Source organism: Heterodontus francisci, unplaced genomic scaffold (assembly GCF_036365525.1).
Source record: "Heterodontus francisci isolate sHetFra1 unplaced genomic scaffold, sHetFra1.hap1 HAP1_SCAFFOLD_101_1, whole genome shotgun sequence".
Lineage (NCBI taxonomy): Eukaryota > Metazoa > Chordata > Chondrichthyes > Heterodontiformes > Heterodontidae > Heterodontus > Heterodontus francisci.
In genome coordinates, this window is record NW_027141025.1 from 4,634,022 (window position 1) to 4,706,110 (window position 72,089).

The 72,089-nt window shown below is 44.9% G+C and overlaps 1 protein-coding gene across 1 annotated transcript; it reads right to left on the reverse strand.

The window, feature by feature from the left end:
* Positions 1–4,996: 4,996 nt before the first annotated feature.
* On the reverse strand, positions 4,997–34,603 carry LOC137361864 (probable G-protein coupled receptor 139). The gene is made up of 2 exons (XM_068026467.1): positions 34,423–34,603; positions 4,997–5,895 (listed from the first exon to the last, which is right to left on the reverse strand). The coding sequence occupies exons 1-2, from the start codon at positions 34,601–34,603 to the stop codon at positions 4,997–4,999; spliced, it is 1,080 nt and encodes a 359-aa protein (XP_067882568.1).
* Between the last annotated feature and the right edge of the window lie 37,486 nt (positions 34,604–72,089).

Here is a 72,089-nt window from a genome sequence, read left to right on the forward strand (position 1 = left end):
ATCACAGTAGCTAATTGGATGAATTTGTTGCATTTTCAAACATGGACGTTGGATCAGCAGTCTGATAATTTCGCAGCACTGGAAACGTGAAGAGAAATGGCGGTGCGGTAGAGTTGAGTGTCATAAGAAGACATGTCAAAAATAACGCTGTGCTTTCAAATGATACCGCTGAGGGACAGCAGTTAGACGAGGGAGAGGAAGGGGGCACGGACATTGGGAACACCAGTGTTAACAATGTGGTAACAGAAAGGGTAGTTATTGATGGTGATTCTATGGCTACGATTAAAAATATAAGAAAATAACATAAGGACATAAGAAACAGGAGAAAGAGTAGGCTATTTGGCCTCTCGAGCTTGCTGCACCATTCATGGCTGATTGGATTGTGTCCTTACTCCACTTTAATGCCTGCCCCAAAAACTCTTGGCTCCTTTGTCAATGAAAAATCTGCCTATCCCAGCCTTGAATACGTTGATTGACCCAGCCGCTAACTCTTTCTGGGAAAGAGCATTCCAAACGCTAACAACCCTGGAGGAGAAGAAATTCCTCCTCATCCCTGCCTTCAATGGGAGATTTCCGTATTTTTCAGATTGTGCCCAACAGTTCCAAATTCCCCCACGAGAGGAAACATCCTCTCTGCAGCTACCCTGTCAAGCCCCCTCAGAATCGTACATGCCTCAATAACATCACTTCTCATTCTTCTAAACTCCAAACACTATAGGCTCAACCTGCTTAACCTTTCTTTATAAGACAAACCACTCATCCCAGGAATCAGCCGAGTGAATCTTCTGTGAACTGCTGCCAATACAAGTATATGCTTCCTTAAGTATGGTGACCAAACCTCTATAAAGTACTCTAAGTCTGTCTCAGCAACGCTATGTGCAGTTTTAGCAAGAATTCCCAACTTTATACTCCACCCCGCCTTGCAATGAATGTCAGCATTCCATGTGCCTTCCTAATTACTTGCTATTTCTACATGCTTAATTATTCTGATTCATGTACAACGATACCCAGGTCCCCCTGCACCGCAGAAATTTTCCATCGCTCTCCATTTTAATAATATTTGTTTTTTACCCCTATTCTTCCAAGTTAAGTAGTCTAGCTCACATTTTCCCAATTATACTCCATTTGCCAATGTTTTTCCCACTCACCTAACCAATTCTAACACTTCATATAACTCTGCACCCTCCTCACAATTTGCTTTCCGACCTATTTTCGTATTGTGAGCAAAATTGGCTACAATTCAGTCGGTCACTTTATCCACTTTATGTAATTCATTAAAATAGACTGTAAATAGTTGCCGCCCATCACTGATCCCTATGGCACCTCACGGGTTACAGTTTTCCTACCGGAATATGACTCATTCATCCCAAGCCTTTGCTTCCTGTTAGTTAGCCATTCTACATCTATTCTAATATATTTCCCCCAGCAGCATAAGCACTTGTCTTGTGCAGTAACCTTTTATGTGGCATCTTATCGAATGCTTTTTGGACATGCAAATGCACTACACCTACTGGTTAGAGATTAACATCAGTAGGGATAGCGAGCACGGAATTCCTAAAGGCAGATCATGGTTGACAAATCCAATTAATGTATTTGATGAAATAACAGTGAAGGAATATTGAAGGGAATGTGGTGGATGCGGTCAATATGGAGTTTCAGAAAGTCTTCGACAAAGTACAACATAAAAGGCATGTTAACAAAATTGAAACATATGGAATAGACCGGTCAGTGTCCAATTGGATAAAACATTGGCTCAAGGACAGATAACGGGGAGATTTGGTAAATTATTTTTTTTTTCCAGACCGGAGGATAGTGGATAGTGCTGTTCCTCCCTATCAGTGCTCGGACCTCTGCCCTTTTTGCTCTATATATTAATGACATGCATTTGGAATACAGAGTAGAATTCCAAAATGTGCAGATGATGTGATTGCCTGGAACCTGCTGCCTGGGAAGGTGATGGAGGCAGGTAGATGGCAACGTTTAAGAGGCGTCTTGACAAATACATGAATAGGATGGGAATAGAAGGATACGGTTCCCGGAAGTGCAGAAGATTTTAGTTAGACAGGCATCAAGATCGGTGCAGGCTTCGAGGACCGAATGGCCTATTACTGTGCTGTGTTGTTCTTTGTTCTTTGTTTTCGTTATTTGATGCCAAACTTGGAGCGATTGCAAACAGAGCGGATGTTGTGAACTGCCTGTCGCAGGAACTAGATAGGCTAGCACAATGGATAGACAAGTGGCAGATTACATTTAATACAGACAAGTGTGAGGCGATGCATTTTTCCAGAAGGCATAGGGTAAGGCAATATAGACTTAATGACACAGCTCAAAACGGTGTGTATGAACAGAGGGACCGGGGGCAGCATGTGCATCAGTCTTTGACTGTGGCAGGATTTATTGAGAGCGTGGTTAGTAAATCTGGTTGCATCTTCGGCTTCATAAATAGAAGCATTGTGTACGAAGGTGTAGAACCTATGCTGAACCTATATAAAGATTTGGTTGGGTCCCAACTAGATCAATGCGTCCAGTTCCAGTCACACTTCAGGGAGAATATGAGAGTCATTGAGAGCTTGCAGAGGAGACTTTTCAGAATGGTTCCAGGAATGGGGGATCTGAGTTGCAAGGTTAGGTTGGAAAAGCTGCGTTTGTTCTCTTTGGTGGAAAATAGATTGTGGGGAGTTTTGCTAGACGTGAACAAGATATTACAGGCTTAGATAAGTTAGAAAAGGAAAAAAATGTTCAGTTAGCTGCTGGTGAAAGGGCTAGGGAACACAGTTTAAAATTCTGGGCAACAGAGGCAGGGGGAATATTAGAAACTATTTTATTTATGCAATGAGTGTTTCTGTCCTGGAACTCACCTGCCACGTCGGTAGTGGAAGCAGAGACAATCAATGATTCCAAAAGGAAATTGGATAGGCACCTGAAGGAAATAAACTCGAAGGCTCCAGAGAATGAGCGAGGGAGTGGGACTGACTGATTTCTGCTGATAGCCGCCATGGCCTATGTGTGTCGAATGACCTCCTCCTGTGTAGTAAATGATTCTCTATGTCGTAATGACTCTATAAAGGACCAATAAGGTGTATGACGGGTTATAATGAACTATAAAAGCTTACAATGCATTATTATAAAGTTCATAAAATATTATACATCATTATAAATACTATGAATAATTATATAATGTTATAAAGGATTACTCAGGATTATGAAGGGTGATAAAGGGTTATAGCGGAATATATTATTTTCAAAGAATTATTCAGGTTATTAGGTATTATGAAGGGTTATAAAGGATTAGAAGGGATTATAATTGGTTATAACGTTCATAAAGCATTATGAAGTGGTAAAGTCTCCATAAATGAGTGTACAGGGCTATGATGAATCACAAAGCGTTATAAACGATTACGATTATTATAAAGTGTTATAAAGTTCTCAAATCATTATAAAGCAATACAAATTATAGCAATGCATTGTGAAGTGTTATAAATGTTTATAAAGGGTTACAAATAATTATAAAGGATTAGGAAGGATTAAAAGGGTTATACAGGATTACCACGGGGTTTAAGGGATTATTCGCTGTTAGAAAGTGCAATAAAGAGTTTTGAATGATTATAGACTTCTGTCAAGAATTGTGAATGATTGTGAGGGATTATAAAGTGCTATAAATGATTGCACAGGACTAGAAACAATTGCAATGTATAATAAACTGTTATAATGGATTATAAAGGTTTGTAAAGGGTTATAACATATAAAACATATTATGGATTACAAAATATAAATTGATATTAGATGTTATAAAGTATTATAAAATGTTACAGTGGATTCTGAAGGGTTAAAAGGTTATAAAGGATTATAAAAAAAGAAATAATTCTTAAAGATGATGAAGGGTTATAAACGATTCAAACGATTATAAAAATAAAAAGGGTAATAAAGAATTACAAAGGCTTCTAAGGACTTATGAAAGATTATAAAAGGCTGCAAAGGACTATAAATATTATAAAGATGAGAGATTATTATGAACTGGTAAAAAGGGTTATAAAGGATTATGCTGGTTTATCGGATTATAAAGGAGGACAAAGAGTTAGCATCAGTAAAATAGTTATTAAGCATTATAAATTGCTTTTAAGGATTATAAAGATTATAAAGTATTACAAAACTTTATAAAGTATTATAACGGATTATCAAGGGTTCTAAAGGACCATAAAAGGTTGTAAATAATTTTAAATTGTCTGAAGGAACGTGAAGTATCATAAAGGTATCTCAAGTTCTATAACGGATTATATAGTATTATAAAGCATTATAAAGGGCTATAATTAAGGATTATAAATGTTTATAACGTGTCATAAAATAGTTAAAATGGTTATAAAGTAATATAAAGAAGAGTAAAGGACTATAAAGTATTATGCAGTTCTTAAGATCATTTGTAATGATTCTAAGAATTGTAAACGATGATAAAGTTTCGAAATTATCATAAAGATTTATAAACGGGTATGAAGTACTTAAGGCTGAATCTTCTCACCACTTGCTCTATTCTTCCTGTTGTTGCAGTTTTGGTTGTTGCCTGGTTGCTGTTGAGACTGCCGGTTGGCCGGGCCGCTGGTGACGCTTTTCAGCAACAGACTCTGCCCTCAGCGCGTTGGCGGGGTCAGCGCGGTGGACGGGGCTGCTGTTGCCGCATTCCCCCAGCATACTCTGCTCTCAGCGTAGTGAGCTGTGTCAGCGCGATGGGCGTGGTCGGCAGTCATCAGACCCTGCTCACTGTTCATTTTGCCATCAGCATGGGAACAGGCTGCACCCTGTCTCCATAACGATAAGCTGCCCGCCCCATCACCCCACCAACACCTCCCACCCAGACCCGCGCGCCCCACTGCTCTGTCATAATAGGGCCAGTTTTAGGTCCCACCCCGCTGTCATCATAGTGACAGATGCAATACGTCAGCTGCTGGAAATGTGCAATGAAATTAGATGCTGTTGGAAATAGTCAGTGATTCGCTTCCTCTCATTATTGAATGAATTTACCAATTTGAGTAAAGGGATATTTCAACACATTCTTCAGCTGCTCTCTGAACTGAGCCTGGGTCACTGCATAAATCGCAGTGTTTGTGCAGCAACTCAGGAGCTGCAGCATGTAACCCACTTGCAGCAGAAACATTGGTGGAATTACAGACCGATATCCTAAATTATCCAACTGGCTCCAGATCGAAACCACCATGAATACTGCCCATAACAATATGAAATTTGCCGAGATAACTAACAATAAAATGATCGATTTCCTTCGGCTCTGCATCTCTGGGTCTCTGCGAATCTCCCCAATGCTGTGAGCCCGGAGTCTGCTGCGTGCTCTGCTACTTACTAAAATGTGTCTGACAGTGAAAGCATTGAGAAAAAGAATCACCACAAATGGGGCAAATGGGGTTAGAATGTGACAGAAGAGCTCGATTGTTATCCAGACCCGAGAGAACCGAATACCATCTGTAACAGAACAAAACCAAGGCATGTTCACCTTCGAATACCGACCTGTAAAAATAAAATACCAGGTGATGTTCTTTAAACAGCTCAGCACAGTCACTGTTCCCAGAACCACAGCTGCCGTTTTCTCGGTGCAATATTTACTTTTCAGCTTCTGGCAACAAATGGCCACAAATCGATCAAAGGTGAAAGTGACGGTGAACCAGACAGAACAGTCTGTGGCTGCAAACAGCAGGACTGCGTGGATATTACACACGGGGATGGACCGCAAGGAATTAAGTTGTTCCAGATAAACAATGGGAATGTGCCTCAATATCAGGTCGAAGATAATGACCAGTAGATCCGCCGCTGCCATGGCCACCAGGTAGCGAGTGACACAATTGGAGAGACCGCACTTTCGCCGAGACATGATCCCAATCGTCAGCAAGTTAACTGAGAGGAAGGGAAATAAACAGGGAAATTATACATCAGGCTGTGCGCAAAGTTGCCAGTTTGATTGAGGACTCATTGAGATTTCGATATGTGTTCCTGTGTCCAGTGATGCATTGAAGTGATTGTAGCTAAACTAACAAACGGGATGGTCTGTGAAACGGAGGAAGGCAGGATAGATTAAATGATAAAAGGAAAACACTGAAATAGTCGTTTAATATTACAAAACTTGAGTATTTCTGAAAATAGAGACATATTCTCGCAGCTTTTCGGCTTAAACACACTCATAAGGACAATCCAAATGTATATGAATGTGAGGAAAAAACAGTAACTTGATGCTATATGAGAAGAAGGTGCTGCTCAGTTGGCAAGTGAAATCTGATTGGTAGAGGCTCTGCCATGGAGAATGCATCAGTTTCCGATGACTGACCGTTAACTGCTCAGCTTTGTTTGCAATTTAAACCAGGGAGCTTGACTCTGATCAGTTAAGGCATTGCCCGGAGGAATGAGCCAACGAATGGATGTCACTTATTTTGTTTAGCTGAAACAGGAGCATTTAATTTACGTGTTCTTTCTGCCTTCAAAGAACAGGGCTCTGTGTATTAATATATGTAGCTTCCAGTAAGTGCAAATTCGCCACACTGCGAGCCCTACTGGCAATCATGAACTGGTTGTCAGCGCAATTCTTCGAACGCTGAAGATTATTTAGGCACCAGCCAGGGACCAGAGCCTAAGGGTGTGAGCAGTGAGAGGCAGTCCGGGTAGGAGTGGAAGCCATAGCCCAGTAACCGAGGCTAGGAATTTGGTGAGAGCTAGTAGCCCAGTAACTGAGGTCGGTACAGCAGGGCCCAGAGCCCAGTAACCGAGGCCGGGGTGCAGCAAGTGCCAGAGCCCTGTAACCAAGGCTGGCGAACAACGGCAGCCACAGACCAGTAACAAAGGCTGGTTAGAATTGACAGCTAGAGGCCACTAATGGAGGTTGGGGAGCAGTGAAAGCCGTGAACCAGTTAAAAGGCAGGTGTAATCATCAAAGTTGACTTCAAGAGTTTCATACCAGAATAGGGAAGAACGCCGTGCATAATGCTTAAAGGGGCACAATTCGTTAAGTGTACCCAGGAGGGCTTTTTGAACCAGCACGTAGAAAGTCCTACAAGAGAAGGGGCAGTGCTGGACCTAATCGTAGGGAATAAAGCCGGAAAAGTGGTGGCAGTGTCAGTGGGGGAGCATTTCGGGGATTTTGACGATAACTCTGTAAGATTTAATGTAGTTATGGAAAAGGACAAAGAGGGACTGGAAATTAAAGTACTGAATTGGGGGAAGGTTGCTTTCAATATGATAAAACAGGATCTGGTCAGTGTGGATTGGGAGCAGGTACTAGTAGGAAAGTCTACATCAGACCAGTGGGAGTCATTCAAAAAGGAAATAGGAAGAGTTCAGTGCCAGCATGCTCCAGTAAAGATGAAGGGTAGGACCAATAAGTTCAGGGAACACTGGATGTAACGGGATATAGACGATTGTATCAGGATTTCAGATTCAGAGCGCTGAACACAACGGTGACCCTAGAGGTGTATAGAAAGTATAGAGGGGTGGGTTCATGAAAAAGCACTGCTGGGCAAGATAAGTTGAGGCAGCTGATTGGTAAGTAGGAACAGGTGGGTGTTTCTAGCCTATTTTTACTACTTTCAATCGCTGAATTAAATGTAAAGGTAGGGATTTTAGATTCTGAGTGGTAGTGTATGGAGTGGAAAAAGGTTCCTACCCTAATTATTACTCTGTATTAAAGGGTGTAACTAAGGAGCTTATTCTAAGGGTAAGTCAGGGCAATAGAGCTCAGCCCTGTGATATGCTCCTCCTGCGAAGGAGGGATATCTGAGAAACTTGCCATGTCCCTGGCAACCATGTGTGCAGGAAATGTGTTTAGCTGCAGCTGCTGGTTGACTGCAATGCGCACCTGGATCTGCGGATGGACTCACTGTGGAGCATACGCGATGCGGAGGCCGTCGTGGATAGCACGGTTACTGAGGTGGTCACATCACAGGTAATGAGGTGTCAGTGATCAAGCATTTCGTGGATAGCTCTGTAAAATTTAAGGTACTTATGGAGAAGGGGAAAGATGCAGAGGAAATAAAGTAACTGAATTGGGGGAAGGCCGATTTTAATATGATCAAACAGGATCTGGCCAAAGTGGAATGGGAGAGCTACTTGTCGAAACTCTACATGAAACTAATGCGAGTCATTCAAAGAGAAAATAGCGAGTGTTCAGACATGTATCTGCTAAAGTGAAGGGTAGGACCAACAGGTCCAGGGAACCCTGGATGTCAACGGATATAAAAGATTGGATAAGGGAAAGAGGAGGCTTATGGCAGATTCAGAGCACTGCAAACAGCGGAGGCACTAAAGGAGTTTCGAAAGTGTAGGGGTTCTTAAAAGAGTAATTACGAGAGCTAAGAGGGGACATGAAAAAACACTGGTGGGCAAGATAAAGGAAAATCCTCAGTCGTTTCATAATTATGTTAAGGGCAAGAGAATTACCAGAGAAAGTGGAGAGCCCATTAGGGATCAAAGTGACAATCTGTGTGCGGATCTGCTGAGGTTTGCAATGATTATTTTTCATCAGTGTTCACTAAGGAGAAGGACGATGTAGGTGTAGAGATTAGGGAGCGGGATTGTGATATACTGGAGCATATTAGCATTGAGAGGGAGGAAATATTAGCTGTTTTAGCGGGCTTAAAAGTGAACAAATCCGCAGTCCCAGGTGAGATATATCCCAGGCTGTTATGTAAGGCAAGGGAGGAGATAGCAGGGGCTCTGACACAAATTTACTAATTCTCTCTGGTCACTGGAGAAATACCAGAGGAATGGAGGGCAGCGAATGTGGTGCCATTATTCAAGAAGGGTAGCAGGGATAAACCAGGTAATTACAGGCAGGTGTGTCTGACATCAGTGGTTGGGAATCTATTTGAAGAAATTCTGAGGGACAGGATTGCTCTCCACTTGGAGAGACAGGAATTAATCAGGGATAGTCAGCATGGTTTTATCAGGGAGATCGTGTCTAATTAACTTGATTGAATTTTACGAGGAGGTAACTAGATGTGCAGATGAGGGTAAAATAAGTGATGCAGCCTACATGGACTTCAGTATGGCTTTTGATAAGATCCCACATGGGAGATTGGTCAAGAAGGTAAGAGTCCATGGGATCCAGGGCAATTTGGCAAATTGGATCCAAAATTAGCAAAGTGGCAGGAGGCATAGGGTAATGATCGAGAGTTGTTTATGCGAGTGGAAACATGTGACTAGTGGTGCACCGCAGGGATCCGTGCGGGCACCCTTGCTGTTGCTCCTGTGCATTAATGAATTAAACGAGAATATAGGTGGTATGATCAGTAAGTTCGTAGATGACACGAAAATTGGTGGTGTCATAAATAGTGAGGAGGAAAGCCTTAGATTACAGGACAGTATAGATGGGCTGGTAAGATGGGCGGAGCTGTAGCAAATGGAATTTAACCCTGATGAGTATGACATGATACATTTTGGGAGGGGTTACAATGTAAGGGAATATACAATGGATGGTAGGACCCTTAGAAGTACAGAGGGTCAGATGGAACTTGGTGTGCTTGTCGATAGATCACTGAAGGCAGCAGCACAGGTAGATAAGTTTGCTAGGAAGGCATATGGAATACTTGCCTTCTTAAGCAAAACATATGAGGGCAGGGAGGTTATGATGGAACTGCAGAAAATGCTAGTTCGGCCACAGCTGGAGTACTGTGTACAGTTCTGGGAACCACACTATAGGAAGGCTGTGATTGCACTGAAGAGGTTGCAGAGGACATCCACCAGAATGTTGCCTGGGCCGGAGCATTTCAGCAATGAAGAGAGACTGAAAAGGCGCGGTTATTTTCCTTACAGCAGAGAAGGCTGAGGGGGATATGACTGAGGTATAGAAAATTATGAGGGGCATTGATAGGATAGATAGGAAGAAAAGTTTTTTTCTATTAGCGGAGCGTCAATGACCAGGGTGCATAGATGTAAGATGAGGGGCTGGAGGTTTAGATGGGATTTTAGGATTTTCTTCTGCCAGAGGGTCATTCGAATTTGTAAGACACTGCCTGAAGGTGTAGTACAGGCAGGAACCCGCGCAGCATTTAAGAAGTATATAGAGGAGCACTTTGAACGCCAGACTCGGGGCCAAGTGGTGTAAAATGGGATTCGAATAGATAAGTATTTGATGGCCGGCACAGACACGATGGGATTAAGGACCTGGTTCTGTGCTATATAACTCTATGACTCTATGACATCTAAGCTGTTAGTGGTGTCAGTGGCAGCTGTGTGTGGTGATTTCACATGTTCCCATTTACACCTCATCTGCACGCATCATTTGTTTATTTACTTCTCCCATTACCATTCCATTTTTCATTTCTCTATCGTCAATTGGTGATATAATCTCTCCTGTTTTTCACTCTATTACAGACCATGCCATTTGTACTTTCCTCCACTCCCTCCTTTCCCTGCCTGGCCTAAAATCTGTACCATCTGTCACCTCTCCCAGTTCTGACGAAGGGTCACTGACCTGAAACAATAACTATACTTCTCTCTCCACAGATGCTGTCGGACCTATGAATATTTCCAGCATTTTCTGTTTTTATTTCAGATGCAGCATCTGCAGCATTTTGCTCTTGTATAGAAAGTTAGATATTGGACTGACTGAGAGATTCCCTCACCTGTGACAGGCAACGCGGAATTCAATTACTTCAATGCAATAACTGGAAATGTGTCCACTGAAAAATTAATGAAACAAATAATCTCAATCATTACTAAGTTAAGTGTAACCAAGGGAAATTCCCAGAAAAATAATGTATCAGGTTGGGAGTCAAAACACCAGTTTAAAGAAGTTCGGGGTATTTCTGCTGGAGACAGGATTTAAATTAAAACATCATGACAGTATTAGGAAATAGATTTTTAACAGAACAGGAATTGCAACTGGAATCAGAGAGAGGATTGAAAAATAAACAAAATAAGATTATTGAACTAAAATGCGCAATACCAGATTTACAATAAATCTGACATCTTGTAATTACAGATGAGGACAGTCACAACTTGTTTCTCAACATTGTGGTGAATGGCTGTTGTTCGGTCAGGAAAGGGTTTTTGAGTGATGTTTCCCAGGGTTCAGTACTCGGATCACGGTGGTTTCTTATACACCAGCAGAGATCCGGAAATGCTCGTGCTGAAATGACGATCTATATTGCACTCCCTTTAACTCCCCGTACGATTCCAATCCAACATTCCCATGCAATCAACCTCATGCCATAACATCCTAAACATTTCAGGCCTCCCATATAATCACCTCCCATTCCTCATAATACACCTTGCTCCCGTGCCATACACAACCACCTTCGAAGATCACCCATGCCATTCCCAGCCCATGCCGCCCCATTTAGTTTAACTGAGTTTAGTTTAGTTTAATTTAGAGATGCAGCACTGAAAAAGGCCCTTCGGCCCACCGAGTCTGTGCCGACCATCAACCACCCATTTATACTAATCCTACACGAATTCCATATTCCTACCATATCCCCACCTGTCCCTATATTGCCCTACCACCTACCTGTACTAGTGGCAATTTATAATGGCAAATTTACCTGTCAACCTGCAAGTCTTTGGCATGTGGGAGGAAACCGGAGCACCCGGAGGAAACCCACGCAGACACAGGGAGAACCTGCAAACTCCACACAGGCAGTACCCAGAATTGAACCCGGGTCGCTGGAGCAGTGAGGCTGCGGTGCTAACCACTGCATTCTGAACTACTGTGACATCCACCCTCAACCCACCCATGCTGTCCCCTCTCCATCCTACCATGCTGTCTCCACTCCTCCCCATAATGGTGGGACACCGCTCTATCTTCATCATCAGTAGCCAGCAGTGGAAGCCATAACTCATTAACAGATGCTGGGGAGCCATTAGAGTAGAACCCGATTAACTGAGGCCATCGAGCAGAGTGCGCTGAAGGCCAGTAACTGAGGTCAATGGGTGGTAAAAGGCGGTGACCAGTAAGTGAAATTGTGGAGCAATGAGAGATGGAGCACACTATCTGAGGCCGGGGAGCACTGACAGCTGGAGCCTAGTAACCGAGGCCGGGGAGCGGTGAGTGCCAGTGGTCAGAAACCGAGGCCAGATGGTGGGGAGGTGGAAATATGAGAGCCTAAACCCAGTTATTGAGGCCGGCGGCGCGGGCGGGGACGGGGGTTGTGAAGGGGGTGCAGGAGGGTGGGTACCAATGTGAGAGCCAGAACCCAGTAATTGAGGCTGGGGAGCAGTGAGAACCAGAGGCAAGTAACCAAAGTCAAGGACCAGTGCGAGCGTTGGGTGAGTAACCGAGGACAGGGAGCATTGACAGCCGGAGTCCAGTACAAAGGCCAAAGAGTAGCAAGAGCCATCGCTCAGTAACAGGGGCCAGGAACCTGCCAGAACGCAGAACCAAAGGGTGCGCACAGCGTGCGCTGGGATACTGAGCATAGTAACCGAAGCTAGGGAGCACTGAAAGCCAGAACAAGGTAACCAAAGTGAGGGAGCAGTGAGAATCAGAGCCTGGTAACCAATACGAGAGATCAGTGTGACCCAGAGCCCAGCAACTGAGGCCAGCGAGCAATGCCAGCTGGAGCCCAGTGAACAAGACCATAGCACAGAGAGCCGGAGCCCAGTAATCGAGAGCAGCTACCAGAGATGGCTGGACCAAGGTCTAGGAGGAGAGAGAAGAGAGGTGTCTCATTACCAAGGTAGGGAAGCAGCGACAACCGGCGCTCAGGAACAAAGGTCAGGAACAGGGATGGCTGGAACATATTTACGAAGGCCTGGAAGCAGCGCAAATCAGAGTCCAGGAACTGTGGCTGGGGAAGAGTGAGAGCCAAGAGACAGAGCCACTTATTTTGTTTATCTGAATCAGGAGCAATGTCTGTACATGTGCTTTCTTTCTGCAAAGAACAGGGCTCTGTTTACTAATACATGCAGCTTCATGTAATTGCAAATGTACACTTCTTGGCACACTGAGGATTATTTCGCAAATGCTGCCCAATTACGGAATCACATCTAATGTTGGACACTGTGTTTTAAGTTTTGCAAGCACTGGCTTGTTGGATTCAGCCTGTGCATTGCCTGTTGTGACCAGTGGAAGGGACATGTTTGATACAATGCACCAGTTTTCCATTACATTGGTATGCTTGGGAATGTCCTGATGAGTGCACGACGAACAGCTTCAACAACTGGTCTCTATTTTCAGCAATATTGAAATAGTTCAACTCACTGTGGATCATATCGACCCCTCCCCCATTTTCCTTGCAGAAACTTAGGTATTGAGGCCACTATCTGAGGCGGTGCAGCAACAGCAGGAGCCAGCATCTAGTAACAAGGGCGGGGAGCAGTGAAAATAAGACACAAGTAACTGAGATTGTGGTGAAGTGAGAGCCAGAGCCCAATAACTGGGGTTGGGAAGCTGTGGCACCTGCAGCCCAGTAACTGAGGCCAGGGAGCATACAGGGCGGGAGCCTAGTAAACAAGGCCGGTGAGCAGTGAAAACTGGAGCCCAGTAGCCAACGTCAGGGAGCAGAGAGGGTTGGAGCCTCGTTACCAAGGCCGGGAATCAGCGAGAACAGGAGCCCAATTGCCGAGGCTAGGGAAGAGCGAGGGCCAGGAGACAGAGAAGAGTAACCGAGGAGAGCGAGAAGCGAGAGCTGAGGGCAGGTCCGTAGTAACTGAGCCTGGGGAGTGGTGAGAGCCAGAACCCAATAGCTGAGGCCAGGGAACAGTGTGGTCTAGGGGTCACTGCACAGTAAGCAAGGCTGGGGATTAACAAGCCCTGATGCCCATGAGCGGACTAGGGCATAGTGAAAGCTGGAGCCCAATAAATGAGGCCAGTGAACAGCGAGAGCCAGAGGCCCATTCGCCGAGACTGGAGGTCATTGAGAGCAAGAGAACAGTTGCTGAGGCTGGTTGTAGTGAGAGCCAGAGCCCAGTAACCAATGCCAGGGAGCAGCGAGAGCTGGAGCCCGGTAAATAAAGGTGGAAGCAATGAGAGCTGGAGCCGAGGAACCACGTCCGGGGTGCAGTGAAAGGCGGAGCCTAGAGGCCAATAATGGAGCCTGATCCCAGTTTTCGAGGCCAGGAAACAGAAAAGAAATGTCCACAAATCAATTTCAGGAAGCAGCGCGATCTGGACGCCATTAACTGAGGCGAGGAGAGCGGGAGGTAGTGGCCAGTAACCAAGGCAAGGGAACATCAAAAGCCTGAGCCCAGTATGAGAGGCCAAGAGCAGCAAAAGCTGGAGTCTGGTAACAGAAGCTGGGCTACAACAAGAGGCGGAGTCTGGAGCACAACAACAGAGCGTGGGGTGCAGCGAGAGCTGGAACCCAGTAATCGATGCCAGGGGCACTAAGTGCTGGAACGCAGTTCTCCAGCCCGGGAAGCAGCAAGTGCCAAAACCAAGTAATGGAATCCAGGAAGCAAAAGGGATCTGGAGCCCAGTCACGAAAGCCGGACAGCAGTTGGAATCAGTATCCAGTAGCCAAGACTGGTGTGCAGTGAGAACAGGAGGGCAGTAACCGAAGAAAGGGAACAGCAAGGGCCGGTGTCCGGTAGCTGAGGCCAGCTGCAGCGAAAGCCAGTGCAGTAATAAAGGCCAAAGAGTATCAAAAGCTGAAGCCCAGTAACCGAGGCCAGAAACCAGCCATAGCCCAGAAGCCGAGGCACTGAGTCTGGAGTGCAGCAGGAAACAAATAACATTGACCGAGGCCAAGAGCCAGCCAGAGCCCAGAATCTAAGGCTGTAAGCAGTGAGAGTCAGAGTCTAGTAACCGAGGCCGGTAACATCAGGGTTTGGAGTCCATTAACCAAGGATGGAAATTATAGTGAGAGCCAGTAGCCCAGTTACTGAGGCTGGTAGTAGCAGCGCCTGGAGTCAAGTAACTGAGGTCGGGGTGCAGCAAGAGCCGGAGCCCAGTAACCATGGCTGGTGAACAACGACAGCCAGAGTCCAGTAACCGAGGCGAGGTAGAATCGACAGCCAGAGGCGACTGAGGCTGGGGAGCAGTGAGAACCGAGAGCCAGCAAAGAGGTAGGTGCCATCATCAAAATTGTGTTTATCAATTTCAGATCATAACATCTAATCATGTTATTGTATGGCAGCTGTTTGTCGTGATTTTGCATGTTCCCACATACACCTTCTCTACACCCATCATTTGTTTCTTTGCTTATCCCATTGCCATCCCATTTTACGTTCCACTATCGTCATTTTGTGATATAATCTCTCCTGTTTTCCATTGTATTATATACCTTGTCATTGGTACTTTCCTCAACTCCCTTCTTTACCTACCTGGATTAAAAACCGTCCCACCTCTCACCTCTCCCAGTTCTGACGAAGGAAACATTAATTCACTGACCTGAAACATTATTTATTTTTCTCTGTCCACCGATGCTGTCATACTTGCTGAATATTTCCAGCCTTTTCTGTTTTTATTTCAGATTTGCAGGATCTGCAGCACTTTTCCCTTGCATAGAAAGTTAAATGTTGGACTGACTGAGAGATACCCTCACCTGTGACAGGCAGCGCGGAATTCAATTATTTTAAAGCAGTAATTGGAAATGAGCCCACTGAAAAATTAATGAAACAAATAATCTCAATCGTCACTATGATAACTGTAAAAACGGGAAATTATAGGGGATCAGACATTAGGTTGGGAGCAAAAACATCAGTTTAAAGAAGTTGAGAGAGACATTTATACATTTATTAACATAGCCAATGATGGATCAAATTACTGTACCTTTGACAGTTATTTCTGCTGGACACAGGATTTAAAGTAGATCATCAAACTGTATTAGGAAATACAATAAAAAAATCAGCTGGAATCAGTGAATGGATTGACAAGTAAATAAAAAAAACTATTAAAGTTAACATGAGCAATAACAGATTTATAATAAATATGACGACTGGTAAATATTAATGAGTACAGTTACAACTTCAGTACGTTTTTCATATCAACATTGTGGTGAATGGCAGTTGCTTTTCAGACTGGAGCAAGATTTGTAGTCATGGTCCCCGGGTTCAGACCTAGTATCATTGCTGTTTCTTATCCGCGAGCAGAGATTCAGAAATGTTAGTGCTGAAATTAATATCGATATTGTAACAGCGGCACAGTGGCGCAGTGGTTAGCACTACAGCCTCACAGCTCCAGCGACCCGGGTTTGATTCTGGCTACTACCTGTGTGGAGTTTGCAAGTTCTCCCTGTGTCTGCGTGGGTTTCCTCCGGGTGCTCCGGTTTCGTCCCGCATGCCAAAGACTTGCAGGTTGATAGGTAAATTGGCCATTATTGCCATGCAATCCGTCTCATGCCATATCATCCCAAACATTTTAACATTCTCATATCATTACATGCCATTCCCCATCATACACCTTGTTCCCATGCCGTCCCCAACCACCGTCATATACTACCCATGCCATTCCCACCCCTTACCGCCCCACTCCAAACTACCATGACGTCCATCCTCAACTCACCCATGCCATCCTGTCTCCATCCTACCATGCCGTCCCCACTCCTCCCCCACAATGGCGTCGCACCTCTTTCTCCCATCATCATCAGGACCGCTGGTGGGAGGCCAGAATACAGTAACAGAGGCTGGGGAGCCACAAGAGTTGGGATCGAGTAACTGAGGCCGATCAGCAGGAAAAGGCGAAGACCAGTAAGTGAAACTGGGGAGCAATGAGAGATGGAGCACGCTATCTGAGTCCGGGAAGCAGTGAGAGTGGAAGCTGAGTAAACGAGGTTGTGTAGCAGATAAAGCTGGAGGCTGGTAACCAAAGCAAAGGAGCAGTGAGAGCCCAAGCCCATTAACCAAGGCCAGGGAGCAACGAGAGCCGGAGTCCTGTAACCGAGGCATGACAGCATTGAAGGTGCAGCCCAGTAACCGAGGCTGGGGAGCCTTGAGAGCCGGAGCCCAGCTTTTGAGGTAAGGGAGCAGTGAGAGCTGGCGACCAGTAACCGAGGCTGCACAACAGTGAGAGCTGGAGCCCAGTAACCGAGGCCGGGGTGGTTGGGGTGGGGGTGGGGGAATGTGAGAGCCAGAGCCCAGTAATTGAGGCCGGAGAGCTGTGAGAGCTGGAGCGTAGTACCAAGGTCCGAGCCAAGAAAGAGCTGAATCGCAGTAACAGGGACCAGGAACAACGAACTCACGGGCGTGAGCCGTGATCGCTGGTATCCGGAGCCCAGTAACCGAGGCAAAGAACAGTCAGAGCTAGAACCAGGTACCTGAGGCAAGGCAGCAGTGAAAGCTAGAGCAAGGTAACTGAGATGAGGGATCAGTGAGAGTCAGAGCCAGGTAATCCAGGCAAGGCAGTTGTGAGAGCTGAAGTCCGGAGCCATGTAATCGAGGCTTGTGTAGCAGACACTTCATAGCAAATCAAGCCACTATCCAATCAGAAAAGTGCAGACAGATAGTAATGTGTTTTATTTTTACAGGTTTTATGTTTTTCATCAATACTTCTGTTAGGATATATTAGCTTACATCTCAGAAACTATCCAATAGACATAAATTGGACTAACATACTTGTCCTCATTCAGTGATAATTGGATTAATTTTCAAAGGGGCCTAGACAGTAAAATATCCAAAGCCATCGCCATTCACTATACCTCAGTTATATACCAATACAACCAGTTACAGTAACGGAGGGAAGGATATGATAGAAAGTTAAGTAGAAACAGAAAATGCTGGAAATACTCAGTCGGTCCGGCAGCGTCTGTGGAGAGCGAAACAGTTAATGTTTTAGGTCAGTGATACATCGCCAGAACTGGCAGTGCTTTGAGATGTAATAGTTTTTCCTCCAGGCAGGGAATGGGAAAGATAAAATCATCAACATTAAGTTAAAAACAATTCAGATCATAAAATCTGATCTCATTATTGGACGGCGGCTGTTGCTGGTGAATCGGCATTTTCCCATGTACACATCCTCTACAGCCATTCTTTGTTTCTTTACTTGTCCCATTGCCAATTTACATTATAGCATCATCCGTTTTGTCATTTAATCTCTCCTGTTTTCCACCCTATTACAGAATTTTCCGCTTATACTTTCCTTCTCTCTTTCCTTTCCCTGCCTGGTTTACAATCTGTTCCCTCTCTAGGCACTCCCAGTTCTGACGGGGGGTGGGGTCACGGAACAGAAATATTAGTTATGTTTTCTCTCTCCACAGCTACTTCCAGACCTGCTGAAAATTTCCAGAATGTTATGATTTTATAACAGATTTCCAGGTTCTGAAGCACTTTGCTTTGTATAGAAAGTCAGTTATTGGAAAGACTGAGAGATTCCTTCACCTGTGACAGGCAGCACGGAATTCAGTTATTTCAGAACAATGATTGGAAATGAGTCCACTTGAAAATCACTGAAGCAAGTAATCTCTGTAATTGCTAAGTTAACTGCAAACAGATATTGTCAGAGAAATTGTACACCAGGTAATGAGTAAAAAGATGCGTTTGAAGAAGTTGGGGTGACATTTGTTCATTGGTTACCAGATTCAGTGCTGCATATAATTTGTGGCAGGAATTTCCCGATGAAAAAAGGGTTTGAATTAAATACTTTTTTATAGTGCTGGAGCTACATAGTGGGTCTGGCAACATCTGTGGAGAAAGGAATTGAGTTAACGTTTCAGTTCTGCGACGTCATCAGAACTGGAAACGGTTATAAATGTTATCAACTTTGAGTAATTGGTGGTGGGGGAAGGGGGAAAGAAGAGCAAAAGGGACGTCTTTGATAGAGTATAGGGAAGGAAAGATGAAATGAAAGAAATATCCTGCAACAGCAGGCAAAGGGATTGGTAATAGTAAAAGATCTAGGCATGAGTCCAACATGAGTGTTAATGGCAGAATAATGAACAGCTCTGTATGGAAGGAAAAACATGAAAAACAAGTTAAAGCCCAGCAGAATGCAAAACAAAATGGCAGTCAAGGTCGAAATCCGATTTTCTCCACGTGGTTTAAAGAAACGGCTGAAGGCACTGGGTACTGCAAAGGTTATGGGATAAGAGCAAAGTACTTCAGAAGTTGGAACATTAAAATGAGAACAGGAAGTACCAGGAATATTTAGCAGGTCTGGCAGAATCTGTGGAGGGAGAAACAGATTTAAAGCTTCAGGTCTGCGATCCTTCATCAGAACTGGCAAAATGAACAAGTGAGATGGGGAACGGGGGAAGTAGAGCAAGAAGGAAGCACTGTGATGGGACAGAGTGAGGAGAGATAAAATGGCAGATGCCATGCAACAGAATGCAAATTGAGTGCTAAATAGTTGCAGTAAAAGAGAAAGCATGAGTCCAGAGAGAATGCAAAGGCAGAATATTGAATAGCTGTGCACGAAGGCAAAAACATGAAAAGTAATTTAGAGACTGGCACACGCTTAAGAAATTAATAACGTGAAAGAAGCATATATATTTATATAGATAAATTAAATAAAAGTAATAAATAATCAAAAATAATTGGGCTCATGGTCTGAAATTATTGAACTCAATATTGAGTCCAGTAGACTGTGGATTGCCTAATGAAACAATAAGGCATTGTTCCTCGAGCTTGAGCGAATGTTCATTGGAACACTGCATCAGGCCAAGGACATACATGTGGCTATGGGAACAAGATGGAGCATTAAAACGGGAAGCTACCGGAAGCTCAGGATCATGCTTGTGGACCGAGCGGAGGTATTCTGTAAAGTGGTTACCCAATCTGTGTTTGTCTCCCAATGTAGAGGAGACCCAACTATGAGCAGCGAATGCAGTATAGTAAATTAAAAAGAATACAAGTAAATCACTGCCTCACCCGACCAACCCTGTTTATGGACCAAAATAAGCTGTGCCCTGAGCCAAGCTGTTCCAGTACAGCTGCAACCCAGCAATGTAGAAAACTGCCCAAGTTGAGAGGAGGTGTTGCTGTAGTGGTATTGTCGTTTGATTAATAACCCAGAGGCCCCGAGTATTCTCCTGTGGAGATGGGTTCGAATACCACCATGGCAGAAGATGAAATTTTACATCCATGAATAAAAAAATATGGGACTAAAAAGCTAATTTAATGATGGTCATGAAACCATTGTTAAAGGTCACAAAAAAGCAGTCTGGTTCACAATTGCCTTTGCGTGAAGGAAATCCACAGTTCTTACCTGATCTGGCCTACATTTGACTACAGACCCACATCAATGTGGTTGACTCTGAAAATTGTCGAGCAAACCACTCAGTTACACCTCTTCCACGAACATTCACTCCCTCCACCAGCGATGTACAGTGGCAACAGTGTGTACCATCGACAAGATGCAATGCACCAAGGCTAATCAGCCCATACTTTCCAAACATGTGACCTCTTCCACTTGAAAGTACAAGGGCAGCAGATGCACGCCAATAGCCCTAGCTGCAATTTCCCCTCTAAACCACACACTATTCTGACTTCATCTATATGACCTTTCCTTCGCTGTCACTGCGGCAAAATCCCAGAACGCCATTCTTGATAGCACTGCGGGTCTACCTACACCACATGGACTGCAGCGTTTCAAGAAGGCAGCTCACCACCTGGGCAATTAGGGAGAGGCAATAAATGCTGGCCTGGGCAGCGATGTCTATATCCCATGAAAGCAATAAAAACACTAAAAATACGGACCTGCTGGCATCGACCTAGGCACTGGAAATGACGACAGCAAATCCAGCCTTGTTGATCCTTACTAACGTCTGGGAGATTCTGTCACAGAATCTGTGATTCTGTCACAGTGGGGGAGCTGTGCCACAGACTGGTCAAACAACAGCCTGACAAACTCATACTTTCTGCATAATTCCTAACGGACCTTGTCCCAGACACGATTATCGCCATTCATGGCAGGGCAGACCCAAAAGAGGTGGTGGGCCTGTGGGAGGGAGTTGCACTGGGAGTCCTCCACATCGACTCCTGAGTCCATGAAGTCTCATGACATAGTCAAGGAACCTCCTGCTGATTTCCACCTACTGCACCCGCTCCCCACCCTCGTTCTCAACTTATGAATCAGTAATCCTCCATGTTGAACACCACGATGAGGTAGCACTGAGGGTGGCAAGGGTGAAGAACGCACTCTAGGTGGAGGACTTCAATGCCCGGTAGCTCGGTAGCACCACGCCTGGTCGAGTCCTACAGGTCATAGCTGCTGGACTGGTTCTGCGGCAAGCGGAGAAGGAACCAACACGAGGGGGAAATATACTTGACATCATCCTCACCAATCTGCTTGCCGCAGATGCATCTGTCTATTGGTAGGAGTGACCACCGCAGAGCCCTTGTGGAAACGGAGTCCCACCTTCACATTGAAAATACCGTCCATCGTGTTGTGTGGCATTATCACCGTGTGAAGTGGGATGTCTTTCGAACAAATTTAGCAATGCAAAACTGGCATCCATAAGGCACTGTGGATCGTTATCAGCATCAAAATTGTACTCAAGCACACTCTCTAACCTCATGTCCCGGCATATTCCCCACTCTACTGTTACCATCAAGCCAGGGTATCAACCCTGGTTCAATGAAGAGTGCAACAGGACATGCCAGGTGCAGCACCAAGCATACCTCAAAATGAGGTGCCAACCTGCTGAAGCTACAACACAGGACTACTTGCATGCCAAAGCAGCATAATCAGCATGGGCGAGACAGAGCTAAGTGATCCCACAACCAACGATTCAGATCGAAGCTCTGCAGTCATGAATGGTGGTGGATATTTCAATAAATAACTGGAGGAAGTAGATTCATAAATTTCCCGAACCTCAATGATGGGGTAGCGCAGCACATCAGTGTAAAATACCAGGTCGAGCTTCCGGAGTGTTGCTGGAACTGCATCCATCCAAGCAGGTCAAGAGTATTCCATCACACTCCTGACTTGTGCCTTGTGGATGGTTGACAGGATTTGTGGAGTCAGGACGTGAATTACTCACGACGGGATTCCTGGCCTCTGACTTGCTATTGTAGCCACGGTACTTATATGGCTACTCCAGTTCAGTTTTTGGTCAACGATCGCTGAAGCCCCCACTTTCAAAAGCATGGCGGTTACCATTGACCAGAAACTGAACTGGAGTAGCCATATGAATACCGTGGGTACAACAGCAGGTCAGAGGCCAGAAATCCTGTGGGGAGTAACTCACATCCTGACTCCCCAAAGCATGTCCATCAAGGCATAAGTCAGGAGTGTGATGGAATACTCTCCACTTGCTTGGATGGATGCAGCTCGAGCAACACTCCGGATGCTCGACAAAATCCGGGACAAAGCAGCCCGCTTGGTTAGCACCCCGTCAACAAACATTCCCTCCCTCCACTACCGACGCACAGTTGCAGCAGTGTGTACAATCTGCAAGATGCACTGCAGCAATGCACCAAGGCTAATCAGGCACCACCGTCCACACAGTCCACCTAGAAGGACACGAGCATCAGATTCGTGGGAACAGCACCACCTTCAGGTTCCCCTCCAAGGCACACACCATCCTGACTTGGAACTATATCACTATTCCTTCATGGTTGCTGGGTCAAAAGCCTGGAACACCCTTCCAAATGGCACTGTGGGTGTTCCTACCCTATATGGACTGCAGCGGTTCAAGCAGACAGCTCACCACCACCTTCTCATGGGCTATTAGGCATGGGCAGTAAATGCCGCCTGGTCATTGACGCCCACATCACATAAAACAAATAAAAAAGTATGTCCTGTACATAAAACGCAGGATAAATCCAACCCAGCGAATTACCGCCCGATCAGTCAACTCCTGATTATCAGCAATGGAATGGCATAGGTCGTTGACAATGCTACAAAGCAGCACTTGATCAGCCGTAAACTGCTCACTGATGCTCAATTTGGCTTCTGCCAGGGCCATGCAGCTCCTGACCTCATTTAACCCTTGATAAAAAGATGGACTAAAGAGCTGAACTCCAGGAGTGAGGTGAGAGTGACTGACCATGACATAAAGCCAACATTTGACAGAGTATGGCATCAAGGAGCACTAGCAAAACTGAAGCCAGTGGAAATCAGGGGGGAAACTTTCCATTGCTTCGAGTTGTACATAGCACAAAGAATGATGGTTGTGGTTGTTGGAGGTCAATCTTCTCAGTCCCAGGGCATCACTGCAGGAGTTGCTCAGAGTAGTGTCCTGGGCTAATGATCTCAGTTGCTTCATTAACCAACTTTCCTCCAGCATAATGTCAGAAGTGGGAATGTTCACTGATGATTGCACAATGTTCAACACCATTTGCGACTCCTCAGATACTGAAGCAACCCATGGCCACATACAACAAGTCTTGAAAAACGTCCAGCTTGGGCACATAAGTGGCAAGTAACATTCGCGCCACACAAGTGCCAGGCAATGACCATCTCAAACAAGAGAGAATCTAACCATCTCCCCTTGTCATTCAATGGCATTGCCATCGCTGAATCCCCCACCATCAACATCCTGGTTGTCACCATTGAACAGAAACTGAACTCGACCAGACAGATAAATGCTTCATCCACAAATGCAGGTCAGTGAACAAAGAACAAAGAACAAACAATGTACAGCACAGGAACAGGCCATTCGGCCCTCCAAGTCTGCGCCGATCTTCATGCCTGCCTAAACTAAAACTTTCTGCACTTCCGGGAACCGTATCCCTCTATTCCCTTCCTATTCATGAATTTGTCAAGATGCCTCTTAAATGTTGCTATCGTACCTGCTTCCACCACCTCCCCCAGCAGCAAATTCCAAGCAGTCACCACCTTCAGTGTAAAGAACTTGCCTCGCACATCCTCTCCAAACTTTGCCCCTATCACCTTAAACCTAAATCCCCTAGTAACTGACTCTTCCACCCTGGGAAAAAGCTTCTGACTATCCACTCTGTCCATACCGCTAATAACTTTGTAAACCTCTATCATGTCGCCCCTCCACCTCCGTCGTTCCAGTGAAAACAATCCGAGTTTATCCAAACTCTCCTCATAGCTAATGCCCTCCAGATCAGGCAACTTCCTGGTAAACCTCTTCTGTACCCTCTCCAAAGCCTCCACGTCCTTCTGGTAGTGTGGCGACCAGAAATACACGCAATATTCTAAGTGAGGTCGAATTAAAGTTCTGTACAGCTGCAGCATGACTTGCCAATTCTTATACTTTTAGAATTTTTTTTTTTAGAATTAGAATATTACAGCGCAGTACAGGCCCTTCGGCCCTCGATGTTGCGCCGATCATCTGACCTACACTATTCCATTTACATCCATATGTCTATCCAATGACCACTTAAATGCCCTTAAAGTTGGCGAGTCTACTACTGTTGCAGGCAGGGCGTTCCACGCCCCGACTACTCTCTGCGTAAAGAAACTACCTCTGACATCTGTCCTATATCTTTCACCCCTCAACTTAAAGCTATGTCCCCTCGTGTTTGCCATCCTCATCCGAGGAAAAAGACTCTCACTATCCACCCTATCTAACCCTCTGATTATCTTGTATGTCTCTATTAAGTCACCTCTCCTCCTCCTTCTCTCTAACGAAAACAACCCCAAGTCCCTCAGCCTTTCCTCGTAAGACCTTCCTTCCATACCAGGCAACATCCTAGTAAATCTCCTCTGCACCCTTTCCAAAGCTTCGACATCCTTCCTATAATGCGGTGACCAGAACTGCACGCAATACTCCAGGTGCGGCCTCACCAGAGTTTTGTACAGCTGCATCATGACCCCGTGGCTCTGAAACTCGATCCCCCTACTAATAAAGGCTAACACACTATATGCCTTCTTAACAGCCCTATTAACCTGGGTCGCAACTTTCAGGGATTTATGTACCTGGATACCAAGATCTCTCTGCTCATCTACACTACCAAGAATCTTCCCATTAGCCCAGTACTCTGCATTGCTGTTACTCCTTCCAAAGTGAATCACCTCACACTTCTCCGCATTAAACTCCATTTGCCATCTCTCAGCCCAGCTCTGCAGCCTATCTATGTCCCTCTGTACCCTACAACACCCTTCGACACCATCCACAACTCCACCGACCTTCGTGTCATCCGCAAATTTACTAACCCACCCTTCTACACCCTCATCCAGGTCGTTTATAAAAATGACAAACAGCAGTGGCCCCAAAACAGAACCTTGCGGTACACCACTAGTAACTAAACTCCAGGATGAACATTTGCCATCAACCACCACCCTCTGTCTTCTTTCAGCTAGCCAATTTCTGATCCAAAGCTCTAAATCACCTTCAACCCCATACTTCCGTATTTTCTGCAATAGCCTACCGTGGGGAACCTTATCAAACGCCTTACTGAAATCCATATACACCACATCCACGGCTTTACCCTCATCCACCTGTTTGGTCACCTTCTCGAAAAACTCAATAAGGTTTGTGAGGCACGACCTACCTTTCACAAAACCGTGCTGACTATCGCAAATGAACTTATTCTTTTCAAGATGATTATAAATCCTGTCTCTTATAACCTTTTCCAACATTTTACCCACAACCGAAGTAAGGCTCACAGGTCTATAATTACCAGGGCTGTCTCTACTCCCCTTCTTGAACAAGGGGACAACATTTGCTATCCTCCAGTCCTCCGGACTACTCCTGTCGACAATGACGACTTAAAGATCAACAACAACGGCTCTGCAATCTCCTCCCTGGCTTCCCAGAGAATCCTAGGATAAATCCCGTCTGGCCCAGGGGACTTATCTATTTTCACTCTTTCCAAAATTGCTAACACCTCCTCCTTGTGAACCTCAATCCCATCTAGCCTAGTAGTCTGTATCTCAGTATTCTCCTCGACAACATTTTCTTTCTCTACTGTAAATACTGACGAAAAATATTCATTTAACGCTTCCCCTATCTCCTCTGATTCCGCACACAACTTTCCACTACTATCCTTGATTGGCCCTGTTCTAACTCTTATCATTCGTTTATTCCTGATATACCTATAGAAAGCCTTAGGGTTTTCTTTGATCCTATCCGCCAATGACTTCTCGTGTCCTCTCCTTGCTCTTCTTAGCCCTCCCTTTAGATCCTTCCTGGCTAGCTTGTAACTCTCAAGCGCCCTAACTGAGCCTTCACGTCTCATCCTAACATAAGCCGCCCTCTTCCTCTTGACAAGCGCTTCAACTTAGAACATAGAACATAGAAAAATACAGCACAGAACAGGCCCTTCGGCCCACGATGTTGTGCCGATCCTTTGTCCTCTGTCAAGGACAATTTAATCTATACCCCATCATTCTCCTTTATCCATATACCTATCTAAAAGCCGTTTGAAAGTCCCTAAAGTTTCTGACTCAACAACTTCCCCAGGCAAGGCATTCCATGCCCCGACCACTCTCTGGGTAAAGAACCTTCCCCTGACATCCCCCTTATATCTCCCACCCTTCACCTTAAATTTATGACCCCTCGTAACGCTTTACTCCACCCGGGGAAAACGTTTCTGACTGTCTACCCTATCTATTCCCCTGATCATCTTATAAACCTCTATCATGTCACCCCTCATCCTTCTCCGTTCTAATGAGAAGAGGCCTAGAATGTTCAGCCTTTCCTCGTAAGACTTATTCTCCATTCCAGGCAACATCCTGGTAAATCTCCTCTGCACCCTCTCCAAGGCTTCCACATCCTTCCTAAAATGAGGCGACCAGAACTGCACACAGTACTCCAAATGAGGCCTTACCAAGGTCCTGTACAGCTGCATCATCACCTCACGGCTGTTAAATTCAATCCCTCTGCTAATGAACGCTAACACCCCATATGCCTTCTTCACAGCCCTATCCACTTGAGTTGCAACTTTCAACGATCTATGCACATAGACCCCAAGGTCTCTCTGCTCCTCCACATGCCCAAGAACCCTACCGTTAACCCAGTATTTTGCATTCGTGTTTGTCCTTCCAAAATGGACGACCTCACACTTTTCAGGGTTAAACTCCATCTGCCACTTTTCAGCCCAGCACTGCAACCTATCCAAGTCCCTTTGCAGACGACAATAGCCCTCCTCGGTATCCACAACTCCACCAACCTTTGTATCATCTGCAAATTTACTGACCCACCCTTCGACTTCCTCATCCAAGTCGTTAATAAAAATCACAAACAGGAGAGGACCCAGAACTGATCCCTGTGGCACGCCACTGGTAACTGGGCTCCAGGCTGAGTATTTACCATCTAAGACCACTCTCTGCCTTCTATCAGTTAGCCAATTCTTAATACAACTGGCCACATTCCCCACTATCCCATGCCTCCTGACTTTCTCCATAAGTCTACCATGGGGGACCTTATCAAATGCCTTACTAAAATCCATGTACACCACATCCACTGGTTTACCCTCATCCACTTGCTTGGTCACCTGCTCAAAGAATTCAATCAGGCTTGTGAGGCAAGACCTACCCCTCACAAAACCGTGCTGACTGTCCCGAATCAAGCAGTGTCTTTCCAGATGCTCAGAAATCCTATCCCTCAGCACCTTTTCCATCAACTTGCCTACCACCGAAGTAAGACTAACTGGCCTGTAATTCCCAGGGTTGTTCCTATTCCCTTTCTTGAACAGGGGCACAACATTTGCCACCCTCCAATCACCTGGTACCACCCCCGTCAACAGAGAAGATGAAAAGATCATTGCCAGCGGCTCTGCAATTTCATCCCTTGCTTCCCATAACATCCTTGGATATACCCCGTCAGGCCCGGGAGACTTGTCTATCTTCAAGTTATTCAAAAACCCCAACACATCTTCCCTCCTAACGAGCACTTCCTCGAGCTTACCAGTCTGTTTCACACCGTCCTCTTCAGTAATACACCCCTTCTCATTCGTAAATACCGAAGAGAAGTACTCAGTCAAAACCTCACTTATCTCTTCCGGCTCAACACACAGTCTCCCGCTATTGTCCTTGACCGGACCTACGGTCCCCCTAGTCATCCTCATATTTCTGACATACGCGTAAAAGGCCTTGGGGTTTTCTTTTATCCTACCCGCCAAGCATTTTTCATGCCCTCTCTTAGCTCTCCTAATCCCTTTCTTCAGATCCTTCCTGGCCATCTTGTATCCCTCCAGAGCTATGCCTGTGCCCTTTTTCCTCAACCTTATATACGCATCCTTCTTCTTCCTAACAAGACTCTCAACCTCTCTTGTCAACCACGGTTCCCTCACATGACCATCCCTTCCCTGTCTGACAGGGACATGCTTATCAATGGCCCCTACTATCTGCTCCTTGAAAAAGTTCCACATTTCGACCGTGCCCTTCCCTGCCAGCATATGCTCCCAACTTATGCTCCTCAGTTCCTGCCTGACAGCATCATATCTACCCTTCCCCCAATTGTAAACCTTGCCCTGTTGCACATACCTATCCCTCTCCATTACCACAGTGAATGCTACAGAATTGTGATCACTTCTTGAGTAACTTCTTGAGTAAACCACGGCTCCCTCGCTCGACAACTTCCGCCCTGCCTGACAGGTACATACTTATCAAGGACACGCATTAGCTGCTCCTTGAATAAGCTCCACATTTCGTTTGTGCCCATCCCCTGCAGTTTCCTTCCCCATCCTACACATCCTAAATCTTGCCTAATCGCGTCATAATTTCCTTTCCCCCAGCTATAATTCTTGCCCTGCGGTATATACCTGTCCCTGCCCATCGCTAAGGTAAACCTAACCGAATTGTCATCACTATCGCCAAAGTGCTCACCTACATCTAAATCGAACACCTGGCCGGGTTCATTACCCAGTACCAAATCCAATGTGGCATCGCCCCTGGTTGGCCTGTCCACATACTGTGTCAGAAAACCCTCCTGCACACACTGGACAAAAACAGACCCATCTAAAGTACTCGAACTATAGTATTTCCAGTCAATATTTGGAAAGTTAAAGTCCCCCATAACCACTACCCTGTTACTCTCGCTCCTGTCGAGAATCATCTTCGCTATCCTTTCCTCTACATCTCTGGAACTATTCGGAGGTCTATAGAAAACTCCCAACAGGGTGACCTCTCCTCTCCTGTTTCTAACCTCGGCCCATACTACCTCAGTAGACGAGTCCTCAAACGTCCTTTCTGCCGCTGTAATACTTTCCTTGATTAACAATGCCACCCCCCCCCTTTTACCCTCTAAGCCCCGACTCATGAAGGCAAGCATGCAGTATCCCTGCTTGACTACCTTGTCCACCTGCGTTTCCACTTTCAGTGACCTGTAGACCTGTATGCCCAGGTTCACTGCCTCTCAATACTTCTGAGGGTTCTGCCATTTACTGTACACTTCCCACCTGCATTAGACCTTCCAAAATGCATTACCTCACATTTTTCCAGATTAAACTCCATCTGTTATTTCCCCACCCAAGTCTCCAACCGATCTATATTTTGCTGTATCTTCTGACAATTCTCAACACGATCCGTAACTCCACTAACCTTTCTGTCGTCCGCAACCTTACTAATCAGACAAGCTACATTTTCCTACAAATCATTTATATATACTGCAAACAGCAAAGGTCCCAGCACTGATCCCTTTGGAACACCACTAGTCACATCCCTCCATTCAAAAAAGCACCATTACACTTCTGCACTCTGTCTTCTATGACTGAGCCAGTTCTGCATCCATCTTGCCAGCTCCCGTCTGACCCTGAGTGACTTCACCTTTTGTACCAGTCTGCCATGAGGGACCTTGTCAAAGGCTTTACTGAAGTCCATATAGATAACATCCACTGCCCTTCCTTCATCAATCATCTTTGTCATTTCCTCAAAAAACTCAATCAAATTAGTGAGACATGACCTCCCCTTCACAAAACCATGCTGTCTCTAGCGAATACGTTAGTTTGTTTCCAAATGAGAGCAAATCCTGTCCCGAAGAAACTCTCTAATAATTTCCCGACCACTGACGTAAGGCTCACCGGCCTATAATTACCTGGATTATCCTTGCTACCCTTCGTAAATAAAGGAACAACATTGGCTATTCTCCAGTCCTCGAGGACCTCACCCAGGCTGGTAATTCTGTGGTGAGCACCTCACCAACTGTCTTCTCAATGCCTGTACACCATCTAGAAGGCTCAAGTCGGATGTGTGATGGAATACTCTCCTTTTGCCTGGAAGGGTGCATCTCCAACAACACTCAGGAAGCTCGATATCATCCAGAGTGGCACCCAATCCGCCACTTTCAACACTCACTTCCTCCACCACCAAGGCACCGTGGCAGCAGAGTGCACCAAATAGAAGAGGCGCCTTCGGCAGCACCTTCCAAACCCGTGAACATGGGAATGCCACCACCTGCAGCTTCCTCTCCAGGCCACACACCATCGTGCATTGTAACTATATCAACGTTCCTTCATTGTCGCTTTGTTATAATCCTGGAAGTCCCTTTCTAACAGCAATGTGGATGTACCTACCTGATGCGGACTGCAGTGGTTCAAGAAGGCCGCTCACCACCATCTTCTCAAGGGCCATTAGTGATGGGCAATACATGCTGGCCTGGCCAACGACGCCACCAGCACATGATCGAATAAAAACATAGTTGTTGAACTTAATATTGAGTCGTGAGGACTGTCGAATGCCTAAAAGGAAGATGAGGTGCTGTCCCTCGAGCTTCCGTTTACATTAAATCATTCTGATTGGACTGGCAAATAGACTAAAAGGAAGCATCGATTTCAGCTGGAATCAGCAATTGATCCAGAACTTGATAAAACATGGATTTATCGGATTGCATTAAACATGAGTAAGAAAGGGAGGCTTTGCATTGAAATAGCGCCTTTGACGACCACCGGACATCTCAAAGCGTTATACTGACAATGCAGCATTTTTGAAGTTCAGTCACTGTTCTCATCTGGGAAACGCAGCGCCCAGTATGCAGACAGCAAACTGCTAGAAACTGCCTAAATACCTGTTTTTCTGATGTTCACTGAGGGACACATATTGACCAGGAGACCAGGAATGGCTTCCAAGCTCTTATTTGAAATAGTGCCACGAATTCGTTTGTAACCACCTAAACAAGCCTTGGGTAGTGTCTCTTCTGAAAGCTGGCACGTCCAACAGTGCAGCTCTCCCTCAGTATTACACTGTCATTTTGTGCTCAAACCCGAGATTGGGACTTGAAGATAGAATATTGTGATTCAAGTTAGTAACTGGTTGCTAATAAATCAGCACTACACTCAATATTGATGACGGCAGTAACAGAATTCAGGAGATCTTTTCCCAACATTTTAGTGAATAGCTGTTTTTGGAACTAGAGAGAGGTATTCAGTGGTATTCCTCAGGGTTCAGTACTATGACCACTGCTGTTTATGATATACATGAATGACTTCGGGGTACAAAGCACAATATCGAAATTTGTAGAAGATGTAAAGTGTGGAGGTCGAGAGAAAAGTGAGGAAGATCTTAATGGAATTCTAAAGGGAATAGCAGAGCAGTGGCGTGGGAGGACACAGGGACACCAATATGTATTTGCAACACGCCATTACTGTAAGAAGACTTGCCAAGGTGTGTGACAGCAGCATTAGAAAACCAAGTAAGACACTGAGCTGTCATGATGTACATTAGGATATATTAAGCTATTTGGCCAAAATCATGTACAAAACGGTACGCTTTAATGGGTGTGGTAAACGAGAAAAGCGCGGGAGAGGGGAGGTGAGATTTGGGCAGGGAATTCCAGAGTTTTGGGCTGAGACAACTTATGGTAAATCCGCCAATGGTGAAGCGATTACAATTAGGGATGCATGAGGAGCCAGTTCTGCATGAGCACACATATCGAAGATGGTTGTGGAGCTGGAGGATATGACAGATATATAGAGAGGCGAGACCATGAGGGGGTTTGAAAACAAGGAAAATAATTTTGAAATCAAGACTTTTGTTAACTGGGAGCCAGCGTTGGTCAGCGAGCACAGTGGTGCCAGGTGAACGGGACATGGTGCAGCTTAAAACATGACCAGCAGCGCTTTGGATGATTTCATGTTTATTGAGGGTAGTATGTGGGAGAGCAGCCAGGAGTGCATTGTAATAGTCCAGTCTGGAGGGTTTCATCAGATCAAATGTGGCAGAGGGAATTTCAAGTACTGTTAAGGAGTTGGAACTGGGCGATCTTATTAAAAGTGTTTGATGAAGCAACACATAAAATTCTTGCTACCAAAATTGGAAATCATGGGATTATAGGATCAATGGCTTCATGGCTCGGATTTTGGCTGAACAACAGATAGCAGAGAGCAGTGGAGAAAGCTTGTTTTTCAGACTGGAGTGAAGTATGCAGTGGGGTTGGGACCGCTGCTGTTTTGATGTATGTTAATGTCATGGGCATTTGTACACAGGTGAATAATATCGAAGTTTTCATGTGGCACGAAAATGGTAAATGTTAATCAACAGTGTGAAGGACAGTAACCTATTTCAGGAAGACAGAGACTGACTGGTGAGATGCGCAGCCACCTGGCAAATGCAATTTAACACTGAAATGTGATGAGATACCTGCTCTTAAGACATGTGAGGAAACGGCATTTAAACTGAACAGTTCAATTTTCATGCGGATGCAGGATTAAAGGGACCTGAGTTATCCGTACCCAGAACTTTGAAAGTTGCAGGACAAGTTGAGAAGTCTTTCAAAAACATAGCCTCCTCGGCTTTACAAATAGAGGCACAGAGTAACAAAAATCATAATATTTCTTTTATCCATCATTTGTTAGTTCCCAGCTCGAGCATTGGGTCCACTTCTGAGCATTACACTTTGGCAAGGATTTCAAGGACTTAGTGGAGAAGTGGAGGTAGTACCAGAGATCAGAACCTACAGTTGCATGGAGAGATTGAAAAAGCTGGGATTGTTGTTTCGCGAGCAGTGAAGGGTAAGGGGAGATTTAATATAGAAGTTCAAGAAGATTTTGATCGGGTAATTAAGGCAAAACGTTTTCTCGTGTCAGAAAGTTCAGTATTAAGAAAACATAGATTTCAGGTAATTACCAAAGAACCAGTGCGGAAATGAGGAAAATTCACTTACATAATGAGCTGTTGGCATCTGGAATTTCCTGCCTGCAAACATGCTGCTAGTAGATCCAAAAATATATATTTCCAAAGGAAATTTAGCAAATACATCAAAATGAAAAGAGAAAACATATCAATGCCATAGTCTGGGGAAAGTGGAGGTGAGGTGAATAATTAGATAATGTTTTTCAAAGAGCCAGAATGGCCACAACAGGCAGAATATCCTACTTTTGTGTTGCATAAATCTAAATGACCAGTTTCTTGTTGCATCGGAGGCACCACGCATAATGCTCCTTGGTTAGGTGTAGGTATAAAAAGCGGCCCTGGAAACTCTGGAAAACATCTCCTTTTGCAACTTTTAAATTTCTCTGCAGCCTCTAATGAAATGATTGGTAATGTTGCAGACCCAGAGCTACTGCAATTACAGTCCTCAATCTTTGACTGGAGTAGGGTCACTAAATCCTATGGCCTCCCTGAATGTCTGCAGTAGCTCACAAAACAACCTCAAGAAAACCATCCACAGCACCTCCACTAACTGTGCAATAGCAGGCATAAGTCAAAAGCCTGCATGTTGGATACCTGGGACTTTTAAATAACACTGGAGGGGGTTTCTCGTGCTACTGAACGCATGTTCAACTGTGGGTGACTAACACGGGAGTACAGTGGACATGAACTAGAGTCCTGAAAAACATGGGGAACTGTGCATGACACGCTGGACGTGTACAACTGTACAAGAGAGATATTTTATGGATCCAGGTTTCCGTAGCATCGGTGCCAGGGAAGGATACAGAAGAAAATAAATTCATTCTAAAAGGCGAATTAGAAAAAGTCTTGAAGGCAACGGATTTGCAGGAATGTGAAAAAATAAACAAGGGAAAGGGACTAATTGTTGCGATGAGGCCATGGAGGGATTTAAACACAAGAAATATAATATTAAAATTAAGGTCTGCCAGACCGGAGCCAATGTAGGTCAGAGAGCACAGGGATGATGTGTGATCGGGACTTGGTGAACCTTAGGATACAGGCAGAAGCAGTTTGGATGAGTTGACGTTTGGAAAGCTATGTAACTTGGATGATGGCCAGGATAGCAATGGGCTAGTCAAGTGCGGAGTTAGCAAAGGCACAGATGAGGGGTTAATGTAGCAGATGGGCTGAGACAGAGGTGGAGCTGGGCATTATTCGAGATGTTGGTAGTTGGCAGCGTTGGTGATGGAGAGCATAAGGGGTCGGAACTCAGCTCCGGGTTGAATAGAACACAGGGGTTTTTGACAGTCTGTTGCATGTTCAGTCATTGGCAAGGGAGGGAGATGCAGTTCGTGGATAGGGAACAGAGTTTGTGAAAAAGATCGGTGAAATCTAAAATTTCAAGTGCACTATTTCAGTGAAACCGCATTTGCACATCTAACGTCTGGAAATAGAGACTTACCAGGGGCAGCAACAGCAGCAAAGATGAGAAAGTAAATTACAACAACTGTATTTCAATGAAAAATAGTTTGCATATCTGATAGCTAGAAAGAGAGACTTACTAGGGGCAGCAACATCAGCAAGGAGCGAGGGGTAAATGAAAAGAACAGTAGTGCAGTTAAACATGACTATGGAATTAATAGCTGGATATAGCATCTTACCAGGTACACCAACAATAGCGAGCAGAGGGTAGTAAATGTATTGAATAATCAGAAGTGCAAAATAGATCCGCCATTTTAATGGTAGCCCATTATAATTCGCAGAAAGATGATCAAAATCCCAGGATAAACTCCGGTCCATTGTTGTAACATTCCCATCTACTGTTCTCATATTCTGGCCCATTGTTGTAATTGTCCAGTTTATTTTTTCAGATATTCACGCATTGTTGTATCATTGCAATCTATTGCTCTCAGATTCCGATCTATCCTCTCCCTCTCTCTGGAGCCGCTGATCGCTTTTAGTACTGGAGGTGAAAGTGTGGGATCACACATTGAAACGAGTCCCTTATTCATAGAAGAGAGAAACCCTCCAGTGATACAATTAGAGTCCATATAGACTGACATTAAGTACGGTCACTGAACAAACAGGTTCAGTTAACTCCTCTCAATCCAATACGTTTCGCGCCACAATTAAGTATAACATTTAGCAGGCCCAAAAGGGATATATGAGGGCTGACTATGGAAGGAATTGTGGGAAAAAGCAGAGGAACGGGCCAGAATCTTCCAATCCTCCCTGTGTATAGGACTGGCGACAGAGGACTGGAGATTTACAAATGTTACACTCTGTTTAACAAAAGGAGAGGTAGTGCAATGTCCTCGGGTTTCATAAGTTAGAAATCATCAGGCATTAGTCTTTAGAACTGCTGGAGCTCTTTGTTTGTATCACTCAGCTTCCATACTGCTTGGGAAAACTGCCTTTAGGGTGATGTAGTGTTACATGTCACATACTCCAGTGTAGCAGTGAATGTGGCTGCCTGGAGCACCCTAACACATAAAAATAAGTTCCTATCTCGTTGGTTTTTAACTCTTTACAAACAGCATAAAACATCAGTCTTTCTTCAAAATAATGACACCTCCAAATGAGTATTCCTGTTGCACTCACTAACTTTTTTTTCGGAACTAAAAAAAATTAACAGTAGACTATCAGAAATAACCCAAACCACTTTTGGAAACTTATTTAAGGCTTCTTTCCTTTGCTAAACATTTTATTCACGGTAGCACCTAGCTGGAAATATTTTGAACGTCCATCTTGTAGATTTGGTATTTGGCACTTTCCGTGGTGAATTCACACGCTGTGCAGGTGATGTTGTGTGAGATGGTCCTGATTTTGTAGTAGCCGTACTTGCTGTTGCTAATGTTGTGCCACTTTCTGGTGACGTTGTTTGTGTTATCCCATTGGTTCGTGATGTTTCCGGTGTTGCTGATAACATTTTTCTGTTTTTTCCAGCTTAGTTCTGGGTCGAATATGGACTCTGTTTCTTCTCATTTCTGCCTCACTGGTGCAGGACCTTGGATTATGAGCTCCAATAACAGCTTTCTCTATCTTCCAGGATTTTATGATTGGATACTGTACGTATACAGTTTATCCTTGCAACAGCTCAGGTAGGGATTAAGCATGCATGATATATCGTTGACATCTTCTGCCTGTGTTTCAGTGAGTTGTTGTTTCACTTCCCCCTGGGTACTTGAAGGATGTATCTTTCATGTCAGAGTTCTCTTATACATTCTTCTATGCAACAGCTCTGCAGGCAGTTTCATGTCAGCCTTGAGAGGTGTGGATCGAAGTCACAATAAGTCAAAGTTTGGGTCTTCCTTCATCTCTCCGATTTTTTCTAAGGTCTCTTTTCACCGCGTGGTCATCTCTTTATTGATACCCGTGTCCCTGTGGCAAGTGAGGTGAAGCTGTTAAGCAAAGTCATTGAATTCTCTGGAGGTGGGTTGGGTGCCATCATCATATTAATTTTCAGGAATACCTTGCTGAAGAAACTAACCTCCTACTGCTGGAATGCTTGGCGTAGCTCTCAACTCTTTTACCTTCTGGACAAAAAGGGAACATTGTATTGTAGTCTGCGACTATGACGTATCATTGTTGATTTTTTCTGAATAATTTGGCTTCCACAGTATGCCATGTCCTGCGTGGTACTTGTGAAGCTGTCATCTCCTCTTTCTCTAGTGTGTGTCTGTAATTCTGGCATACATTGCAGGTAGACAATTTTTTTCCATACCTTTGTATGTGCCTATCCAGATATGGCTCTCAGCTTACACTTCCCATTCCCACTTGGCCTTCATGTTTCTTCTGAAGAAGTTCTTCCTGCTTTGTTTTGGGTTTGATCATTCTGGATCCGGCTAGCAGAATACCGTCTTCTAGTGAGATGTCATCTCTGATAGACCAGTACTGCCGTTTTGTTGGCTCTGTTTGATGTATCTTATGAGGCCTTCCCTGGATCACTTGCTGAGAGGGCAACTGTAACTGCGTTTTTGCTGCTGGTATTACGTTCGCTAGGTGATGAACCTTTATATCCAAATCGTTTATATTGTGTTTCTCCTGTGGCAATAACCGAGATACCGTGCCTGACTGTACCATTTTTCTTCCTGGCTTTAATTTCAGAGTGAAATCCTAACTGCAAAGCCACAAGCCTAACCGCTGCAGCTTTGCTGGTGATTTACCTGGATTGATATTGTTGATCTGCTCCGGTGGACGATGATCACTCTCCACTATGAAGTGTCTTCCATAGAGATATGTGTGGAACTTCTCACACCCATACACAACTGCCAAAATCTCTTTTTCTGTGTTGGCATATCTTGCTTCAGCTGATGCCAGAGCTTTCGATGCAAATGCTATCGGATTTTCTTCTTGTACCAGGGCCACTCCCAGTCCTTTCATTGAAGCAACTACTTGCAGATTGGCAGGTTTCTTTCTGTCGTAGTATAGGAGACCTGTCTCCTAACATACTACCTTTTTTGATTTTGTTAACACTCCTGGCATGTGACTCTGACCACGGGTCCTCTCCATCTTCTTTCATCAGATCCTGCTGGCTTGCGGTGCCTTCTGACATGTGTGACATTTAGGAGTTAATGCATTGGATCAAGCGAAGGAAACTTCACAATTCTCCGTTGTGTCTTGGGGCTTCCATTCCGGAGTTAGTAAAGATTATTTAAGTACTTTTCTTAACTCCATCAGATGTGTACACCATTCAGAAGAATTGGAATCTGGGCACCTTCACAATGCATCTGCCTGCAATTCGCTTGATCCCAGCTTACCTGGTTGTCTCCATGGCTTCATGTAGATGGCTGTCATGATCTTATCATCTGCACCATATATCTGTATATCATCAGCCAGGCCAGCTGTTCCTTTACATACTCAGTATTCCTTATCAACTTGCTGCTGGAACCCATCCTGGCTCACGTCAATTCCAAAACGAAGACGAAGGCATTTGTGCAATCCAAAGGGTGTATAAGTTTATTTTGGGTTTTGGGACCAGAATCTGTCCAATAGGACAGTTGGATGAGCCGTGTACTGGCAAATCAAATCGGAGTTTATTAAATAAGTAAAAGTACGCTTATCAGCAGGCAGTAGACATTCAGCGATCATTCAGTTCTTGCTTCCCGAAGCTGCTGAGCACAACTGATGTCGTCTTCAACATGTTTGTTCTTTATTCTCTCATGATAACTGCGCATCGTTCCTTATTTTCAGCCCTTTTTTATCCGCTACTTCTTTAACCATATTCGTCTGTATTTTGCCATTCCTCGTATGATTGCCTAATTCTAACGTCACTGTTGTCCCATTGCTCCTTTCCCCGGACTGTCTTCATTGACATATACACACCGTACATTTGTTTTCTTTGATTCGATCACGTTGTGTCTATTCTATCATTTACTAGACATTTATCCTCTTGTGGAACCTATCTGTTCCAGATAAATCTTAGCATAGCCTCCCATATGTCGTGCCCTGTGCCGTCAGCATCATGATTTAATACTTGTGGTTTCAATCAGCCAAGTTCTGCAAACTTTCTGATTTCAGCATTATCATCTCGCTCCCCGATGCCTGCCCAAAGGTCGGGCTAGTACTTTAACACTATCAGGCGTGGCTTAATATCCCATCTTGCATTCCACTTAGCATACATAGCCTTTCTTAGAGCACATGATATTGCGGGTAAAATCCAGACAATCAATTGATTATAATCCATTACAATTCATTCGTACAAATCATTCCTTCGCTGACGTAATCATAATCTTCTTTAAAAGAACATATCACGATTTTTAAACACATCAATCTCTGGAACTAACAGGAGTTTATAGTATTATCAACAGCGAAGATTCCTAATCAAGCTTCACGTTCCTGAAGGCATTTCTTTCATCAATCGTTCGGAAAGATTGTTACCCTGCCAGTGAAGGTATAATCTCTTCCTGTGCTGGAATATGGTCGCGAATACTCTTTATTGCTTGATTATGATCTTTGGGATCCACGCCAATTCTGGCTATCCATTTGGCTTCTTTCTCACCATGCTGGAATTTACCCAGTCTGCAGGCTCTCTGACTCTGGTGGTCACCTTTCTTCCTTCCATCTCCTGAACTCCCTTGCAAGTTTATCTTTTAGCTCTATTGGTACTCTATGTGGGGGCTGAATCACTCGCTTACATAGAAACATAGAAACATCGAAAATAGAAGCTGGAGTAGGCCATTTGGCCCTTTAGGCCTGCTCTGCCATTCAAAAAGGATCATGGCAGATCATCTAATTCATTACCTTGTTCCCACTTTCTCCCAATATCCCTTGATCCCTTTGGCAGTTAGAACTGTATCTATCTCCATATTGAATGGCTTGGCCACCTCTCCCTTCTGCAGTAGATAAGGCCACAGGTTCACCACGCTCTGAGTGAAGAAATGTCTCCTCATCTCGGTTCTAAATGGAATATCCCATATCCTGAGACTGTACCCCGTATCCTGTGACTGGCTTTACGGTTGGGTCGATATTGTTGTGATAGTCAAAATCTTCAAAGCATCTAACTGTCTTATCAGAACACTTTGGGGACATTTGTCCCCGATCCTGTTTGCTTTCGATTGGAGGGCGCCTTTCAATGGATGTACGGTCTTCAACCATCAGTGTCGCCTCCTTCCTCATGCTTTATTGAGATCATCTGCAGCTCGCTGCAACTGCTCAACCCGACATAGCAGGACCATCAGTTTCAAGGACGTAGAACATGCACTTAACAACGTTTCATTTGTGTGTCCCTCTGATTTGCGTTGTTCCTCGTAGTCGAATCTCAATTCCCCTGTATGTTGTTAGCACGAAGTTGTTTGCTATCAGAGCATCTTTTCTTGGATAGCCATTGTCATCCAAATTTTCTCGAAGTATATTCTGCTACAGTCTGAGCAGGATAAAGTTACTGTGTGCTCCAGTATTAATCTTCACCTTCAGATTTATCGTTGTGCCCTTATTTCTCACCCTCTTCCTGATCTGCATGGTTGTGTGAATGTTGTTTCTCTGGAAACGGTCGCATCCAGACATTTCATGCAGTTGTATGATTCCTATATATATCGTGTGCTCAAACTCATCGTCATTTTCCACGGTATGGACATTTTTATTTCTTTTCCTGTTCATGCGCCCTGTTGCTCTGTCCCTGGTGACTCCTACACCACGTTCTTTCTTTTTTTCTGCACATCTTTACTTAGTGATTGGTCTTTCTGCATGTTTTGATAAATATGAGGGACATTTTCTTCTGTCTGCGTAATCAAATGGCCATCCATAACGCCTACACACATTTCTCTCTGTCCAATGTGCAGTTTGGTTGCTGTTTCACTGCATCAATCCTGCTGCCTTTCTCTTGAATTAACTGAAGGCAGGTCTTTTCGGAAGTCAATGTCTTCTTCTGTCTGCTCGTGGAGTAATGTGCTCTAGCAGAGCCTACAGCCTGCTACATTTTGAGCTTGTCCATTCCAATTCGAACATTTTGTACTTACTGGGAGACCCCAAATTAGCTGATCTGTCAGTCTTTCATCAGTGTCCTTAAACTTACATTTTCTGGATGCATTTTACAATCTTGTTTAACGCTTACTGCCAAGGTAATTGAATGCAAAAGTTGAGAGGTTATGCTTCAGCGATATAAGGCATTGGTGCGACCACATCTGGAGTACTGTGTACAGTACTGGTCTCCTTATTTAAGGAAGGATGTAAATGCGTTGGAGGCAGTACAGAGAAGGTTTACTAGACTCATACTTGGAATGGGTAGGCTGTTTCACGGGGAAGGATTGGACAGGCTAGGCTCGGATCTGCTCGAATTTAGAAGAGTAAGAGGCGACTTGATTGAAACAGATAAGGTCCTGAGGGTTCTTGACAGGGAGTGTAGATGTGGAATGGATGTTTCCCTTGTGGAAGAATCGAGGACTAGGCGTCACTGTTTACAAATAAGGTGTCGCCCATTTAAGTCAGAGACGAGGAGTTTATTTTTTCTCTCAGAGGGTCGTGAGTCCTTAGAATTCGCTTCCTCAAAAGATAGTGGAAGCAGAGTCTTTGAATAATTTTAAGGCAGACGTAGATGCGTTCTTGATAAGCAAGGGGGTGGAATGTGTTCGGGAGTAGAAAGAAATGTGGATTAATCTGTTCAGCCATGAAATTATTGAATGGCAGAGCAGGCTTGAAGGGCTGATTGGCCTACTCTTGCTCCTAGTTTATAAGTTCATATGAAGGGCGGCACAGTGGAGCAGTGGTGAGCACCGCAGCCTCACAGCTCCAGCGGCCCCGGTTCAATTCTGGGTGCTGCCTGTGTGGAGCTTGCAAGTTCTCCCTGTTTCTGCGTGGGTTTCCTCCGGTTTCCTCCAACATGCCAAAGACTTGCAGGTTGATAGGTAAATTGGCCATTAGCAATTGCCCCTAGTATAGGTAGGTGGTAGGGAAATATAGGGACAGGTGAGGTTGTGGTAGGAATATGGAATTAGTGTAGGATTAGTATAAATGGGTGGTTGATGGTCAGCACAGACTCGGTGGGCCGAAGGGCCTGTTTCAGTATTGTATCACTAAACTAAGTTACTACGTTCTCAATAGGCTCACCTAGCTCCTGTATGAGGCCTTGAAATTCATATCTGCAGATATATTGATTTGATTTTGGCTGGAGATGGGTGCTGAATCTTCCAACTATTCTGTCTGGGTTTCTGGTGTCCTCTTTACTCAGCTCCTAGCTAATAAACAAATGTAATCCTTTATCTTCTGCCCACAGAAGGATATCGCTGAACCACTGCTCTTCATTGCTGCCTTTTAGAAAACTGCTAAATCTCAATATGTACTTTTGTTTAAACTTCCTAAATGCCTCTATGACCCCGCCAGCCATCCATTTCAATATGAGCTACGGCTGAGCATTCAGAGCTGTGCCTGTGGTCATTTTTGCTTTTGCACAAATCACCGTATCTTAAATGTTTCTCTGGCGCCAATGTGGGGCATTTTTGTTTTGTATTTAATGCAGCACTAAATTGATTTAAATATTTGTTGCCACCCTTTTATGTCTTCTGGTTCCCAAAAATGTCAAATAATCATACCTCAGAACTTCTGAACACTCTGTATATTTCATTTGCTTCTATTCATCCTGGAGAAACTGCCATGCGGCCGGTGTAGTGTTACATATCACATGACTCCAGTGTAGCAGTGAATGTGGCTGCCTGGAGCACACTTACCTATAACAATAAGTTCTCAACTAATTAGCTGTTAGAACTTTCCCTAAAATATAACGATATTCAACAGGTGAGACAAATCATGTAACGAAAGGCCAGTCAGTCCAAGGACACTGCCTGAGAAATTTCTAGAGGTCATAACCTAGGAGAAAGGTATGTGTTGTTTGGAAAGACATGGGTTAATAAATGACAAGCAGCACGGATATGATATTGGCAAATCGTGTTTGTTAATCTTCAGCAACAACAATAAATTATGTTTACATAACATCTTTACCATAATAAAATATGCCAAGGCACTTCACAGGCGCATCAAGAATGAATTATTACACTGCTCCACAAAAGGACAGATTGAGTCAGATGACCAAAAACTTGGTCGAAGAGGTAGGTATTAACGAGTGTTCCAAAGGAGGAAAGCGATGTGGAGAGGTGGAGAGGCGGAGAGGTGCAGGGAGGATGTTCCAGAGCTTGGTCCCAGGCAATTGTAAGTGCGGCCACCTGCGGTGGAGCGATGAAAATCAGGGATGCACAAGTCCCCAGAATTGGAGGAGTGCAGAATTAGAGGGTTGCAGAGTTGCAGGAGATTACAGAGTTCGGGAAGGATGAGACCATGGAGAGATTTGAAAACAAGGATAAGAATTTTAAAATCAGATGTTGCCTCAATGTAGCAGGTCGGTGACTGATAGTTGAACAGGAGTTAGTGTGAGTTACAACACAGGCAGTCGAGGTTTGGATGGCCTCAAGTTTACCGAGAGTGGTAAGTGGTGGAGCCGCCAGGAGTCTGTTGGAATAGTCAAGTCTAGAGGTAACGAACGCAAAAACGAAGGTTTCAGCTGCAGATGAGCCGAGATATGGGAGAGATCGGACGACTTTGTGGATGTAGAAATATGTGATTTTAGTGAAGGTACAAATATAAGATCATAAGATCATCTCGGGGTCAAATGTTTAACTGAGGTTTCGAAGATACCAGCTTAATATCAGACTGTTACCAGGGAGAGGGATGGTGTTGGTTGTTAGGTATTGGACTTTGGAGTGCGGATCAAAAGGAACATACAAACATATGAATTCAAAGGAGGAGCAGGCCATTTGGCTCTTCGAGCCTGCTCTGTATTTGATAAGATCATTGCTGACCTGATCGCCACCTGAACTCGACTTACTTGATCACCTGCTTTAACGTTTAACTCCTTTGTTAATGAAGTGTGTATGTAAATCAGCCTTTAAAATATTTAATGACCCTACCTCAGGAGGGTTGGATTCCAAATATTTAATTGGAAGACATTACTAACACTGGATGTCAGATGGACAGTTCTATAATTTAGCAAAATTGGAGTCCAGATAAGTGGTGGTGATGTAGATCTGAGTGTCATCAGTGAATGTAAAATCTGATGCTACCTTTGCCGCCATTTTGACCTTTCATCCACACAGATATTTTAGTAACGTTTTTCATGCTTTACCTTACTTGATGTTCCCAAATACCAACAGTACCTTTGATCTATCGCAACTAATATGAACACGAACCTGCAAAGTGATCCACAGAATAAAGAAGACTGCGATCTGTTTGTTTCTGCTTCGCCACATTCACCTACAAACGGATCCAATGCCAATGAGATGAGCTCATCACGGGAGGCCCTTCCACTCAGTCGTAAAAGCTGCTTTCCATGACCTGTGAGTGGGTTTAAGCTGCACCTCGATCAGTCAATCTCAGCAAAAGTAGAACCCCATCAGGGGGTCGATTACAGAGTGGGATCCTGAGATGTTTTTTGTGGCAGCCTGGCTGCTGCTGCTTGTACCTCTCACAATCTGAGAGGTGGTCTGTACCAATCTCCCTCCTCGAGAGCAGTTGGATTAGAAAGTGAAGATCTTGTGCTATTATTCAGATTACCGGCCGGTAACAATTGGAAATTGTTACTGAGGAAATCCCGGGCGTTGTTTTGTGCTCGTCTCCCTCCTGTTGGTCCAGATGTAAATGCTTGGTGTGGACCGAGTGCTATAAGTGTGGCGCATCTATGTCCAGAACAGGAAGCTGCGTCTTTGAATCACATCTGGATGATAGAGTTTCCACAGTTTCAGCATCCTGGCTTTACATCAGGGTAATGAATTGAGGATGTTCTTTTTCCAGTGTCGCTGCAATGAATATGTTCAAAAACCTATGGTCATATCCGTTTTATTTTTCATTTACTGTCGATTTGAGCCCTCCATTTTCATTTAACACAATTTTATATTGAGCATCGTTCAAGGGTTGTGTGTGTTCTTTTTTTTCCAAATTAATTATGTCACCCAGTTTGAGCAGTAACATTCAGAACCCGCCCAGCGTATGGCTGAAACCTAATCCAGAGCGATATTTTTTGTAGGTTAGATCAACTGGTTCGAACGTTATGCTAATAATATCAAAGGCACGGGTATTTTCCTAACATTTCATGCCGGGACATTGCAAATAAATTCAGACAAAACGTTGATTGGTGGGAACGGGCGCGGGGGATTATTTTGAATAATATCCATTCCACCTTTGCTACTGGGGTGGAGTAAAACCTTTTTTCTTTAAATTAGCTTTTCTTAGGCTTGTTGATAAATGTTTAACTCACAGCCTGTTCTTCTTCATGGTCGCAACCAGTAACAAACAGACAGATTGTGTCTGAATATCCCATGATGTAAGGAATACGTCAGCTTAGGGCAAAAAGGTTCCGATCAAATGTACACCCCAAATAAACAAAAGCAGGTAGATAAATAAAATTTCACTTCAGTCGATATTAATAGTCCCCATCCTTGAACATTCTTATTTCAACACAACCTTTAGTAGCGGAGAAATAACTTCAGTGTAAATCACACTTTTATAATTCGACCAGTGGAAGAGATGCAACAAAACTAAAAACTGCCAGAAACCCGACTGAAGCCAGGGACACTTAGTGTAGCACTCTCCCAGCTGAACTAGTTCTACCTCACATCAAATAAATCGTTACCTCATTCTTTTTAGAGAAAGTAAACCCTGGTCAGCATTATTCCTCTGGTGTGCTCTTCACTTCGGGATCTTAGAGCTCAGTGTGTATAAATATTCTGCTGAAATATTGATAAACATAGAAAGATTATTTACCAGGAGAGACCTCACAGTGTTGACCACACAGTGAAATACCAAGACATGTCTATTGTTACGAAAGTACTTCCACTTGTAGTTTCATTTTGTGGACTTGTCTTTTTAAAACTGTAAAGGATTTCACAGATGCAGGACTTTATGTTTTTTTGTTTGGTTTTTTTTCAAGGAAGATGTCATCAGAAGTTTTTTTGGACTTGGTTTGTAAACAGCCCTTACTGGAGATCACCTGCTAAGATAAATAAACAACATTTACTGGAAAGTATTAACAGAGAAGTGACAAGGCAAGAGCAATGAGGATCAGGAGGATTTTGACCTGCTCTTTGAAGTTTGGTTTTTGGAGAGATTATTTTTGGTTTTGCTTTGGACAGAGATTTGGGGGTGTGGAGAATGTTCTAAAAGGAATTTAAAGAACAACCTTCCACGGACAAACCCCAACTCAGCTACTTCCACCTCTGAGAAAAATGGCTTCCAGCTTTTCAAACTCTTTAAGGAGCCCTGAGAAACAACTGCAGGAAACTGACTGAAATTTTTGCCACATTCCTTCTGAGAGGCCTGCCAATCTGATCTCAACGTCACCTCCAAAGACCTGCTCCAGCAAGATCCCAGTGAAAGTTGTCAATGTGTAATTGGGACGCCAGACATAAAGGGGCAAGCGACATCTTTCCATGTCTTCTTTTTTTTCTTTTAAAGTTAGCAAGTATTAGCTGTACACTGCTTATGCAAAGCAGGTTGATGAGCAGAGCTCATGAAGTTTATACCCTGCTTACTGAGTAGACTTCCACAGATTATGAGGTGGCAAAAAGTCTATTCCAGCTGTGTGTGAGCTGGACCTGAAGATTACTGACAAAAAATTTTGCAACCTCTGGAGACAGCCTGGGCAGATTTATGTAGAATTTCAGCGGGTTAATCAAATTAATTGTGATCGTTGAATGCAGGCATTAAAGGTAGAAACCACGGATGAGGTTCTTAGGGAAGTAATTCTCCTGGAAACATTTTTTTAAAATTCCGTCCATTGGAAAGAATCCATGTAGACAACCAGAAGGTACCAACAGCCCGACAGGCAGTGGAAATTGCTGACGAACAGAGGCTTGTTGACAAGCCCACACCCTTTGCCCATCATCCCCACAAATGCAAGAAGGATATAAATAGGGAAAGTGAAAGGAAAGCAAGTAACTGCGGACAAGAAGGAAGAGTGTGGCAGGCCTCTGGATCTCCTCCTCAGGACAGGAAGGAAGGTGCTGAGGGTGGAAGTGAGGTCCAAAAGCCAAGTATTCTCATCATCACAAGGTGAGACGCCGTTGTGCAGAATGCTTAATATTGTAGGGCAAAGCCATGGGATTTACGAGAGTACACAAAGCCAATGTTGAACAAGCATCCCTGACTGCGAGTATGACAGAACAGTCTGTATCTCTGACTGCAGTCTAAGTACTAAAACTGCTGTGAATGCGGAGTCAGGAACAGGGTACCTGAGAGTTCTCAGTATTTCTTATTCCTCAAATGGGGCAGGTAAACCTATGAATAACTTAAAGGAGCGACACAACATTATTTACTCAGAACAGGCATAACATTTCCACCAGAGAGTGCACTGAATGTCCATGTTTTAGTGAATAAAATTGGTGGGCAGAATATGTCCGTACTTTTATATCAGGTGCAGCTGGAGTGTAAACTAAGCCTAATTTTTTCCGCTCTGCGGAAGTGCCACCACACAGCCCTCGTGATATTCCGCGTTAGGGCTTTCTTAAATGGAGGGAGCTGAGCAACAAATATTCATGACATAGAGGGGGCGGCCGCCGTGTCACTGGCAATGGCATCCAGGCGCCACCGTGCCAGCACCAGCACCATTTTTAAAGGTTTTCAAGCCCTTCAGGATGTATTTACATTGTTGAAAATAGAGACATGTTGTCGAAGCTTTCTGTCTTGAACTCATCAGAACAATATGCAAGAATAACCAATATAGGTGAAAACAATAACATTTATTGCATGAGAAGAGAGTGCTGATTGGCTGGCAAGTGGACTCTAATTCGTCGAGCTTTAGCCATGGTGAATGCACCAGCTAACGGTGACTGGCAGTTAACTGCCAAGCTTTGTTTGAAATTTAAAGCTTGACTCTGATTGGTCATGGCATTGCCCTGAGGAATGAACTAGCGAATGGCTGTCACTTACTTTGTTCATTTGAAACAGGCGCAATGCGTGCATATTCTTTTCCCACCTGCAAAGAACAGGACCCTGTGCATTAATATATGCAGCTTCCAATACACACAAATCCGATCATTTCTTGCTTTATGTACTTTAAACCGATGAACGGGCCTAAGGCTGTCATTTTTTGGCTCTGAAAAGTGCCCTGTCTATCTCAAATCACCTTGGAAAGGGAATGTATCCCAAGAATTTGAATAACAAGCTAGCTGTTTCACCCTGCTACTATGCAGTAGCAACACGTGTCGGCTTCACTACTAACAGGATGCTGCCCTCAAGCCAAAAAGACGTCCTACCTATCACACAAATGAGTAATGTGATATACACTTTTCAATGCCAGCGTGATGCTAGGTACATAGTAAGTACGTCCCAGAAACTGGCGTACCATTGCAAACAACATGTTCCTTCCACTGCTCGCAGTGGGCAAAGTGCAGGTATTATACACCAGCCTGTGCTTGCAAAACGCAGAACACACTGTCCAACATTAGATGTGATTCCACGATTGGACAACATTTGCTACAAAAGCCGCAATGTGCTAAGAGTTACGCTGACAACAAATTTAAGATTGTCAGTCGGACTCACAGCGTGGCACATTTGTGCATACTAGAAGCGCCATATATTAATACGCAGGGCCCTGTTTTTGCCGACAGAAAGAACATGTCCGTACATTGCACCTGTTTAGCTGAACAAAGTAAGTGACAGCCATTCACTAGTTCATTCCTTAGGGCAATGCCTTGACCAATCAGTGTCTATCTGCCTTGTTTAAATTTCAAACAATGCATTTCAGTTAACTGATGCATTCTCCATGGCAACTGCTCCACCAATCAGAGTTAGTTCACTTGCCAACCAGTCAGCATTCCCTTCTCATGCAGTGTAAGTTGTTGTATTCCCCTCCATTGGTTATTCTTGCATATTGCCCTGATGAATGCAAGACAAAAAGTTTAGACAACCTTTCTATTGTCAGTAATTCTCAAGTTCTGTGCTACCAAACGAATATATATTTAATTATTGAAGGTGTCACTGCAATTAAAAAGTAATAGCATTGAATCCCCTATCCCCTGCCCCCGCCCCCAACTGAGAATTCAATACATAAATTGACCTACTCTGAATAAAAACACTTATTGAAATTCTGAACTTGTCCCTCCGACCTTCAGTATCATTGATCCTGAGACCCTTCACGACTTTCCCCACAACCAATAGATATAGCTTACCTCGCTGCCACCACCCCCCCCCCCACCCCCCCCCCCGCCCGGATCATTTTTTTCTTCCACCCACCCCACCAGTATCCTGCTTTGGAACTACAACGGAATTCCGAAGGCATGCAAGTTGAGCCAGTTGGCCCTAAAATTGGCGTGCGACAGCTGGCAGCAGCAGGTAAGTTCATTTGCACGTCAGTGCTTCTAATTTCAATATTTTAATGAAGGCCTCATCACTTCGCCGCGTGGGTATGGGCGCACCGAGGCCTCGCCATCGCCACTAATATGCAGTGTGTCATTCCCGTTGTCGTGGGTCACGGCGGACAGCTCCCAGCAGCATTTTACAGGTTTCCCCGCCACAAGCAACAGTAATGAGGGGCTGGTAAAATTCAGCCCATTGAGAGAGAGATTGAGTCGGAATGAGGCAGAATGGCGGAGAGAGACAGAAAAGATGTGATACTCAGCATCCCACACTGTCTGCTCTACATTATTGGACTCTAACACCTTCCCTCCATCAGCTCGCCCATGGGGAAATGATCCAGTACAGGGGCAGTGGGGTGGAATTGTAGAAAAAAATCAGGACTGGGACAAAGAGAGAGGGATTCCAGCCGTATTCCCTCTCTCTCGCGCTCACTCTCTCTCTCTCACACACACACACACACACACACACACAGACACACACACAGACACACACACACACACACACACACTGTAATCAGCTACCATTCACCTGGGGACAGAAATACAGAGGATGAGACACAGAAACTCACCTCCAGCCACATGGAATTAAAGAATGGTGGCTGATGTTGTACTAACATATCCCAGACTCTGTCACTCAAATAACTCTCTCTTTCTCTCTTTGGCCTCCTTGTCTCGAGAGACAATGGGTAAGCGCCTGGAGGTGATCAGTGGTTTGTGAAGCAGCGCCTGGAGTGGCTATAAAGGCCAATTCTAGAGTGACAGACTCTTCCACAGGTGCTACAGATAAAATTGGTTGTCGGGCCTGTTACACAGTTGGCTCTCTCCTTGCACTTCTGTCTTTTTTCCTGCCAACTGCTAAGTCTCTTCGACTCGCCACGCTCTAGCCCCGCCTTTATGGTTGCCCGCCAGCTCTGGCGATCGCTGGCAACTGACTCCCACGACTTGTGATCAATCTCAAAGGACTTCATGTCGCGTTTGCCGACGTCTTTAAAGCGGAGACATGGACGGCCGGTGGGTCTGGTACCAGTGACCAGCTCGCTGCACAATGTGTCCTTGGGGACCTTGCCATCTTCCATGCGACTCACATGGCCAAGCCATCTCAGGCGCCGCTGGCTTAGTAGGGTGTATATGCTGCGGATGTTGGCCACCTCGAGGACTTCTCTGTTGGAGATACGGTCCTGCCACCTAATGCCAAGGATTCTCCGGAGGCTGCGAAGATGGAATGAATTGAGACGTCGATCTTGGCTGACGTACGTTGTCCAGGCCTCGCTGCCATAGAGCAAGGTACTGAGGACACAGGCTTCATACACTTGGACCTTTGTGTTCTGTGTCAGTGCGCCATTTTCACACACTCTCTTGGCCAGTCTGGACATTGCAGAGGAAGCCTTTCCCATGCGTTTGTTTAATTATGCATCGGGAGACAGGTTACTGGTGATAGTTGAGCCTAGGTAGGTGAATTCTTGAGCCACTTCCAGAGCGTGGTCGCCGATATTGATGGATGGAGCATTTCTGACGTCCTGTCCCATGATGTTCGTTTTCTTGAGGCTAATGGTTAGGCCAAATTCATGCAGGCAGCCGGAAACCTGTCGACGAGTCTCTGCAGACACTCTTCAGTGTGAGATGTTAATGCAGCATCGTCAGCAAAGAGGAGTTCCCTGATGAGGACTTTTCGTACTTTGGTCTTCGCTTTTAGACGGGCAAGGTAGAATCGCCTGCCACCTGATCATGTGTGGAGGAAAATTCCTTCTTCTGATGACTGCAACGCATATGAGAGCAGCAGGGAGAAGAATTTCCAAACAGTGTGTGTGCGAGAACACATCCCTGTTTCACGCCACTCAAGATTGGAAAGGGGTGTGATGAGGCACCGCTATGCTGAATTGTGCCTTTCATATTGTCATGGAATGATGTGATGATACTTAGTAGCTTTGGTGGACATCCAATATTTACTAGTAGTCTGAAGAAACCACGTCTGCTGACGAGGTCAAAGGCTTTGGTGAGATCAATGAAAGCAACGTCGAGGGTCATCTGTTGTTCATGGCATTTCTACTGCTGCTGGCGAAGGGAGAGCAGCATGTCAATGGTGGATCTCTTTGCTCGAAAGCCACACTGTGCCTCAGGATAGATGGGCTCAGCCAGCTTCTGGAGCCTGTTTAAGGCGACACGAGTGAAGACTTTCCCCACTATGCTGAGCAGGGAGATTCCACGGTAGTTGTTGCAGCCACCGCGGTCACCCGTGTTCTTATACAGGGTGATGATATTGGCATCGCGCATGTCCTGTGGTACTGCAGCCTCTTCCCAGCACAGGCAAAGCTGTTCTTGCAGTGCTGAGAGTATAGCAGGCTTGGCACTCTTGATGATTTCATGAGTAATGCCGTCCTTCCGAGGGGCTTTTCTGCTGGCTAGAGAATCAATGACGTCACTGAGTTCCGATTTTGTTGGCTGTACGTCCAGTTCATCCATGACTGGCAGAGACAGGGTTGCATTGAAGGCGGTCTCATTGACAACATTCTCCCTGGAGTACAGTTCTAGGTAGTGCTGCACCCAGCGGTCCATTTGCTTGCGTTGGTCAGTGATTGTGTCCCCTGATTTAGATTTGAGGGGGGCGATCTTCTTGACGGTTGGCCCAAAAGCTCTCTTAATGCCATCATACATTCCTCTGATATTTCCTGTGTCAGAGGCCAGCTGAATACGACAGCATAGGTGTTGCCAGTAGTCATTTGCACAGCGCCTGGCTTTAAGTGCTACGGATGTTAACTCGCTGGGGGCTTTCTTGTAGTTCAGCAGTGCGATGCACTTAGCGGCTATGACAGGTTTCAGCACTTCAAAGTGAGATTGAAACCAGTCTGCATTCCGCTTCACACGATTGTCATAGGTGGTCATTGCTGAGTCATAGATGGCGTCTCTGATGTGGGCACACTTGGTCCCTGCATTCCCTGTGGGATGTTTTGGAGGGCTTTTTCAAGTGAATTTAGAAACTTACATAACAGCTGTGGATGAGAAATGCTGGTCGTGTTGATGCCTGGGTGGCCCTTCTGCTTGGAGTGGTGCAGCTTCTTTGGTTTGAGGCTAACCTTGCTGCATACCAGGGAGTGGTCGGGTTCGCCGTCCGCACTGTGGAAGCTGTGTGTGATTTGAACGCTGTTTAAAGAGACTAGCCTTGTGACGATGAGGTCTAACTGGTGCCAATGACGTGATCTTGGGTGTCTCCGAGAAATCTGGTGACAGGGTTTAGTGTGAAAGAACGAGTTGGTGATGCAGAGGTTATGATAGGTACACAACTCAAGTAGTCTCTGTCCATTCTCATTCATCCTACCAATGCCAAATCGCCCAAGGCAGGAGGGCCATGAGTCACGGTCGACCCCAACCCTGGCATTAAAGTTCCCCAGCAGGAACAGGTGTTCGGTGTTGGGGATGCTGCTGATGATATTATGGAGTTCCTCGGAGAACTGGTCGTTAGCTTCAAGTGGGGAGCAGAGTGTTGGAGCATTTATGCTGAGTAGGTGAACAGTCGGTTGGACCGTATGCATTCCGAGCCATTTGAGGGTGGCTCTATCATGCTGAGCAAAGGGTTTCTGTTGGCGAAGCCCACTCCATGCTGTCTTGGTTCTTCAGGATCCCTACCCTGCCAGAAGAAAGTGTAGTTGTGCTCTCGTAGAGATCTGCTCGCAGGGAGGCATATCTCCTGAAGTGCTGCAATGTCTACATTGAGTCTACTGAGCTCGTTGTTAATGATGGCGGTCTTCTGAGAATCGCTCATTTGTGTAAGCTCTTCCGACAGGCCAGGACACATAATTGCGACGTTCCAGCTTGCAAAATGAAGGGTTGGTACCTTCTTTCCTTTTGTGGTCGTGCTGTTTGGTGCAGTGTTACAATCCACTTGTCCGGCAATGACCCTGAACTCCAAGCACCCATTGAAGCAGGTGGACTGTGGTGGGACAGAAATTTAGTGAGCGGGGGCTGCCCGTTTTGAGGCGGGCGGTAGCTGTCCAGTGAGATGCGATGACCTCTCCCACCGACAAAGGCAACCTGTGGCGCCCAATTTCTGCGCCAATTGAGCTGTACTTATCACCTATAACCGCTGCCTTCCGTGTTGATTTGGTCACCGTGAGGCGACTCGGGAGCGACCTCTCCGTGTCGCATGCCTGGGCGTATGTTTAGAAGTTGTGAGTTGCCCAAGCGTCAAAACCCCCCTCTCGGCCTGCCTGGAGGGGTCCAAAGGAGTGCAGAGCCCGACGTTTGGCACCAGTATGGCTGCAGGAACTGCCGGAAACATGCCAAAGGTGACACATGACCGCCTTTGGGGTTCCGCTCCGGATTTTCTGTTAGAGTTTAGTCCCGCAGAGACAGGGTGAACGGCTGGCAATCCGGGAAAGGAAAGGAATTCTGATGAGGACGCTGCCAGTGGAGGCCAAGCTTGGCCAAATGGACAGGAAGATCACTTGGCCATGTTTGGGGAGCCCGTCTACGGCGGCGATCAGGAGGAAGAGCGGCCACATGGTCCTGGCAGCGGCTCCCGCTCACTCGGCAACTCAGCGCTGTTTCCACACAAACTTTCCCCTCAACTCCGGCTCGGCTCCCGGATCCCGATCCCGATCCCGTTCCCAGTCGTGGTACACTATTGTAAAAGGGACAGTGTTGGGAGCTGATGCAATGTTTTATTACCTGCACCCCCTCCCGCCCTCTCCCAGCTCACCCCCTCGCATCCCCTTTACACCACCCCCCTCGCACCCCTTCCCAGCTCCCCCCTTGCACCATCCTTCCCTCGCACCCCATCCCCTGTCCCCTTGTGCCATAGTCCCTGCAGCCCCCTCCCAGCTCCCCTCGCTCCCCCTTCCCTCCACCACTTCCCACCGCACTCCTCCTCCTCGCACCCCCTCCCCACCGCACCCACTTCCCCCACCTCCTCCCACCAGCATCCACCAATCCCTGTGTAGTGGCACCAACAACCCCACTGCCTTGTGGGCGACTCGGGAGAGACCAAGGCTAAGGGAATCTTATACTACATCAGTAATAATAATTGATTTTCTTTGACAAATTCGGGACAATGGTTGCACCTGTTTCGAGGTAAAACCAACTGTTCCAGGAGAGTGGAGAAATTGTGCAATAGCAGCTGGTGCACGGTGTGTGATGATTCCTGGGAAATGGCCGATGCCAATGTTGTCTGCAGACAGCTGGGTTGTGGCCACGCTCTATTGGCCCCAGGCGGGGCTACGTTTTACCAGGGTGACGGTGTTATCTGGCTGGATGAGGTGAAGTGCACTGGAAGCGAATCTTCTCTGGCCGACTGTCCTTCCTCATCGCGGGCTCAAACTGACTGTGATCACAAGGAAGATGCCAGTGTGATTTGTTCCGGTAAAGGTGGCAGGATTTGAAGATTGGGTTTAGGGTTCCTTGTAATTTAAATTGACTCATTACTTCGGGAAATTACGAACAGTATTTCTCGTTTAAATGGAAAGTGCTGAAATTTTATCCTCCTGAACATTTTGTATATTCCACAGGACTCGATGTGCTTCCAACTGCTTTCCCGTCCATATCTGCAGGTACTTACCATTATTAGTATTCCAGCTAGCATTAGGGTTTGTATTAGTAGAATTGGTATCGTTGTCATTTTCTGAAGATACTATGAGCACGTTCTCACTGACTGGAACATTTTTTTCTCACTGTATATTTCAAATGGTCCGGTTGAAATTCTGCTCATTCCAGTTTCTGACTGTACCTGAACTGTCCTGTACTCATCAGCAACATGGTGGCACTGTCTCTGTAATTTCGAATGGCTCACACCTTATTCTGGTGCAATGTGCACCACACATACTGGGGAATGTTCAGCCCGACTCATTGCTCCAAAGCAGTGGTTATAATTATTAAATACTTCGTGAAAATATTTTATCATGCAAGACGGACTGTCTCTGTGTTAAACCTTTCTGTATTGTTCTCATTGAGCACAGGGATATAAAACTACTTCCATCCGAGTTGCGGTCTGCTTCGGAGTCCTGCTATTCTGTGTTTTGATCTCACTGATTGTGGTTATACAGAAAAAGTCAATCAGAAGAGGTGAGGCTCATATCTTCCCGTGGATCCAACACAAACTTCCCAGATATTGTGTCATATGCATGCAAAACTCTCGTTCATTGCAGCTTTCTATGGACTGTCAAGTGGCCTTGCTAGAAATATATATATATATATTGCTGATTTTCTACATTCAGTCTGCTCTGGAATTAGTAAAATGTGACATTTAAAATAGAGAGTGATTTGAAGTGTCCACATTCACTGTGAGATTTCACCACATAATACATGGAAGTCTGGAAGAATTGTAACAATAGATCGGGAAGTTTAATTGGCATTTTTGGGCTGTGCACTCAGCTATTTATTTGACTGATAATCTTCCTTCATCTGTTGGGTATCAATTCCTGCCCTTCATATTCTGGCTCTTGGCATGCAATCTCGAGCTGTCTCCCCGGATCTGTCCGTTATTTTGACAAGTGATATTTGTACAGAACCTTCTCCATTCACCAGCGCTGATTCTACATTCGAAAACAACGCTTCCACTCATATTTCACCCATCCAATTCACTCCTGATTTATTATAAGAAATGGGCCTCTTCATGAAATACACTTTTAGAACAACAAAGAATAGTACAGCACAGGAACAGGCCATTCGGCCTCCAAGCCGACGCAGATCTTGATAACTGTCTAGATTAAAACCTTCTGCACTTCTGAGGACCATACCCCTCTATTCCCATCCTATTCATGTATTTGGTAAGATGCCTCATAATAACATAGAGTTCTTATAGAAATAGCTCGCTCTCTCTTATTAACAAATATTCTATAGCTCGGACAGCATCGGCCTGATATCTCAGCCAAGGACCAGACCATAACAGGCTCTGAAACAAGACAGTCCTAAAGCGGATAAGATCAAGCTTTGTAACCTCACTAGACTGGCAGTCATTTACAAACGATCACAAGCACGCGATCAGGTCAAAGAGTCATAGAGTAATAGAGTTATACAGCACAGAAACAGGCCTATCAGCCCATCGTATCTGTGCTGGCCATCAAGCATATATCCATTCTAATCCCATTTTCCAGCATTCGGCCCTTAGCCTTGCATGTTGTGCGTGCTGATCTAAATACCTTAAATGTTGTGAGGGTTCCTGACTCCACCACCTCTTCAGGCAATCTGTTCCAGACTCCAGATATCCTCTGGGTGAATATTCTTTCCTCAAATCCTCTCTAAACTTCCTCCCCCTTATGTTACATCCACGCACCCCGGTAACTGACCCCTCTGCTAAGGGGAAAAACGTTCTTCCTATCTATCCTATCAATGCCCTTTGTAATATTGTATACCTCAATCAGGTCCCGCCTCAGCATGTTTTGCTCTAAAGAAAACAACCCTAGCCTATCCAGTCTCTCTACATAGCTGAAATGCTCCAGCCTAGGCAACATCCTGGTGAATCTCCATTGCACCCTCTCCCGTGCAATCACATCCTTCCTATAGTGTGGTGACCATAACTGTACACGGTACTCCAGCTGTGGCCTAAGTAGTGCTTTATACAGCTCCTTCATAACCTCCCTGCTCGTATATACTATGCCTCAGCTAATACATACAAGTATCCCATATGTCCTTCCTAACCATCGTATCTCCCTGTGCTTCTGCTTTCAGTGATCGATGGAAAGGTCCGCCAAGGTCCCTCAGACCCTTTGAACTTCCTAGGGACCTACGATCCATTATATATTCCCTTGCCTTGTACGTCCTCCCAAAATGCATCACCTCACACTTCTCAGGATTAAATTCCATTTGCTGCTATTCACCCATCTTACCAGCCCATCTATTTCGTCCGATAATATAAGGCCTTCCACCTCACTGTTTACAACACCAACAATTCTCGTGTCAATCGGTAAACTTACTGATCATACCTCCTATATTTACATCGAAATCATTAAGGTGCAGTGCAAACAGCAAGGCTCCCCGCATCGATCCCTGTAATACACCACTGGTCACTGGCTTCCTCTCTCAAAAACAACCTTCGACCATCACACTCTGCCTCCTGCCACTAAGCCAATTTTGGATAAACTTTGCCAAATTGCCCTGGATCCCATGGTCTCTTACCTTCAAAAAGGAAATAGTGAGAGCTCAGGGCCAACATGTTTCCCTAAGGTTGAAGGGCAGTACCAACAAATCCGGGGAAACCTGGATGTCAAGGGATATAGAGGATTGGATAAGGAGTACAAAGGAAGCTTATGGCAGATTCAGAGCGCTGCACACTTTGGAGGCCCTCGAGGAGTATGGAAAGTGTAGGGGTACTTCAAAACGAAATGAAGAGAGCTAAGAGGGGACATACAAAAACACTGGGCAGCAAGATAAAGGACAATCCAAAGGCGTTTCTTTTTAAAGTATATTAAGGGCAAGAGGATAAGAGTAGGGCCGATTAGGGACCAAAGTGGCCATCTGTGTGTGGAGCCGGAGGACGGAGTTTAGGTTTTAAATGAATACTTTTCATCTGTGTTCACCATGGAGACAGACAATATCGGTGTCGAGATCAGGAAGGGGGATTGTGATGTACTTGAACAAATTAGCATTGAAAGGTAGGAAGTATTCGCGGGCTTAAAATGGATAAATCCCCAGATGCAGATGATATGTGACCCAGGCTTCTATGTGAGGGAAGGGAGGAGATAGCAGGGGCTTTGACACACATTTTCGAATCCTCTCTGGTACAGGAGATGCATCAGAGGACTGAAGGACAGCGAATTTATTTATTTACTTTGAGATACAGCACTGAAACAGGCCCTTCGGCCCACCGAATCTGTGCCAACCAGCAACCACCCATTTATACTAACCCTACTGTACTCCCATACCTACACTCGGGGCAATTTACAACGGCCAATGTACTTATTACCTGCAAGTCTTTGGCGGTGGGCGGAAACCGGAGCACTCGCCGAAAACCCACGCAGTAACGGGAAAACTTGCAAACTCCGCACAGGCAGTACCCAGAATTGAACCCAGGTCCCTGGAGCTGCGAGGCTGCGGTGCCAGCCACTGAACTACTCTGTCGCTCAAATGACATGAACGTGGTACCATTATGCAAGATGGGTAGCAGGGGTAAACCAGGTAATTACAGGCAGGTGAATCTAACATCAGAGTTAGGGAAACTATTGCGAAAAATCAGAGGAACAGGATTAATCTCCACTTGGAGAGGCAGGCATTAATCGGGGATAGTCAGCATGGCTTTGTCAGGGGGAGATCGTTTCTAACAAACTTGATTGAACTTTTCCTCAGTGAACACATTTGTCCCAAGTCTGCTGCAGGTGAACATGTGAGTATGCCGAAAAATAGACACAAAGACATATACACAAAAACGCACAACAAAACTATTCCGCATTCATAATACTTGGCTTTGTCACTTTACAATCACAATCTCTGCGATTTGGAAGTGTTCACAGATAATTTACTGTTAAACGCTCGTGGGTTGCAACTAAATTTTAATCTCCCCACCATCCATCTGACAGGTTCTGTCACCAGCGTCAAGGGTTCACTGGCTGGTTTGTACCAAGCAATTTATGAAGAGATTGGGAATGTTCCACCTGGCAAGAATTCCTATCAGATCCGGCGTTCAGGTCTGTGTTTTATATTTCATGCCGAATTTTCACAAGACAAATGTCACTTCCACTTAAATACCCCATTTTAATTGTCAGCTTACTGACTGAACTCTGTCAGAAATCCGCTCACTATCCCCAGGTGAAGGAGTCCGATCACAGTGCGAGTGTATCTATATCTAGGGGCGGCACAGTGGCGGAGTGGTAAGCACCGCAGCGTCACAACTGCAGCGACCCGGGTTCAATTCTGGGTACTGCCTGTGCGGTGTTTGCAAGTTCTCCCTGTGACCGTGTAGGTTTTCGCCGGGTGCTCCGGTTTCTCCCACAGCCAAAGACTTGCAGGTTGATAGGTAAATTGGCCATTATAAATTGCCCCTAGTGTGGGGATGTGGTAGGAATATGGGATTAATGTAGGATGAGTATAAATGTGTGGTAGATGATCGGCAAAGACTCAGTGGGCCGAAAGGCCTGTTTCAGTGCTGTATCTCTAAATAAAAATAAAATAAAAATCTGTGTCCAGAGTAAGATTCCCACCAATCGCAAATGCTTAAAGAACGTGATTTCTGTTTGTTTACAACTATCATGTAATGTTATTCCATTTAAACAAGACCATAAATAATCACTGCTCTCAGCAGGAGATAGTCACATTGACTCAGATTTCATTTCTCTCGGTGACTGGATTTCTGGATCAGAAACACGTTTCCATCAGGAACTCCTAACCTCAAATCCGTGGTTTCTACAAAAAACATATTCTAACACTTTGTATTCTGACGTTTAACATGAAATCTACAAATTCTGCTTCATGATACTGGGGCAGCAACACTGCCAAACCTATATAAGTTCTGTCCTGCGATTTAACCATTGAGATCAATTACTAAGGTTACAACAAAACACACAAAAACGATTTCCCTCGCAGATAAGATAAAAGAGTATCCTAAAATATTTTATAAGTATAGTAAGGGTAAATGGTTGACTAGGGAGAGAGTAGGTCCCATTAAGGGTTAGTGTGATAATCTGTGTATGGACCCACGGGAAATGTGCGATGGCTTAAATGAATACTTTTCTTCTGTATTTACCGTGCAGAAGGTCATGGAAGCTAGTGAGTTCAAGGGAGGGAACAGCGATATCTTGGAGCATATCAACATTACAAGGGAGGAGATGTTGGAGGTTTTGAAGCGCATGAAGGTGGATACATCTCCAGGGCCTGACCAGGTGTATCCGAGGATGCTATGGGAAGCAATTGAGCAGATTGCTGGGGCACTGGCAGAGACTTTTGTATCATAGTTAGTCACAGGGGATGTATCGGAAGACTGGAGGACAGCTAATGTTGTGCCTTCATTTAAGAAGGGAAGCAGGGTGAGCCTTACATCAGTGTAGAAAAGTTATTGCAAGGGAATCTGACAGACATGATTTGCATGCATCTGGAAAGGCAAGATCCAATTCGGGATAGTCAGCATGGCTTTGTGCGTGGGAAATCATGTCTCACGAAGTTGATTGAGATTTTGAGGAGGTGACCTAGAGGATTGACAAGGGTAGGGCGGTGGACGTTGTGTACATGGACTTTAGCAAGGCCTTTAACCAGGTTCCGCATGGTAGGTTGGTCCAGAAGGTTCGAACACATGGGATCCAGGGAAAGGTAGCAAATTGGATACAGAATTGGCTTGGTGATAGGAGGCAAAGGGTAGTGGTGGACGGTTGTTTTTCAGATTGGGGGCCGGTGACCAGTGGTGTGCCGCAGGGATCGGTGCTGGGCCCTCTGTTGTTTGTCATATATATTAATGACTTGGATGAGAATGTAGGGGACATGATTAGTAAGTTTGCAGATGACAACAAAATTCGTGGTATAGTGGACAGTGAAGAAGGTTGTCTAAGGTTACAACAGGATATAGATCAATTGGAAAAGTGGGCAAGGGACTGGAAAATGGAATTTAACGCAGACAAGTGCTAAGTAGTGCATTTTGGGAAGGTAAACCAGGACAGGGCATATACAATGAATGGCAGGGCCCTGGCGAGTCTGCTGACCTTGGAATGCAAGTACATAGTTCCCTGAAAGTGGCAACACTGGTAGACAGGGTGGTGAAGAAGGCGTATGGCATGCTTGTTGTCATTGGCCGAGGCATTGAGTACAAGAGTTGGGACGTCATGTAACAGTTCTACGCATCATTGTTTCGGCCGCACTAGGAGCACTGTGTGCAGTTCTGGTCGCTGCACGACAGGAAAGATGTGATTAAGCTAGGGAGGGTGCAGAAAAGATTCACAAAGATGTTGCCTGGTTTGGAGGGCTTGAGTTATAAAGAGAGATTTGATAGGCCAAATCAGTTTTCCCTCGGGCGAATGATGCTCAGAGGGGACATGATAGAGGTATATAAAATTGTGAGAGGCATAGATAGGGTAGTTAGCCAGTGTCTGTTTCCCATGATAAGGGTGACTAAAACTAGAGGGTATAGATTTAAGGTGAGAGGGAGGAGGTTTAAAGGGGATCAAAGGGGCAGATTTTTCATACAAAGAATAGTGTTGATCTGGATTGAGCTGCCAAAGGAGGTGGTGGACACAGGAACAGAAGCAACATTTAAGAGGCATCTGGACAGGTACTTGAATGAGCAGGGCATAGAGGGATATGGAATTAATGCAGATAGGTGGGATTAGTAGAGATAGGCATTATGGTCAGCATGGATGCGGTGGGCCGAAGGGCCTGTTTGTATGCTGTACGACTCTATCACTCTAAGAACAAAGCCACCTTGCACTCTTTTCTGCCCCATTATCCGGGATGGGGTTCGGTTTTGGAGACAGCACCGGCCGTTTGAGACTCTGGAGAGGAAAGAGACGGGGACAGGGTGGACGAATTCTGCATTAAGAAACTGTGCGAATTGACTATGTTTTACACTATTGTCTCGGCTCTGATGTTTGAAATCTGACCCACCAGCTGTACTGTGTATTGTTTTAACTGCTCACTGGATGAACCAGCATTTATGGTCCATCCCTAGTTGCTCTTGAACCACTGCAATCCCTGTGATGAATGTTCCACAATCGTGTCAGATACAAAGTCCCAGGACATTGTCAACAGTTGATGATGGTATTATGTTATTTACTCGAATGTCCCAATCAATCTCTCCAATAACCATCCCTGTTTGTGTTTAACAATTACCGATTCCATTGAGTCCCTCAATCAGATTGAATATTACACCGGTCATAGTTTGAATGAAATGGATCCTGGATCAGAAAATCCTGAAGGGAACTCCTCCAGTATTCAGGGTGAGTACATTTTTACTTGTTACTATCAGGTTTTTAAATCCATCACGCTGTCTGCTATCTAAAATCAGCAGCTAAATATTTCAGAACTTCCTCGCCCTAAAATGATGCTGCTGAAGACATAGAGATTTTCTGAGTGATTTTAGTTTAAAAAAATGGAGAAATAATTTGGATTTCTGCAAAATCATCCCGATTGCGCCATGTAGTATAATGGAAATAAACTTTCAGTTCATGATGTTTTCTGACACTGTTGTCTGGGCGGTGAAATGTGAAATTTGTGTACATGTTGGATGGGTGATTCAATGGGATACATGTGACTTGAACTCGGAGGGCTGAAGTTTGTCACACAGTGACCACAGTCGGGGAGGGAAAATGCCGCGGATAGCGGTGCAAAGGAAGCTCGACGTCATTACACTATTAGGTGATATTTCCGGAATCGGACGAGCTGGCGGGTGGAGGCTCCACTTTAAGGCGCTGGTCAGGTAACTGAGCCTATAAAACAGGAAATGCATGGCAATTTTCTAAACCATTCACAATTTAGTGAAAGGCGGGCGAGAACAACAGTTTTCAGAGACTCGCCACCTGTAAAGAGGGGGAAGGTCAGTGGAAGGTCAGTTGTGGCTGTGAAAAGCATTACGTCACAGGAGGGAGGGTGAGAATTACGGCATTGGCAATCTGGAGGCTGACCTATCTTGCCGATCACAACAGAGGTATTCAGGGTGAGCATCTTCTCCGACGTGTAACATATGTATACAAAGTAGAAAGATTGGAGACATTGAGAAATAAGTGCAGCTATTTACAATAGGTCTCAGCCACTCCGGCTTTGAGGGCTCACATTGTGGAGGAGCATCAGAGATGGAGAGAGCTACAGTCCCCGGGAGTTGGGCTGCATCACCCAGATAGTGACAAGACTCATGAGGCTGGAACACAGAGTGGATCAACAGGGCACACAGTAGCACGCAAGCAGCATCTTGAGTGCAGGATATGCTACCCACCAGAGAGGGTTTACCATCAGAGGCTCTTCTTCCTGCAAATGTCAGAGCAGCAGTCTCACTGAAGACTGTGCCTCTCCAAGGAGGCAGTCACTGAGCAGTGCACTATGATGGTGGAGGATCTGAACCAATGAGTGGGGGTACCCCTTCTCCAATTTCATTTTCATATTTTGTGACATTTAAGGTCGTGAGCTTAATGTTAGGCTCTGCACTCACCTTGCCATGCTACATACTAGATCATCTTCCTGCACCGAAGCTTCTTACCTGGACCACCACACACGGCTGCACACCTGCTCCTCAGTCTCCTGCCATGCCCTCGCTGCCTGCCTAGCCGGCCTCCTTCACCCATCCCGATGGGGAAAGCGCTTCCCTACTTGACTTTGCTACCTGGAGGAGCACTTCCAGGGAGGCATGAGAAAACCTGGACGCCACCCTTGCTCTGGCTGCTGCCATCTGCCAAACACACAAGTTGTCAGTTCACCCACCCAATCTCCTACAGTGCTCCTGCCTTTCAATCGATTGCTGGGTGCTTAAAAATATAGCAGGGGCCTAAGAAGACTCAGCTACTGCGACACGATATGGTCCTAAAATTTACCAGCGTCTAATCGCACTACTGCTGAAGATCAGTCTACCCTGGGCGGCTCAGGTAGATTGACGTCTGATGATATCATTCTAAGCATTCAGTGATACAATTTAATTTAATTTCAGTGAAAATCATTATTTCCTCCCAGGTCTGGTTCCGGGTGATAATGATGATGTTCAGACTGGAGCCATTGAAACTCAGGATGGTCACTTGTTGCTGGACAGTGTTCCTGATGATCTCTTCACACTGACAAGTGCCGGCGGTGATCTCTCCACTCTTGGTGAGTTAAACTCCCACAGTCACCAGCTCTCTGTCACTACTTTGAATTTGATTCCAATCGGCGATGTCACAGACCCTGGTTGATTCAAATTCATGCTGTGATTAAAGGAAATTAGTCTAATCAATGCTTGACTTATTTTAGCAAAGACATCCTGATGTTATTCCGTGTGTGATATCTCTCTTATTAACACTCCCACGGGAAATCCTTCAGGTGCTCAATCTGAGCTCTCTGATTCAGGCTCAGCAGATCCACTTCATCTGCTTTCACCCAGCGGGAAACTAACAACACAGTGAATGGAGCTGGAAAACATTCAAATTCCAGTACCCATCACCTGATTGACACTTATTTCGATGACCCGCACTGAAATTCGCTTTCAGTCCAATCATTTATCCATAATCTTTCTCTCCACAGTCTACAGCTCTCAGACCCGCAACGAACCCACTTTCAGTCCAATCATTAATCCATAATCTTTCTCTCCACAGTATGCAGCTCTCAGTCCCGCACTGATCCCGGTTTACCGGTTCCCTCCATTCCTGAAGACAATGAGGATGTTCACTGTGAAACGTTCACAATAGTAGACATTCCACCAACGATGGGCCGTGACTGTGTGCTTCAACATATTACATCTACATAAACCCGGTAAGACTAATGCTGTATTATTTGTTTCATTTATTTGTGCTGACAGTGTGCAGTCCCGGATGGTTTTTTAATTTATTTTATTTAGAGTTACAGCACTGAAACAGGCCCTTCGGCCCACCGAGTCTGTGCCGACCATCAACCACCCATTTATACTAATCCTGCACTAATTCCGTATTCCTACCGCATCCCCACCTGTTCTTTTATTTCCCTACCACCTACCTATACCAGGGGCAATTTATAATGGCCAATTTACCTATCAACCTGCAAGTCTTTGGCATGTGGGAGGAAACCGGAGCACCCGGAGGAAACCCACGCAGACACAGGTAGAACTTGCAAACTCCACACAAGCAGTACCCAGAATTGAACCCGCTGGAGCTGTGAGGCTGCGGTGCTAACCACTGCGCCACTGTGCTGCCCTGACATTAATATGATAATGAGTGGTGTTTTCAACAGTCAGTGATTCTAAAGTATCAGAGAGACATTCTGTGTACTTAATATTGAAACAGGAGGCTTATTGAAACAGGAATATTCTGAGTCGGGAACATATGCTGTATTTGAGGTGTTTGTTTGATGTTTTGCATTGCTCTAACCCTCTCAAGTCGTTTTTGTTGTCCTTTCAGCTAACAGTCAGCCTCAACTCCTGCAAATGATGTCTGGAGGTGGATCACAGACTGGTGGAAAATATTCTGTGTTAAATCTGAGAGAATGGCATGAACTTTTACAACAGTGTAAACATGCTGAATGTGCTTTACTTCACGATATTAGTACCGCTTTATGTTAATCAATCACCAGATTACTTGGTGTTGAAATAACTAGATTTGGCTTTTCTCCACGTTTTGTCTGAAAGTGTGTGTATTCTGTTTAATTAAAATACCAAACAGAATTGGTTTCGGATAATTTCTCTGTCTGTACAAATACTGAGATATATCACTCCGCATGTAATTACTGACACTGTCACAGAGATTAAAACCATTGCTTATTAATATTGATTTTGTACGAAGATCGTTCTGTAACCGCTTCACATTTTCATATCCTATTAAAGAATGTTTAAAATACGTCAGGCGGCAAATATATGGTCTGTTTCTTTTACCTGCATTTATTGTAACAGCTTCCTCCACCGCTATATACTCGATGTGGACAAATTACTCCTGTTTATAAAGTAAGTGTTGATGTCCAGTGAAAACAATGCAAAAATAATAAAACATGTATTCAATGGGCGCCTTTGTCAATATTACTTCCAATATTATGGTTCAAGTATTAAATATACACCGATTCCTAGATACAATCCAACGTTGTTTTACTGTGCTGCACTATCCGGAGTGTGGCGGGAGAGCGGGGGAATCTGATCAGAAATTAATGTGTTTTTGCACTTCTGTTCTGAATATCTCAGTTAGTCATCAGTGGAGTGCAATTGTTAATCAGTCGGAAGAACGACGACACCGTGAATTACTCTCCAGCAGATTGTGATTTTTGTGATTGGTTGGCTTACTGAAGCACCCGTATCCACCAGCAGAGGGCGACCATTACTAGATTTGAAAACAGATTCTGCTGGAAACACTACTGGAAAAACAGGTCAGGTGTCATCTGTGGAGAGAGACACAGAACGAACTTTGCATGTTAATACGATTTCTTCAGAAACATATAATATTAGAGACGAACTACATTTAGCAAATACAGAACCGGGAAAAGGGGGCATGAAGAGAGTTAAATAATTAAGGTTTGTGTTCAGATGGAAGCAGGTGTGATTAAATGAATCCCGCCCGCTTTACGCTCTCTGATCTATGTCCCTTTGCTCTGCAACACTTCATTCTCTCAACCCTGAAATTATCATTAAACTTGCTCACAATTGTTTTCTGAAAAGAACTCTGGGAGCCTAAGCTCTAACCCTCTGACATACCTTCCCACTTTCCCCTGGACTATGACCACACCAGCGAACATCAAGTCATCCTTTCCCATACTATCACTGCATATGGAGAGTAGACCTGCGTGAGAAGGGCAGCGGCGGCATGAGATAAAAATCGTTAACAGAGAGCCCCTTCTACCTCTCTCGACCTGGAAGAGCTGAGGTGTGACAGCTCAGGAAAACAGGTAGGTGATTGGTAGGTATCTCATCCGGGCCTTTTTTGATTAGCCAAGTGGTTTAAATCACGAGACGTTATTACAGATGATGAGTGCAGTTAAGAAATTCACTTTTAAAGTATTTAGCATCCAAATTAATTAATTAAGTCCAATAGAGACGGCTGGGCAGTCGATGTGTTGCAGCTGTAGTATGTGGGAGCTGAGGGACGCTGGTGCGACCCACAGTGACCACATCTGCAGCAAGTGTTGGCTGCTCGAGGACCTTTGGCTCAGTGTTGATGAGCTGGAGTCCGAGTGGCGGACGGTGCAACAGATCAGGGAGCGGGGAGAGTTATCTGGACACTGTATTTCAGGAAATGGTCGCACCCCTTATATTAATTACATCAAAGTTTGAACATGGTTAGGGAAAGCAGGTGTGACTGCGAGTGAGGCAGGTATGGGGATCTGGAATTTAGCTTTGGAGGAGCCTCAGACAATCCCCTTGTCCAATAGGTACGAGGTTCTTGCTCCCAGTGTGGACGAGGGCACAGACTGCTTGGAGGATGAGCGAACTGACCACTGCACCGTGGTTGAGTGTGTCATTCAAGTGCGGGGAGAAATGTAGTCGTAAAAGAGGATAGCATAGTTAAGGGAATAGATACTGTTCTCTGCAGCAAAGACAGGAAGTCCCGAAGGCTGTGTTGCCTACCTGATGCCAAGTTAAGGAGATCTCTTCTGGGCTAGAGAGAAACATGAAGTGGGAGGGGAATGATCCAATTGTTTTCGCCCACGTAGGTACCAATGACATAGATAGGAATCAGAAAGAGGTTCTGCTGAGGGACCATGAGCAGTTCGGGGCTAAATTAAAAAGCAGAACCACAAAGGTAATAATCTCCACATTACGACCTGAGCCACGTGCAAATTGGCGTAGGGTAAATAAGATTAGAGAGGTAAATGCGTGGCTCAAAGATTGGTGTGGGAGAAATGGGTTCCGATTCATGGGGCACTGACACCAGTACTGGGGAAGAAGAGAGCTGTTCCTTTGTAACGGGCTTCATTTGAACCAAGCTGGGACCAGTGTCATGCTGCAACGTATAACTAGGGTTGTAGATAGACTTTAAACGAATTGAAGGGAAGTTAAAAAAATCAAAAGGAAACGAGAGATCAGAGGTGCAGGGTAGTGAAGAGGCGAAAAGTAATCAAAGTGTGACAGGAAGGGGCAGAAAATATAAGCCGAAGATTGCAGCAGAAATTAGAAGCCAAATGAGTAATAATGGTAAAAAGTCTAAGCTTAAGGCTCTTTATCTGAATGGGCACACATTTATAACAAGATAGATGGTTTGATGGCACAAATAGAAATAAATGAATATAATTTTATAACAACTACAGAGACAATTTTGCAGAATGACAAAGACTGGAAATTCAAAATTCAAGGTTTTCTGACATTCCGGATAAAAAAGGCAAAGCGGGAAAGGAGTTGAGGTAACTTTGTAAATAATGAAAGGTATCAGTGCAATATGTTGGGCTTGTTGACGCTTATTCAGACTGAACAAGCTCGGCATGGTGATCAGAATCCTGGGCTGATTGAACCACATTCAGATTGTACCAGCACGGCATGGCGATCAGTATCTGGGGCTGGCTGTCCCATATTCACACTGTACCAGCCGGGTAAAGTGATCAGTATCCTGGACTGGTTGACCCATATTCACACTGTACCAGCTCGGCATGGTGATCAGTATCCTGGGCTGGTTGACCCATATTCACACTGTACCAGCTCGGCATGGTGATCAGTATCCTGGGCTTGTTGACCCATATTCACACTGTACCAGCTCAGCATGGTGATCAGTATCCTATACTGGTTGACCCATATTCACACTGTACCAGCTCGGCATGGTGATTTGTATCTGGGGCTGGTTGAGCCATATTCACACTGAACCAGCTTGGCATGGTGATCAGAATCCTGGGCTGCTTGACCCATATTCACACTGTACCAGCTTCGCATGATGATCAGTATCTTGGGCTGTTTGACCCATATTCACACATTGACAGTTCAGCATAGTGATCAGTCTCTTGGGCTGGTTGACCCATGTTCACACACTGCCAGATCGGCATGGTGATCAGTATCTTGGGCTGGTTGACCTACATTTACATTGTACCAGCTCGGCATGGTGATCAGTATCCTGGGCTGGTTGACCCATATTCACACTGTCCCAGCTCAGCCTGGCGATCTGTAAACTGGGTTGGTTGACCATTATATGGGGGGAAAGCGGGAACAGGTTACTGAGTTGTATGATTAGCCATGATCATAATGAATGGTGAAGCATGCTCGAACGGCCGAATGGCCTTCTCCGCTCCTATTTTCGATGTTTCTATGTTCTATGCAGGGGTCTAACACTGCATTCTTAAAGGCAGGAGGATAGGACGATGCACAGGGATCTTCCTTTGCATTCTGAATGGGATGCGGCCTGGGATTACTGGGGGGAAAGTTGTGCTGGCATGAAGCGAATTAACATGTGCCAGCCCTCCGTTAACAGTGTGCTCTCTGTGTTTGTGAGGGGCCAATGGCACACTAGGCACCCTGTGTGAGTGGAGGGTGCCAGAAAGGGCAGGAGAATTAAGGTTATGTGGATGGTGGGGGCAATCGATTCAGCTGGTAGGATCTTGATGTTGTCATGCTGTGCCACTCTAAGTGTTGGCCAAGTTGGGAAATGCCATGGCACCCCACATAGTTGATCCAGGAAAGCATCTGATGTGCCTACCAACGCCAATCCTTGCCCTATTAGCAGCCTTCGAATCTATGAAGGGTGCAACTTTATTTATCACATGGCAACAGATTTGGCTCGTCCGCCATTGTGTGATCCACTGCACGTGAGGATCCGTATGTGCTGGAAGCAATACCAACAGGCAGGTGCGATCCGTGTAGAGGCCCCTGGTCGTGAGCAGCAGCCATCAAGGGGACCTGGCCATTACGTTTGCCGTGCATCTACCAGGTCCCACATGATATACCAACAGATGTCAGACCACCAGTGTCAGAGGAGATTGTGCATATAGAGATGGTGGTGGCATGTCTCTGTGCCCTGCTCAAGGATGACCTGCAGCCCATGGGCTCCTGTGGACATCCCATGCCTTTGTTTCTCATCGTTACAGCGGTTCGCGAGCCTAATCCCTTTGAAGCCTCTTCGGGGCCCACCAGAGACCTTTGTTGGGTCATGCAGTTAGAAGTGCACCGCTGCATCAGGGAGGTCACCAATGCCCGCACCGGATGGCCAGCGAGGATGTTCACTTCAGGCCGGAGACTCACAGTCAGACCCAGAGGGCTATTGGTTCTGGCATCATTGCCGGAGAACCATACGTTGTAATGTTCATAGACTGCACACAAGTGGTCATCAGGTCTACTGCCACGCTACCACCTGCAGACGCAATATTAAAGGAGCCCACTTAATCCAGGTGAAGCTGGTATGTGAGCACCACAGTTGCTTGCAGTGAATGTGTGACCACCTCTCAGGAAACTGTCATGACACCTGGGTCTTGCACCCGTCCCGGCCACCACCACTGTTCACTAAACTGGCCCAGAGGGAGGGGTGGCTTCTTGGAGATAAGGGCTATCCATTGCAGACATGGCTCCCAACACCAGTGAGAGACTCCACCACTGCTGCAGAGGAGAAGTACAACGCCAGCCACTGAGGTACAAGAGCCACCATTGAGCAGCTGATCGGCATGCTGAAAGAACGCCTTCAATGGCTGTATGGATAGGGTAATGCCCTGTACTACAGGCCGAAAAGGCCAACTCTTTTCTTTGCTGGTCTGCACAAGTATGCACCCAATAGGGGCCAGGCCTGGTATGATGAGGAGAGACGTCAACAGATTCCTCCTCGGAATATGAGGACGCTGAGGACCGACAACATGAAAGATACATTGGAGGGCAGATGACACCCAGGCTCTGCACACAGGGCTAGCAGTGAGCGAGGGACGTACAGAGGTGTCATATCAGACAAAGGCTGTCTGCTCCATAGGAACCACCATGAGCTCTGCAAGCCACACTGATGCAATGTCCATGTCACTGAGTCCCTGGAGACGCTCATGAGTAGTCATGGCATGGTAATGATGTTATTGCATACGTTGGCACTCCTGAAGTGCCAAAGGTGCAAAGGGATGTGACGTTGCCGCTACATGCTGGCACATATCACTCCCACAGAGAAAACGAATGTGCAAAATTAAGATTATTCACCCAAGTGCAGCATGCCTACAAGAGGGAATGTTACACTTAAGTGGGTGAAGAGAATCACGACTTCACAGGACATTGGGACGCAGCAGGGTAAGTATATGACAGCAACGCGGAATGTGTTAGGGTAACTGAGCAGGTCAGGCAGCATCTGCAGAGAGAGAAGCAGAGTTAACTTTCAGGTCTGTGAACTTGGACAAGTTAATTCTGCTTCTGTCTCCACAGATGCTGCCTGACCTGCTGGATTTATGAAGTACTTTCTGCTTTGCTGCCAGATTGACAGCAGCCCCACTCCGCAACAGTCATGTAAGTATTTCTCGGACGGCTGTCAGGAAACAGGTGCTACAGCGCTCTATATTAGTTATCAAGCGTAATTTAACAATTAACCAGAACAATAAACCCTGTGTATTCGGGATAACATCTAAGTTAGCAATTAACTGAAACGTTTTACACTCTACTTTAGTTATCAAGTCTAATTTTACAATTACCAAGAATTTTATACCCTGTGCATTCGGGATGAGATCTTATTTCACAATTAACTGGAACAATTCATGTTATGTATTAGATATCATGCCTAATTTAACAACGAACCGGAATATTATGCCTTGTGTATTATTGGTGACATCTAATTTAACAACCAACTGGAGCGTTTTACACTCCGTATTAGATACCATGTCTAAAAAAGCAATTAACCAGAATATTATACCCTGTGCATTAGAGATGACATTTAACTTGATAATTTATTAGAATTTGAAGCACGCTATACTAGTTATCATGTATAATTTAACAATTAACTAGAATATTATAACTTGTGTGTTAAGGATGACATCTAATTTAACAATTAACTGGAACATTTTACAAACTATATTAGTTAGTTTGTCTAATTTAACAATTAGCAAGAATATTATACCCTGTGTTTTCGTGATGACATCTGATTTAACAAGTGGAACGATTTACGCTCTTTATTAGTTATACTGTCTAATTTAACCATTAACCAGAAGATCATTCCTTTTGTATTTGGGATGGCATCTAATTTGACAATATATTGGAATTTTATACACTCTTATTAATTACCATGACCCATTTAACAATTAACCAGAATATCATTCCTTTTGTATTAGGGATGGCTTCTGACTTGACAATATATTGGAATTTTATACACTCTTATTAATTACCATGACCCATTTAACAATTACCCAGAATATTATACCCTGTGTATTCAGGATGACAGCTAATTTAACAATTCACTGAAACATTTTACACTCTACATTTATCATCATGCCCAATTTAACAATTAACCAGAATATTACACCCTGTGTATTCGCGATGACAACTAATGTAACAAATGCCTGGACGTTCTATACTCCGTATTCATCATCATGCCCCATTTCGCAATTAACCAGAATTTTATACCCTTTGTATTCGGGATGACATCTAATTCAACACCTAATGGGAACATTTTGCACTCTGTATTAGATATGATGTCTAATTTAACAATTAACCAAAATATTATCCACTACTTAATATGAATGACATCTGATTTAACAATGCCCGGAACGTTTTTGTCTCTATATTATTTTGTATGTCCATTCAAACAATTAACCTTAATATTATCCCCTGTGTGTTATGGATGGCATCTAATATAACAAATGCCTGGAACGTTTTACGCTCTATATTAGTTATCATGTCCATTTTAACAATGAACCTTAATATTATCCCCTGTGTGTTATGGATGACATCTAATATAATAAATGCCTGGAAAGTTTTACGCTCTATATTAATTATTATGTCCATTTTAATAATTAACCAGAATATTATCCCCTGTGTATTATGGATGACATTTAATTTAGCTATTAATTGGAACATTTGCTCTCTCTATCGGTTA

Bases quoted from the DNA above. Each gene is read 5' to 3' on its own strand.
- LOC137361864 (XM_068026467.1), bottom strand. From the start codon at position 34,603: ATGGGCCAGAATATGAGAACAGTAGATGGGAATGTTACAACAATGGAC. The intron at 5,896-34,422 runs GTAAGATGCTAT...CCTTCCTCTCAG, and splicing joins CGCTATTGTTGGTGTACCTG to TTAACTTGCTGACGATTGGG.